The sequence below is a fragment of the Pleuronectes platessa genome, chromosome 18 (assembly GCF_947347685.1).
Source record: "Pleuronectes platessa chromosome 18, fPlePla1.1, whole genome shotgun sequence".
Lineage (NCBI taxonomy): Eukaryota > Metazoa > Chordata > Actinopteri > Pleuronectiformes > Pleuronectidae > Pleuronectes > Pleuronectes platessa.
This window is the reverse complement of record NC_070643.1, coordinates 4,986,517-5,050,031: the sequence shown is the minus strand read 5'-3', so window position 1 is coordinate 5,050,031 and position 63,515 is coordinate 4,986,517. Positions and strand designations below refer to the sequence as shown.

The window sequence follows — 63,515 nt, the reverse complement described above, 5'->3', positions numbered from 1 at the left end:
TTCATTACATTTTTTTACTCTTGCGCCTTCACACAACCTCCCAATATCAAAACATCACTGACACTATTTCTGTAATTATAAATGTTAAACATATAAAATTGTTGCGCTAACATAAATGTGTATATGTGTGTATATAGAATAAATTAACGTCCAGTGTTTTCCATGTTAATGTTGGAAGTTTTGTATATAAATTCGTATTCATTCATCGAGCAAACAAAACGATTTAAGTGCCAACACAAAATCTCAAATCTTGAATGAAAAGGAGCAGCAGAAGAATCTTATATAATATGCTCCTCTTTCTTTTACAAGACATTTAAGACATTTAACAAAGATAATGTTGTGATAATAAAATCTTAAATTGAATGAGCTGCAGGCCAACAAAGTCCCTCTCATCTCTCTTTTAATTCCTAAGTTCGATTCATTTTAACTGTGCCTTCCTCCTGTTGCAATACAAACGTTCCAAGATTGGACTGTGAGTCATTCGTGCCTTCTGTATCCTTGCAGGGTTTTTGTCAGACAAAAAGACTCCCCCTGCACGAACACATGTACATAAACTATGTATTAGTATTTGAACTCACTGTGAGTATTATTTATGTTGTTTAATAATAAATTAAATATGTTTGTTTTCTCAAACTGGTTTTGGTGTGTCCTGTTTTGTGGGGATTTGGTATCTTGTGAAGTGATTTTACCCCCAGCAATGAACTGTTTCTCAGCTTTAAATGCAACAATCAGTAGAAACCAAGCTTTTAGGACAGAGACACACAAACATCAACAAAGTCAAGCATACAACACATTATGTATGATCATTAAATCCAATCACCTATAAGGTCAAAGGTCAAACAAGTGGCAGGTAGTTTAATTAATAAGACAAATACCAGATATGAGGTTAAAAATGTAATAGATTCCTCTTGAGAACCATGGGTTTGGTGTCGTTCTCAATTTTCACTCGTGCAGCCAAACCTCAACCTTCCAAGTTTTGGCTGTTGCGATATGAGATTCTTTAAATAACAGCGTCCGCACAGCTACTCTAAGTGAATGCGTTGACTTTAGCGTGTAACTGAAATGACAAGGTGGCGGGGAAGTGTCCAGTTTAAGAAATCCACTGGGGTACTTTTCCATCACTGGCACCCTTTTGTTACAATCTGCATTGTGGTGCGACATACGGCTAACACATTCAGATCTGCATGTGAGGAAAGTCTAGGGACCTGAATATGTATAATACTATATAATGAATACTATATTGAATAAAACATTTGTATTAATACTGGCATTTACCAAATTCAGCTAAGAATCATTGACTATGTTTCTAGTGGATACAATTCAGACTTAGCTCAGTTAACAACCTTATTGGTATTTTAAAACAAACTGTGTTTTACCTTATAGTTTTGATAACAATATTAGAACAATAGCAATATTCATAACAATGATAATTATGTGTTTTATTCTTTATATCAATATCATAATATGTATACTTATAAAGTCAAACAGATATGGCTATATCAGACAAAAGAAAGGACATTTTAAAGACAAGAAATCAAATAATGAAAAAGATTTAGATTATTCAGAAAAAATTACAGATTTTAATTTCAAATGGAAAGTGAGTTTGTTCATCATAACTGAGCCAAATCACAGCATTCACAGCTTTATATTGAAGACCTCAGATTTGTTAAGCTGTACATAGACAAAGTCCAATCTTTATCCAAACTTACTATGTTACAAATTTTATGTAAAAGTCCATGATACACAAATTGCATCAAACTTCTCATTAGGTTTAAAGCACTATGTTGTAGATACATGTAATTGTCACGTCTTCTACTAATCAAGCTGCATTTAAAAAAAAGGGTATAAATGTAAAAATATCTAAAGTATAAAAGCCTTTAGGTAGATTCAGCTCTACGCCCAATTCATACCTGTGGCTTGGCTGTGCGCTCATGATGTCAGTGGTGAGATGTGTGTGTTAGGCCCTCAGAGGTTGAAACCCCCCTGAAAAGTGATGGAGTGGTCCTCACCAAGGTGCAAATGAAGGCTGCAGGGTCAGGGGGCCACAGGCAAATAGCAATGAAGCAGCAATGTGAACTGCAGCTGGCGGGGCCAAGAAGAGCAAAGGTCCCCTCATGAAACGATGGCATCTCCCGAACCCTCCACTTTACTGCTGCTCGAATAAAACACAGTGGGCGTCTGTGGTCAAAGCGCAGAAATGACATATAAACTGCTGTGATACGGAAACAAGGATGATATTCAGATGGTATATAACAGCGGATCAAATTACTGTGTGTATTGTTGGACTGGTAGATTGAAGTCACAAATCTGCAAAGAAATATCATCAAAGTTTCAGTTCCCCTCACCTCTCTTGAGCAATTAAACACCTTTTAGCTCATTGTTTTGGTATTTGAGCTCAAAAACTTTACTGATTTGGTTCAATCTCTGCTCAAATTGTGTAACCTTCCCCATTCCAAAGTAGGGACAACCTCAAATTTGATTTTTGCATAGTTTTTGGCCACTTGGGCACAGAAGAACAAGCAGAAAGTTCAGTGTTGACATATTATCAACTTATATCAACTGTTATGACTTATGTGTTGGCAAAAAGTAGCTTTTTCCAGCAACTTTTGGAACAGCTTTTTTTTAAATGCTCCAGTGTATACCAGTTAGCCACAACCATTTTCTGTGGTAAACGACTAACTGTGAATGATAGTTTAAGGCAAGTCTTTTATTATTTCGTGCAAACTGGCATATACAGAAACAACATGCCAGAATTTGTGTAGGAAAAAAAAAAAGAAGGCATTTTCTTGTTATGGACACGTCAAGTCAGTGCTGGTCAGCTGGTGTTAACTAGTCCACAATCTAGTATATATAGTATGAAGTGATCGGTTCTGTACAGTGGTATTTTTCCCTGGTTTTCAAAAGTCACCTTCAACCTCTGAGAGAAAAATCTCATCTCTAATGTGATGCCTTTCCATCTCAGGTTGTCTTCCTGGTGTAGTTTCTTGGCATGATGGCTTATCTACAATGTTTATGACATTAAAAATAAAACATATATAATGTAATATAACACTAGAATATGTTTAAGACTAAACTTAACTTGTGCTTCATGGTGTGGTAAAGTGAGACAGTGACAGTGTCTCACTTTACCCCACAGCGTTTGTCCCACTTTACCCCACAGCCACCGTTTTAGAAAAACAACATCTCTTAGCAATTCAGGCTAATCTTCAGCTAGCATCAATCACATGGTTTTAAATGTTGGAAGTTCACCAACATGTATGATATAAGTTTTTCTACCTGAATCAATTTGTTTTGACACAACAGTTGATTAAGTTCAAAGCAAGAAAATTTACAGTTACATTTTTGTGAAAAAACATACTTTCCACAGCACCTGCACCAACTTCTCCTTCATGGCAAGGGGGGAATGGGAGGGGCTTGAAAACATAATGGTCACATGACCACAAATGTGTTCCGTTACCTAGATACAGGGGGCGTCTCACATTACCCGATGTCCCACATTACCCCGCTCTCCCCTACTAATATTGTATGATTTCAAATTTTTGAGAGATCCTGATTATCAAACAGCATGGATGGATGCAACATTACTGATTGAATATGTTTTACTTATTTATTTGTCATATGTAATATATTTGATATTCATTCATCCTTAATTTTCACGGGACTATCAAAACGTGACTTTATTTTGACTTCAGCCTCTTCATGTGAATCACATGAAGGCAGGTCTTCAGTCTCAGTACAGTACAGCCACTGTCACTCTGTGTCACTTTAGCTGTTGTTCGTAGGACTGGAGTTTGATGACTTCATTTTGTTTGCTAAATAACAAAAGCTGTTTATGAGCAGTTGTCCAGGCTTGCTGTGGAGGATGTTTGCCGATGCTCTTTGCTCAGTCCGGAGCGGTAAACAGTTCCCCGCTGGGCTCAGGGTCGTCTCTGCCCTCTGGGTTATGGTGTATGTGTGTGTTTGTGGTTGTGTGTGTTGATCTGAGGGACCCCGAACTGACTGAAGCCTTTGTCGTCCAAGATGGCTGATCTGCTCTGTACACCCCAGCCTGCAGCCTGTGTTGGCCTTCACTAATTGGCAATTGCAGATTGACTTTGCACATGGACCTCCTCTCCACCCCTGGAAGTGTGTGCTCCAAATACGCTTTACAGAGTGTGCCCGGCACCCAGGTGTGGTGGACGTAGGAGGCGAAACAACAGATGCAGATGTTGAGCTGGGACAGTGTTGACTGATTGTGGTTGAAGTTATTAGTTTTCGTTGAAGCCATTGTTTTATGTGTGTTAAAGCGGCAGAGGTAGAGTTTATTAACTTAGAATATCAATTGTTGACCGAAAGAAGTTAAATATAAACATGAGGCACGTGACACTCTAAATCTGTCATATGAAGAAGATGCCAACCTCCTGTCCTATCCCAGTCCTGGTGTCCCTCACGTATCCCTCCTCCACTTCCAGGAAGAAGCCAGCGATCGGCTTTACGGAAGAAGAGAGACGGGATGAAATGACCTCGGCCAACGCCACAATTATGATGGTGAGTCACATTGCGCGAGGCCTTGCAGGTGATTTACGAGGGGCCACAGCCAAAAAACAAGTCGTCAAGTCTGGAACAGCGAGTCAGCGCTGTGGCGGGGAGGTGTGTTTGCAGACCGCCCCCTCGTCCGCCCCTAAACCCCAACCCCTTCTCTCTGATGTCTGTGTGCCTTCGTTAATGAAGAAATTCTGGTACCTTGGTGAGACATTGCTCTCAGCTGAGCAGACTCTGCCTCCTCTGTGCCCTCGAGCCCCGCACAGTCACACAGCCGCCCCCCACACCACCGCAGTCCCGTCAGGCCTCTGGTCTCACCTCTCCGGCTCGAGCTAACCTTTCTACTCTTATACCAACACATTTTTTGGTATGTTGTTGGGAAAATATGGGGTCACCAAACTGAGATGACCCTAATGGCGTAGAAGATATCTCCTTTAACTGAATGTGATTATTATTATTAGTATTAGTGTAAGTTGCTCTGACGTAGAGTCAGCTCTAGCCTCATATATGCTAAAGAGTTCCTCAACCCTGAGACCAAATCCAAGCCTGTACCCACAAGGCCTCAGTATGCTTCTCCGAGTCCGTTTCGGAATGACGGACGGACGGATCGGACGGACCCTTTTTGATTTATAGTTCTACGAGCCTTTTTGTTGTGAAAACAATTCACCGCCAGAACAGTAGATGGCGAAACGGAAGTCGAGCTTAGACAAGCCTACCTCATGAGGTATATAGAAGAAGTCCACGCTGGTTTATTTACGTCCTCCCGGCTCCTCACACACAGTGAACGATGGCAACTAACAGAAAAGGGATGTTGATGACGCGACAGTTTTTGCTGAATAAAGTGACACCCAGCGGGTCAAAATGCTTATGTTATCGTGTCTTAACGCAGCGGTTCCCCGGTCTTGTTTCCAAACTGCGTTGCTAATTCAACAGCTGCAACAGCTTGAAGCTACACGGAGGCAGCTAGCTCCCCCCAGCTTCCACACACAGTCAGCACGGACACCCGATACTAACTACTACCAAGTGTTTGCTTCTAAACTGACGGTGTTTGAGAAACAGTGTCATGAGAGCCGTGGGATTAAAGTCAGCGGGTTTTTGCGCTGTTCCCAGCCCGGTTATCAAAGTTCGTTATAACCGTATGTGACCGTACACACATGCTGTAAGTGCTCTAACCAGCCACCGTCAGCCGGACAACGCCGCTGGCTTAACACACTTGTCACATTAATCATAGAGTCGTAGTTGTGATTTTGGTTTATTGTGATGTAGGGAATGGAACAGGAAGTTTCCATTCCGAAATGCTGGCGTTAGCGGACCAATCACAGCCAAGTGCTATCCGTGGGCTGTCCGTCATTTCGACGTGTAGTAGAAAAATGAGAGCTGCACGAAAAGCTCTCCGAGGAGCCTCGGAGAGGCACGGAGAGGGCGTTCCACGTTGGAGAGGGCGGTCCTATCTGTCCGTGTCCGTCAAAACGGAGAAGCATACATTGGCCTTAAGGCTGGACTCCAAAAAAGCCACTGGTGCTACCAAGTGTGTGCGACATGATCGATATCAGTAAACATGCCACCTAATGCAATACATCAGCAACACTATTGCTGTACTTCACTAATCATTGTGTGTTACTAGCAATACATGAAACACATGAGCCATTTTCAGGCATAAACTCTGGAGAAACTCCGGGGAATTGAGTCCGGAGTTTCTCCAGAGGTTTTCTCAGACACATAATCAACGCAGCGAGAGGTTCTCAGCTCAGACATCTTCACAAAAGCAACAAGTCCTCCTGTGATTCAGGTGAGAGGTGGTGCAGCAGACAAAGTAAGGAAATAACGTCAGAGTTCCGCTGCAGCGATTGCAAGTTTTTGTTTACAGCACATCGACACTGGCATCGGCTCCTATCACCACAAGCTCTCCTGGCATATTTGTGTGTCTTCTACGTGCATGACATGACTTTGTCTTCTGTATGTGTCTGCGTTCTTTTTGTTATTTCCATTTTTGCATCTGTTGCGTGTTAGAAACGTCCTTCACCCCCCCACATTCTCACATTCGCTCCTCTGGAGTTTCTGCAGACTTTAAACCACTGGGCCACCTGGAGAAACTGCAAGTCGATTAATTTGACACGGCCACAGAGACATTTTAAATCAAATAAAAACCCAAATCAGACTCAAGACCAAAACTAAATAAAAGAAGGGAAAAAAAACGGCCTAAAACTAACCTAAATCAAATATGTTGCAGGGACCTGTTGGGTTACAGAGTGTTTGTAGAACTCTTGAGCATTTTAGTGTTTTCAGCTCAATGATTTAGTTTTTTAGCCTTGAACCAAAGCTGTTTACCTAGCGACACATAGAGCACACGGACAAAATGAGCAACTGTCTGGTGAATAGAGAAACATATAGCAGCTGAAGAGACACATATTTCCCTCAGGAGATGGTTGAGACCAAATACAGAGATAAAAGAGATGGAGTGTGGCACTTACATTTGCCAGGGAACCAAAACATGACTTCAGGTAGATTCTAGTTTATCTCTGTTGGTTGTGGTTGTGTTAGCTAAGTATACACTTATATTCTAACACAATCCATGTCCACAGTCAGGCAGTGTCCATTGTTCCAGGTTAACAAGTAGATGCTGTTTTGTTTGAAGGGGACTTATGTTAAAAATCACTGGACACCATTGGCTTCAGTGCAGAACAAGCACTGACCTGAGCGTTATGTGTTTATAACTGTAACATCTGAGCAACTACTTGACGTCTTCTTCTTCTTCTAAATTCAGTTTATTGGCGGATGGCAACCAATCGCCATTCACTGGATCTGCCTCCTCTTCCCTTTATTGGCCTACTATTCGACATCCATTACAAAAATCTATATTTTGGCTGCTCTTTAATATGTGCTGATATAACTCGCAGCCGTTAAATCAAAGCTTAAACACTCCTTGTAAAAACACAACTGTCTCTATGAGGCAGAGGTCCCAGCAGTGCTTTTGAGCTACATGAGCAATTTCACACATTAGGAGGACTTGCTAGCCAGCATCAGCTAATGTATGTTTCCTCCGGTCACCCCAGTGATGGTGACAGCCTCTCACCATCCTGACAGGCCAGTCCAGTTAGCTGTGGACAGACACACGAGCACAGAGGCCTTGTTAGCAAACTGGTCCTGTGAAGTAACATTTAGCAGAGGTGCATGATATCCAGTGTGGCCTGAGTGAGAAACCATGTCGTTCACTCAGTGGTAGTCGTGTGCTGATTATCCTCGGGTTTCGACGACGTGTCAGCCGCTGCACTCACACAGTGGGAACCATTTGAAAAGAGGGAATAACGCTATATAAATACTCAACAGGGTTTTTCTTTGCAGGGAAACTTTCTCTCTTATTTTACTCCCACACACAAACCTAAAGGGAAACCATACAAATTTTGAAAGCGTGTATATATGGTGCCTGGTGAGTAAACACGTTTAAGCCTTTTGTGCATCCAGAGGCGATGTCACTTGAGACAGCATCAGTTGGGACAGAAGACTATGAATCTAAAATTGAGGAATCTGCTGACCATAAATCCATCCAGAGGACCGGGACGAAGCAGACTGTTGAACCATATTGCATTCTGGGTAATGTACACACCAGTTGTGGTCCAGGAGTTGTCAGCAACAGCCACTTAAAATATTCCCATCAATTACTTCTCTGTATAGCAGTTTTTATCGTTCTCCATTCACCCGCTGGATTCAAACAGTTAATCCTCCTTCAGGAGAAGATACATGAATTCAGCACAGAGTTCTTCTTCTGCTGCTGCCTCATATTTAAAACATCCTGCAACCGAGTGAAAGAGCTCCACGGTGATTAAGCTGGAGGATCTTTGACATGCACCTGTGAAACACTTGTGAGTGACTGTACAATATATTATTAGTAATAACCTGTGGAAATGTGGGTAATATAACACGTACAGCTCAATAGAGGAATCTAAGTCTATACAAGTAGCAGCTGCTGCTCTCTTAAAAAGCCATTAACAAAAACGCACTTTTTATTTGCATTGCAGTGTTTTACCACCACATTTCAACCAAGTTCCTATTGTTACCTCCACCAAGGAGGTTATGTGTTCACCGCTGTCCGTTGTTTGTTGGTTTGTTTGTTTGTTTGTTAGCAAAACAGATACTGAATAGATTATAATGAAACTTGGTGGAAGGATGAGAAATGGGTCAGGGAAGAACCCATCAAAATTTGTTACAGAGAGATCTGATTAAAAAACTACAACAAGAGGCTTCAGTGTTGTAGAGCAGGTGTTTTCAACCAGGGGTCCGCGACGGCATTGCAGGGGGTCCGCGAAATTTGCTTTGATATTTCAACACATTTCCAGATTACTCTTGAATATCATGAAAAATATTTAAAATAAGAAAAATATGTCTAAAATAATATAAAGGTGATGAGGGGAACCTTGAAACCGGCTTAGGGCTAGAAACTGCCAATACTTTTCTCCTGTGCATGTGTGTTAAAGGTAGATGTAGAAGAGCAGTTGAGCTAGGTAGAAAAACTCTCAGGTCTTGGAGATGTAGTTTGTATGATGGACATTTTTATTTTCCCAAAAAGAAGGCGCAAAAGGGCAGAATTAATAATGAAAATATTAAATAAAACAAAAGAGCGAAAAACAAATACTTTTTAATAAGAAAAATAAATTGGCATAATAGCCAAAACAATTAATTGCAACAACAGTCAACTTTACCACGTTCGCTGGTTGAGAAACTATTTCTTAGGAGAGCTCTAGACACACACACACACTGAAGTACTACTCACGCAGTAGGTGGGATTTGCTGCTGGTGATCATGAGGTTAAACTTAAGTAGGCCTCAATTGTTTGTGTGATATTGTATGATTATCATTTGTGACATATTCTGCATTACTTTGTCATCTTCCCTATTCAGTTTTAGCCCCATTTTACAATTTTTTTCTAGATTTTTTTGAGGTTTTTAAATAAAACCAAGATAGAAAACCAAATGTTAAAACTTCCTTCTATCCACTTGGACGCACGCAAGCACGCACGCACGCACGCACGCACGCACACACACACACAGACACACACGTAGGCACGCGCGCGTAGGCACAGCAGTGGGCCGCGGATTACTTTCTAGTCAGAATGGTGGTCCCTGGGACAAAAGCAGTTTAAAACCCCTGTTGTAGAGGACAGATGGACACTAGGGGCAGAGTAGAGCTGTATATACACTCCTGATCAAAATCTTAAAATCAGTTAAAAAATTGCATGAATTTGCATTTTGCACTGTTGAATCTTAGGGTGGTTCTAAGTAGAGTTTCAAAATGCAAAAAGAAGAAATGGGAACAAGAGCCCAAAAGTTGTGAGCAGGCAATTTATTGAAAACAACAATTTAACTGAAGTAGGCTGTTCTTCAGTTGATCAAAAGTTTAAGACCACAGCCTTTAAAATCCAAAATCTGTGCAAAAATTTGGATTCCATGTCATTTCCTGTCAAGTAATCACACTGTGAAGATCTCTTGATGGCAAAGGCAAAAAAGCTCACCGTCTTTGAACGTGGTAGGATTGTTGAACTGCATAATCAAGGCCTCTCACAACGTGCCATCGCTGCTGAGGTTGGACGCAGTAAGACAGTCATTTTGCATTTCTTCAAAGATCCTCAGGGTTATGGAACAAAAAAATCAAGTGGTAGACCCAAAAAAATCAATTAAGGCCATTACTGGTGCTGACTGCAGCACAATAACCATCAGACAGCATCTGCGAAGGAAGGGCTTTAAAAACAAGAAACGTCTTCAAAGGCCACGTCTCCTTCAACGCCACAAAATTGCCCGTTTAGACTTTGCAAGGGAGCACCAAACATGGGACATTCAAAGGTGGAAGAAAGTTTTATTCTCTGACGAGAAAAAATGTAACCTTGAGATGGTCCTAATGGCTTCCAACGTTACTGGCATGACAAGGAGATGCCACCTGAGATGATTTCTACGCGGCACAGTGGAGGGGGCGCCATCATGATCTGGGGTGCTTTTTCCTTCAATGGAACAATGGAGCTCCAGGTTGTGCAGGGGCGTCAAACAGCAGCTGGCTATGTGGAGATGTTGCAGCGGGCATCCCTCATGACTGAGGGCCCTCGTCTGTGTGGTAACGACTGGGTTTTTCAGCAGGACAACGCTCCAATTCACAATGCCCGTCTGACCAAGACTTTTTTCCAGGAGAATAACATCACTCTTTTGGACCATCCTGCGTGTTCCCCTGATCTTAATCCAATTGAGAACATTTGGGGATGGATGGCAAGGGAAGTTTACAAAAATGGACTTCAGTTCCAGACAGTGGATGCCCTTCGTGAAGCCATCTTCACCACTTGGCGCAACATTCGCACTAGCCTTTTGGAAACACTTGCATCAAGCATGCCAAAACGAATTTTTGAAGTGATCAACAATAATGGTGGAGCTACTCATTACTGAGTCAGTTTTTGACACTTTAATTACTGTTTTAGGAGTCTTTTTTTTTTTTTTGAGCTGTGGTCTTAAACTTTTGATCAGCTGATGAACAGCCTACTTCAGTTAACTTGTTGTTTTCAATAAATTGCCTGCTCACAAGTTTTGGGCTCTTGTTCCCATTTCTTCTTTTTGCATTTTGAAGCTCTACTTAGAACCTTCCTAAGATCCAACAGTGCAAAATGCAAATTCATGCAATTTTTTAACTGGTCTTAAGATTTTGATAAGGAGTGTATGTATTTATGTCGATTTTTTTGTTGGATGATTTAGTTGAGAATAGTTATAGGACAAGATAAGCATGTTGCCATTCCTTCTCCTTTTTTTAATCATTTAAAAACGATCAAATAAAACTAAACTAAACTAATCCGGGGGCAGATGCAGGATTTATTTTTATCCCTTTCTATAACATTGCGAGATAATAACATTGTGTTGCTTTTTTTTTTTTTAAAGATTTATTGTTCTCTCTGCACTTCATGAATCTTGATGAAAAAAATCAGACACATTTAAAGAACTAATATCTACGAATATGTGCAATCTGGTGCAGCTTGATTGAATTTAAGTGGAGTGATGGGCCTTGGTGTAGGTTGGCGCTCAACTGAGTAACATACTATCAATGTTTACATCTTTGCTACTTATGATGAATGATTTTTATGTAAATATTATGAACAAACCAGATGACTGCTATCTCAACACGTTAAAAGCTACTGGAGGTGTTACACATTTCACAGACAAAAAAGATTCGGTGTCAGAAGTGATTGTGCAGATTAAAATATCAGAGAAAATGATGTTACTTTAGTGAAAGACATGGATTATATGTAGGTACAATTTAAATTCAGAATAATAATAATACATTTTATTTAACTGTGCCTTTCTATACACCTACAACAATAAAATCGGATTAGGAGACAAACACCTGTCATAGCAACATATGTGACACAAGAAGTCAAACAAAAGCTAAAATCAGATCAAATCTTGCATCAGATCTATAAATATTGATTCATTTTGTAATCATTTGAGAGCTGCTCCTTCAAGTGACTGACACTAGAATAAATAATTCACTTGAGTAAAATCATCTTGTTTTTTCCACTCATAATTCTTAGAAATCAGAGGAATACGAGTCTAAAAAAATTCCCTAACATCTCAAGCTGTTCATTTAAAACTTCAAAATAATTTGTAATTTATTCATCTTGCACCTTCCACCTGATTCATAGGATTAGTGTGGGTACTCATGTTACATGAATTAAGGCAACACTTAGCCTTCTTACACTGGAGCAGGAAAACACTGCTCCCTTGTGGTTCAAAATAAAATCTTTCCAATCTGTGACTATTTGATGCCTTAAACATTCAATTTGTGTCTGAGATATAAATGACCTGCAAATAATTTACAGTCCTAGTGACACTTTTAACGTATAAACTTCCATCAAATAACATCTGGACTTCCACTGTTAAGCAATGAAGCTGCTTGGTGACTTTCAGTAAAAGCTGTTCTCATTGTAGGCCAGTAGCCCTTGGATGTGATCCAAACATAACACATGAGAGTTCAGTGACCGAGTTCAGGGCTGGTGAAAGCACTAGTCTTGGCCTTGAACTAGGTTGTGAACTTTTCAAATGTCACAGGCAGTAAAGAAACAAAAGCTTTGTATTTAAACTTTATTACTCATCTACTTTCCATTAAATTGTTTTCGGTCTGGACACAGATGTTGGACTCTTTACCCTTGAAACCAGGTGACGGGTGAACGCTTGTGCAATGAATATAAGGACTACTGTTACATTTTAAATTCATTTATTAAAAAATCCAGACATTTTTAAATATTCTGACGACATGCAGAGGGAGGATATGGGCTAAATGTCAACAAATCTAATCTCATAACAAACCAAAAAGAGACAGAAACCTGTGCAGTTAAGACAGTAAATGAACAGAAACCATGTCCAGTATTAAGAGGACGCAAGATAGGGAGGTGGGTGGTGTCTGACGTCGGCTTTGACATGTTTCAGATGATATCCTCGAGAATCTTTATGTTGTTTCTATGGACGGCAGCGAGTCTCAGCTGAATTTTGCTTTAGAGAAATCCATCTCTGGGTGCTGAGACATGAACCTGCAGAGAGAAAGGAAACCCGTCACACCTCAACAAAATCCTGTTATTTCCAGCTTCTTAATACAAAATAACTTCATCACAATCATGTGCCATAACCTAAATCAAATGCTGATCTTGTAAAGGGAATATTTGTTGGTTGATGCATAAGTTTTCCTCTGCATGTCTTAATTTATAATATCACAGACATTCAAACCTGTCTCTAGGATTTGTTTCCCTTTAGCTACAGCACCTCCCACTGGTCAATCAGTAGTATTTTCTTAAACAGTGTAACCATGAAACATGATGCTTCTGAGATGACACCATCAGTCAACACATTTGATTGGCCAGACACCATGTGAACTTTGTGTCAATAAAGAAAGGGACACCTTACCAGTCACCACATTTGTATTGTTTAACTCCTATAAAAACGGTGCCAGACCTTTACAAGCAGCTTTAACAAGCGTAAAAGAGGAAGTAAATTTCAAAATAAAAGCAAACATTCTTCCTCAGTCTCAGCTAATACTGTGGAATGTTTGATGTCACACAACCTCACATATGGAGCACTGACTTACAATAATCCACTAAAGTCACAATTTTAGGCTCTGTGTTAGAGGGGAAGATCAGCCCATCGCCTGTGTTAAAATGAGTCCTACAGTGGAAACCGCTCATGGTGATCATGGATATAGTGATCAGCAGTATCCATATATATGGATCTATTAGGTTGGGACAGAATAGTTCCTATAGAAATGCTATTTAAATAGTTTAGTTATAGTGATCAGGTAGACTGCTTACAGTGTTCATTATTGGTCTTTTCATACATGTTTGGACTGTGAAAAAGTAGTTTTCTTCCCCCAGTCTTTACCGGCTCTGTCGGTCATTTACTGCTTCTCTTTTTGTCTCTATTATTTGCCTCTGCGCCGTGCCAACCGAATCGAGCCAAACTGAGCATGCCCCGCCTTTTACATGTGTGAGTGTGTCCCTGTGTGTGTTTGTCTCAGTATGGGAAGAAAGAATTTACTCATTTAAGAAAAGTATCCCCGTTATTTTGGGGATCAGTGTTAATATTGTGATGAGTTGGTTCAAGATTCTGGATCCAGGAGAGAAACATTAATTCTCCCTGCTGCTTATTCAAAAGTGTTACTTTCTCTTTTATTGTGACTTTTTTCTTGTTAAATTACGACTTTATTCTTGTAATATTACTACATTATTTTGGAAAATCTAACCTCTCCATTTTTTGGAGGATGCTGACTGTCGCAATGAGACCGACACAGTAACAAGTGTGAAATGTTAAATCTAATAGTATCAGATGACTCTCCTAAACCAGGTCATTGTCTGCACCAAACATTCTTTTATTAGCTTCAGTTAAAGTGAGTGATTTGGCCTTGAGGCAACAATGAGGGTAAAAACTACAGACGACTTTCAGGTTCATCCTTCATATAAAATCTGTGTACACCGTAAAGCCTCTGATAAAATGGCAGCTGACAAAGGACAAAAAGATCTTTACAGTTTGATGACTTAACACAACCAGAGCTAAACTGAACTGGTACATTTATTTGAAGGGAATGAAACACTGGACACTTACTTTTTAAGAATGTCTTGTTTCTTCTGTTCTTCAGATGTAGGCAAACCCATTGATTTCTGCCTTTGGTCGTACATCATCTTCTCCACCATGCCACGCGTCTCTCCGTCCAGGTCTGACAGCTGCTCAGCGGGAAATACACACAGGGTGGGGGTAGTCCAGCAAAATGAAGGAGAAGTTGTCAGATATCTTTATATTTACTTTAAAATAGCTCATGAAGAAAGCTCCAACTTAATAACTTGTATTGCAGTCATCATTTATTTTTCCTATGATCAATTTTACAAACACTTGAAAAATTAAAGCTCCTCATGTTACCTTGGAGTTCTCTGGACAGACCTTCTTGGTGTTGATTTCCGGATCTGTGGTAACAATCTTGTTCCACCACTCCATTTTATTAATCTGACGTTAAAGGAAAGTATCAAAAGAATAAATAGAACGTATGCAAACATCATTAAGCTCATCACCTTAGCAGTCTGTCAGAGTCATACACTTAAGCCATTTTCAGACATGAACTCTGGGAAATGTCCAGAAAATTGGGTCCGGTCATCTACCAGACATTGGCTTTCACATATGAACAATGCAGCAGGAGATTTTGTGCCTGTGCAGAGCATGCATTACTTTTGCATTTGACCTGTGTTAGAGACGTGATCACCACACCCACTTGCTCTTACATTTTACTGGGGTGGGGGCTGGTAGGAAATACTCCTCAAAATATCCAGATGCATGTCTGAACGCATCTTCAACTGTAGTTAAAAGGCTGTCACCAATCAACACGGCATCTTTCTTACCTTTTCCAGGTGCACAGTGACCACCTTGCCGTCGTCGAGGAGCCAGGAGCTTTCTTCCACCTTCACCTCGTGGCAGAGCTGCCCTTCAATAACGGGAGGGTGTCCTTTCAGGCCGACTTTGATGGTGCGCCTCTGGATGTCCACCACCACGTCTCTCGCCTTAATGCGGAACTTCACATCGAAAGGCACTACCAGCTGTGGGAGGAGGATAAAATGGTAAAAGATGTAAGACGAGGTTTACAGTGCAAACCTTAGTGCTCAATTCCCTTTTGTTTCTAAAGATAAAAAAAAATTATGCAGCTGTTCAAATTATATTTCAAAATATGGACAATATCAGACTCCAATGGTAAGTGGTCATGTCCCTGATGTGACCCGCAAGTGCAAGACACAAGAGGGTGGAATCAAGTCGTGCAGCTGCCACACTGGATTGACCGCAGGCTTACAAACGCTGTAAACATACCTACACTTCTGATTTGGTTAATTCGATACAAGAACCATGAGAGGAAGGGTGATGATTATATATTTCTCAAAGTGCCTTATGATCAATTATATAAAGAATGTCTGCATACATAATTCATATGTCTGTTACATTAGAGATTTTGGACCATGGGCAATCACTTGCTCGTCATAACAGGGGCCAAGGCCATTTAAACTTGGCCAGGAGGAAAAGAGGAGAAGATCTGTGGTGCGATGACGCTGTCAAGGGTTTTCAGCAAATATCTCAATGCTTGAAAAGAAAAATCATTCTTCTGGGAGGCTTAGCATACATCCGTAGTACCACATTTTGACTTTTGCCATTACTGCTTCTCTTTGGAGCTCTTTTTGCAACCAACAACCAGATGCTTCCTGTTTACACCAACAAGTGCATGCTCAGTGTGCATGAGTGGTCACAGGATTTGTGTTTTTAAGCGTGTTGGTATGGATGTGGGATTATAACTGATACAGAACCAAAACGCTCATGTGGACAGATTGTTTTAGTTCGATAACTTAGTAAGACAGATGTAGCAAGTCTGTTCTACAGAAGGAATACACAGAAATAGATCAAAGCATTATCCTGAGGTCAAGATGAACTCACGTCCACTTCAGACAGGCTCTGTGTCCACTTGTAACTGGGCAGATCAGCTCCGTTTCCTGCATTCGGCTTCAGTTTATCTTTGTCCTTCTCGTCTTCCTCTCCATCAGATTCAGACTGTGGACATGGACGTTAACAAGTAAGTCAGCGGAGCCAAAAGAGACATGGACATTTCACTGTGGAACTGGCCTGCAGTTGCCTCACCCCTTTCTCTTTTTCGGGGTCGTCAGATGACTTTTCTGCCTTTGTTGTTGTGTTCTCGGTTTTCTCCTCTTCTTTCTTTTTCTAAAATACGCAAAACCCAAATGAAGATTTAAAGTAACACATGAATCAGAACATCTGCAGTTATTCTTATTATGATGGAGCATCAAAGCAGCCAGATCTCACCCTATCAAGTTCAGACTGAAGTTTCTCTGCTTCCTCGTCAGTCAGCTCCTGAATTTTGGGGCCGTCGCTATTCTTCCTTTTCTTCTCTTCCTCTGCCAGCTTAGCAGCTCTCTCAGCTTTCTCCTTCCTCTCCTTCTCCTGCTTCACCTGCTTATCTTTGTGGGACTTCAGCGCCAGCTTACTTTGGCTGGCAAAAGCATTCTGCACAAGCTGAATAATAAAAAGAGAGATGATGAGACATGGGGGTTAAGTAAGGATGTGCCCGTGCAGCTGCAGGGTGCAGGTTTTTGACACCATAGTGTTGAATGTCACAGAAGCTACATTGGCAAAAACATTACTCACCTTCTCTGCAGCACCTGAATCACCACCCGTGAAGAAATCGGTTTTGCGGCGGAGGAAGCTGAAAAATGTGTTAACTAACTGTTGAGAGAAATAGAAACCATCAACATACAATGAAATAAAGAATGAAGGAATAAATTAGCTACATTCTCTCCCTTTGCCTGCTGACACTGAGGCATTCATTACATAAGATTGCGTTTATTTATTATTAAATCAAAGTGTGTTAATGGGGGAAACTGTGGATCTTCTAGAAATGCCAGTCATCTGACGTCAGTGTGAAAAGATCTAGTGGCTCATAGCTATTAAAAAAGATTTAAACAAAAGAAAATCCTACACAACATTGTATTTAAGGGAAATAACCCGTTAGGAAAATGAGTTGAACCACAAATACGAGATTTTAATGATTGCCGTGCTGCATTAATGGTCACGTGGAAGCCGAATTCACCACAACACTCCCCGATGAGCAGAAGCGAGGTTATAATCTGCTCCGACAGGTGTTTTCACACGAAGACAGCGACATGAGCTAAACGTGCCCGATTATTGAGATAATTTGCTTCGTCGCTGGTTCCCTGTTAACGGCCGATGTGTGCCTTGCTAGCATAGCTGCTAGCTTCATTAGCTTCAGGCAGCGGTGTGGAAGCTGTGTGGCGTCAGAAGCGGACTGAATTACCTCGTGTACACCTCCCTCGTGTTGCTGCGCCATAACCAGCAACATCCCGTCATACTTCTCTTCGTCGTCCCCCATGTTGGTGGAATCAGAAAAGGTTTAATGAAACACTAACTGAGGGGATAACGATGCGGACAGCGGAGTTAGAGACAGTGTGAGGGCCAGTTGTCTCGTCACTTACTTCCTGGAAACAGACCCCACCTACGCTGGTTTGCACCAATGGAGGAGCGCATTTAATTGACAGCTGTACTGACCAATGAAGTGAGAGCTTCGTGATGGCGAGGGACTGAGGCGAAAGAGAACTTTCTAGAGGAAAATTTAAACACCAAGATTTTACTGTCAAAGTATTTGTTAAAGAACTGTGTGTTAACCTGAATTTGATTGAGTTATTATTTTTGAGTTAATCATTTATAAATCATAAATCATAGCAAAGATACAGTTAATAATAATAATAAACAATAGTGCATAAGTTAGTATTATTATTTGCATATAATAGATATTATGAAGAAACGATATATTTTTAATCATTAGGAAATATTTGTATTTGTAACAATTGATTCTCTCTTAAATGTAATGGGAAGAAATAAAGTGTCATAGATTTGATATAATAATGATTCTATTAAATCGAAGGGGAACATTTTGTTCTTGTTTCATAATAATCCCACGTAACATCTACATTAAAAATATTTTCATGTAAAAACCCAATAGCAGTCTCAACTGCTGGACGAATATTGTCTCATATTATTATATTACCATGTATTTTTAAGCTAAATGAATAATGCAAAATGTTGGTCATATTTGTGTCAGAGAAACCAGTAGGTGGTCACATTAAATACAAAGAAATCTATGATATTTAAAGATGATTTTATAAAAACTATTTAGTTTTGTTTGAGGGGTAAGTCAATTTCTCCGTGAACATCAATCAAAGGAAAAATAAATGATGACTGCAATACAAGTTATTAAAATACATGTTTGTCAATGAGACATTCCTTTTTATGTATTCATGGTATCTTTCAAAACAAACATTGAAGGACAATAGGAAATGTTAAAAGAAAAAGGCAACAACAGGAAACAAGTGAGAACAATTTGAAGGTCACACAGCATTAGAACACAGATACGGAAATAACAAAAAAGATCAAAAAATAATAAAAAATAGTGGGTACGAGCAGAACTAGGAGAAAGCACACAATTTAAAAACGTAATAAGGAGCTTGCAGAAGGATCTCCTCAGGGAGCAAATGTTGGAGAATGACAGTTTGAAAGCAATAATATCCCAGTTAACATGACGTCTTGTTTGCGCATAAGTAAGCTACTGACCCATTTATGATGCTTCGTGTAAAAAACAAGTGTTATGAAATATAAAACTATTTTTCATTGATGATTAATTTGTGACACCTCAGGCCACAAATATTTTTAGAAAGTGATATCCATAAGTGATACTGGGCAAGTTCACAACTCTTGTCTGGCCCAGATAACATATCAGGAAACTTGAACTTCACTCATCTTAGTTAAACCTGTTATATACTACATACATACTTAAGATACACAAAACAAATCAATACCTATATCTTGATTTCTCCAAAATGCTGAGGCCCACAAAATATAAATATTGTTATTATCATCCTACTGTGTGTTAAAAAAAGTCATGCAGGTCCAAGGTGTAACTGGGGCACAGGTCAGGTGGCAGCCTGTGCGTTGACCCTGTCAGTCCTTGCTGGACTGGTACAGGCGGAGTTGATGACTCAGGTAAACACGATAAATGTCATTCACCTCAGCCAGCTTCAGCACTTCCTCTCTGTGCAGCAGCTGAGTTGAACCAGTCTTATCGGCTACACGTGGAAGTAACCTGCATCAGTGTTCATGGGGAGTCCATGGTCACAGCTTTTATTCCTCCGTGCAGGGGCTTAAAAAGGCAGGTCAAGGCTGAGTTGGTCGTGTGCAGGTGACATCCTGGATAAATAGAGGACTGAGGTTAAACACTAAGTGAGGCTGTCTGTGCTCTCTGGAGTTTTTCTGAGTACGTTTTCTTTCCTGCTTCACCATGTTTTCTGTTGAAGAGGACATTGCAGACCGCGCTTGCTCTGGTTACCAGGATCAGCATCCCCACACCATCCTTTACAACATCTTGTGCTGGAGGGACAGCGACCCCCTCAACGACGAAGCAAGCTCTTACCTCGTGTCACAAACCTGCCACTGCAAGCAGAGGAAAGTTCGCCTGAAGGACCCGACGGCCACCTGCCAAGTCGCCTCCAGTGTGCTGATCAAAACTGTCTGCTTCATGAGGAGTTTACCATCCTTCAGTCAGCTTCCACTGGGAGATCAGTCAGCACTGTTAACACACTGCTGGGTTCCATTATTTGTTCTGGGGCTGGCACAGGAACGTATTATGTTCGAAGTGACTGATGTCCCAAATCCAAGTATCTTAAGACAGATTTTGCTCAGGCCGGGACTTTCTGAAAAGGAGGCCGACCAACCAACTCTTGCCGGAGTCCACAGACTGAGAGCTTGCTTGTATCAGCTGTGGGATCTGGATCTCAGTCCTCAGGAGTACGCTTACCTGAGGGGGGCTACGTTGTTTAACCCAGGTACAAACTCTCTTTCCATTGTCTGTTTTAATGTCAAAGTATTTTTTAAAGAATGTGTGTTAACCGGAGTATGATTGAGTTATTATTTTAGAGTTAATCGTTTACAAATAATAAATTATAGAAACAAAACAGTAAAAAGTTCTAAAACTAACAATAGTGCATATTTTTGTATTAATGTTTTCCATATAATATAAATCAAGCTTCTATTTTGATGTAACAAGCTATTTTTTAATCATTAGAAGATATTTGTTTCCATTTAATTACACATGAATGATTTAACCCCTTTGTGGACATGCTGTTTTAGATGTAGTGGGAATACAGTAAGTGATTAAATTAAATTGAAAGCGGATAATTATGTTGAATACATTATTAATCCCTTATAACATCTACAATTGAAAATATTTTAATTTTTAAATCCACAGCAGACTGCTGGATGTGTTTTGTCCCATGTCTTAAGAATCAGTGATATAATATTATATAAGCATGTATTTTTAATTAAAAATGCAGAATGTAAAAAGTTGCTCCTCACATAGGGGGGTCACATTAAATACAAATAAAGATATGATTCTGTTGTGTTTCAGTAGCTAGGTTGATCAGTTTGTTGGATATGAGCAGAAACCTCTCTTCTCCCAATATAGCTGTTCGGGGATTGAGCGCCATGTTGCTCATCGAGGGCCTCCAACAGGAAGCACAGAGGGCTCTCCAGGAAGTCATCCAGCTGCTGCACCCGGAGGACGCCAGTCGCTTCAGGCACGTCTCTCTAGCAGCCTCCACCACCCAGAACGTCAGCCACAGCTTGATCACAGAGCTTTTCTTCAAGCCAGTTATTGGCAACACAAACATGTTGCATTTATTAACAGACATGCTGTTTGTCCAATGAGGTTACAGAGAAAATGTTGTTTTTAAACAGATTGTTTTGCATTGGGCACATAATGTTTTATTCACTGCAAGTTTTTACTGATCTTTTTGATATGTTGTTTTTTTGGGTTCTGTTTTTATCTCTGCCAGGTAATGTGACCTTGACTGCTGTGAAATACTATAAATGAAATGTACTATTATTAACTAGAGTGAAAAGTGGATGAAAGAAAGGTTTCAATCCCTTTTTAATGATGCATCGCTTCTGTGAAATCATGGAAATCAACAACAAACAACATACTTTGACTCCCTCATGTGGCCATGTGGAAAACAACAAGCAAATGCCTCCTTCTGTAGTTTCACTTAATTCACTTTATTGGTTTACAGCAAGACATCAGTTAAAAGATGGTTTATTGTGAATGCCAACACATCTTTTAGAAAAGAAAATGTACATTTCCTTTTGGTGAAGACCCAAGTGTTTACAAGACAAACTCTGGTTCAATGTACGAATGAACTGAAGATGCAGAAATTTCCAGTGGAATAAAAAAGCATATTACAGTTAGCACGTTTGTCAAGCCTCATTAGTCAATTTAGTCTTTTTTCATCATGACATAAACCAGAACAACCTGTTTTACACATTCAATTATAACTAGGGATGCACCGATATGGAAATTCTTGGCCGATACCGATACCGATATTTAAAATAACAATCTGGCCGATAGCCGATACCGATATTTGTTTATTTTCTTTTTGTTGTTATTCATTCACCCTTTTGTGCCAGAAAAATAATTAAATCATTATTTAGAAAGCACTATTTAAAAAAATTTCAGCCCTTCATCACTCTTATCTTTTAATGAGCACAGATTGAATCAGATTTATGAAACAATCTTTGATTTAACTCAACTTTATTTAACAGAGACATATTATGCCCATTTTACCGCAAGTTGAAATGGTTCCTTGGGATCTTAATGAAATGTCTGTAACATATTTTGGTCAAAATACCACAAGGGTAATTTAAAACAGTACCTTTTTACCCTGTCTAAAACAGCCCTGTTAAAGTATCATTATTGAGAACGCTCTTCTCATTGATTTACGGTAGCAGTATTGCCCGTTTATTAGATGTGTTACGGCTTCTGTGTGTATGACGTATGTTGTCAATTCCCTTGTTACCTGTGCATGAGACGGATGAATAGAGCCGGTGCACATGAGAATAAAGTACTTAAACAGACGCTACGCTCATACTTTTTACACCAAGTTACACTGCGTGAGTCAAGATAACTTAACAAGCCCTCCTCAGTTTGACCTGTTTTTAGTGTCGGGCAGAAATCACATCGCGTCAACACCCACCGTGGCCCTTCGCGATGCTTGTTTTAATTAAACAGTCGGATTCCCCTGGTCCGCACCAGTTCTCAGTCAGCTGCTAGGCGCCAGCCGGAGGGTTCCCCCAGCGGTCGCCGTAGCTGAGGTGATCCGCGAGAAGGGCCCGACACGCGTCCAGAGTGGCCGCCGCTGACCGCGTACCCGGTCCCCTCCAACGGCCCGCCTTCCGCGCCGGCGATGGACACCGCCCCGCGGTCCAAGAGAAAGAAAGCCCCCGCACCAGTGACGCCGTGAGGTGCCACCGGATGAGGACCTCCCGGTGCCGCACACTGAGCCTCCGGCGGCGCGGAGAGGAGGGCGACGGAGGGACTGCTCCCCCAGCCGCGGCACGTGCCCAGCGGTTTTACCACAAATATGAACATCCGCCAATGATATCGGTGAAAGTCAAGTTTATTACCGATAAGCCGATATCAGTAAAAGAGGCGAATATCGGCCGCTACCGATGTTCGGCCGATAAATCGGTGCATCCCTAATTATAACAAAACTGATGTTGCAGCCAAATCATGACATTGACTTATTTCAAGCATCTTGGACCATGTTACCTCAAGACAAATAATAGTTCAATATTCCTTACACTGACATTTTAAAATGTAGTTATTTTTAGAATAAGTGTACAAGCTTCCCATGTGTATTAATTGAAGCCGTTACTGTAAGGTCCATGCCCAGCAGCGACCATAAACTAATGCTGATAAGACTGCCACACAGTGCTGAAGAAAAATCCCCTTGAGTCACCTGGACAAATTCCCACCAGGATCCAGGAGCAAACACAGCAAAGCGTATTGGTATGAAAAACAGGCTTCACCTCGTGAGACCGCCTGGTACAGTAGGTTATAGTCCTTGACACAACCTGAAGTACAGCTGCAGCTCACAAAGCCAAAAACAGTATCACACATTAACAGCTATCTACTTCATATGAACTTCATGTTACAATATAACAACACTATGCACTACACTTAACACACAACATAAAAGCCACAATGGAAATAAAAAAAACTTATTTTGACAAAGCCAACATACTTTTTTGGTTCTCGTAGATATAAGCAAATAATAACCAAAAAAATAATGAATTTTAGGAAATAAGTTGTTAAGGGGCATAGAGGCAAAAAAACACAGGGTAGAGCTAGATATGGCCAAAGATTAAAATGCCCACCAGCACTTTTTAAAGGTGCAGTAGGGAACATTTACAAACATAAACTTTTTGTCACATGTGCTAAAATTGTTGGTATCATATCTAAAACACGAGGCAGGTAGTATCAAAACATAATCTGGCTCCTCTGGCTCCACCTAGAGCTCGTACTACATTTGGGAGAATCCAACTGTCCTGTAACTAAATCACCAATAAGAGCGAGGAGGAGTGGCTGACTGAGTTTCAATCACAACACGACTGGTTAGCATGGTTCTACTTTAAAGTTGTGAGGTGCCTAGGCAGTCAGCGGTTTGGCCATCATGTAATTGCTAGCAGAACTGGTTTATTGTGTAGCATGAGCCAGCAACATGTCTGTTTCAAATTCAGTTAGCCCAGCTAGCGGCAGATGTCATGTCAAACCGTTTTCAGACATGACTTGGGGGTAAAGTCCAGAGAATTTGGTCGGGGTTTTACCCGGACCTTGCCTTTCACACGTGCACAACACCGCAGGAGGTTCTCTGCACAGGCACGTTAACAACAGCATCGAAACCTCCAGATTATTCAGGTGAGAGGTGGAGCAGGCTGAGGCAGGAAGTAAAATATTAATTCCACTGCTGTTTCTTCACAGCACCCAGACACCGCTCTTATCACCGCAAACTCTCTTGACACCTTGAAGTCTGTGTCTTCTACGTGGGTGACGCCGCTTTTGAAAAACCTTCCACAGCAGCTTTAACCTCACTAAAAACATCTCATAACATTGTTTTCAAAAAACCGAGCTGCATAGGTTATGGTAAAGAAATGACCCAAAATCGTTTTTAAATTTTTTCGAGTTAATGAATAAAGAAAGTAATGCATGTAAAGAGGTTTAGCTCGGCCAAATTTGTTACCTTTGGACAGATCCAAGCTGGTATTCCCATCTATTTTCAGTCTAAATTCTAAGCTAAGCTAATTGGCTGTCATTGCCAATTCCTTCTAGCGTAAAGACATCAGAGCAGTATTAATCTTCTCAATTAAATCTCTGCAAAAAGCAAATGAGGTGAACCCTTCATTGACAGGTTTTCCCCCCTGTTTGTTTTTAGATCACAATTTACAATAAAAACACATTCTTATTTGTAGTGTAGTACCAGACACGCAAATCATTTATGGCCCGTGATATAAAACTGTATTTTTCTTCAGGCCAAATACAACCACTTCATTATTTCAATTTTACTTCTTGAGACTTTTACTGTTCAATTCAAATAGAAATTTGTCAAATTATGAAAAGCATAATTTCTGATCATAATGTAGAATTACCAGCTGTAAATAGGTTTTATAAAACGAATCAAGAGTACAGCTTAAAATCCAACACACAAATGTGCACAATCAAATCTACAATGATGATGTGAAAAACACAACTCTTCAATTCATTTTTATAGAACTAAATTTAAATGTTCTTTGCATAACAGCACAATAATCTAACCAGCAGATAAGAGTCAAGAACACAACTACTTCAAAAGCTGCTGGTGATTTCCATCAAGCAATCCTTCAAATATACACATAACATTCATCAACCATAAATATCGACACACAGAGCCCTGAGTTCACTTAAAATCCTTCAAGACAATGTGAATTTTCACATTTTCTTTTTCCACTGAAAAACCATGATCTCTTCAAAGAGCTTGGCTCAGCCAGTGACTCCTGTGCAAGTAGTGTCTCCTTTCAATGTCTCATAACTGACCTTGTGGACACAGCAGGACAAATTATTCAAGCATAGACCAGCAGCTTGGAGCAGGAATCATGTTCTCACAGAGGAGCCAATCATTGAGACACCGGAGGAGCTAGTCTCAGTGCGAGAGGGCGAGTAGGCTGAGCTAGATGTATGACCTGTAAGGACAGAAACAAGGATAGGAAAAAAAAACGAATCAGTCAATCTGTCCAAGGGACAACTGGTCATAATTTGAAGAAATTTAAGGCAAACTTGAGATATCATGTGCAAGAAGGCAAAAAATATGTTTTGTGACCTTGACCTCTGACCACATCGAGCAAGTTAGTCTTTGAGTCAAAGTGAATGTTTGTGCCAAATTTGAATGGATCATCTTTTTTAAGATAACGGATTGGAGGCTAAATGGGGTTTTGTGACATCATACTGAATTTGACCTTTGACCATCAAATTCTAATCAGGTAGTCCTAGAGCTTTAGTGAATGTTTCAGCCACTTGTAATGAAATTCCCTGCTGGTGAATATCACATTTACAAGAACGTGAGGTCACCGTGACTATACCGGCGGGGGTTATACCCCTGGCAGGTACTACCAAGCCAGGCAGTGTTCAGGTCAGTCTGAAAGCAGCTTTGCCATCACCCATTGGCAATGGGATGATTGGATGAGATTGGGCATATGAATGGTGTTTTTGCCTATACAAAATTAGGACATATTCAATTAGTGTGGAGCTCATATGCATATTCAAATTAATTTCAAAAGAAACAAAAAAGTTGCTTTTCATGTATAAGTTTACAATGTAAAGTTGTATTGTGGTAGGAGTAAAGGAAAGAATTAAGCCTATTTGAGTGTATTTTGGGCTGTTCGATTAGTTTATAGCTCATTTACATATTCAAATTAATTTTCAAAGAAACTTGTAACACAAACATTTTTACTTTTCATGGGTACTTTCATTGTGTAAAGTTTCATTTTGATAGGAGTAAAGGAAAAAAATAGCCCACTTGGGGTGAATTGTTGCCTGGCCTTATTGGCACACATTGATGAGAATTAAACATATTTCCTCAACTAGGATTTCTTAAGACATTTAGTATGTTGTTCTGGACACCTCATAGAAATGATCTCTGCTTTGAGAAAATTATTTTACAATTAGTCGGTCGTAAAACGCTACTTTGCCTGGACTATTAGTGGTAACAAGAATGAACCGGTCGAATAACCTGAAAACCTAAGCTTTTCTCAGACATTAACTCGGGAGGATGTCGACAGAATTGGGTCTGGACTCTCTGGAGTTTGCCTTCTACACATGGACAACGCAGCAGGGGATTTCCCTCTCCCCGAGTCATTCACGACAACACAGGAATCTCCGGGCTGTTTAGGTGAGCAGTGGCGCAGCAGGCAGAGATAGGATGTAACCATATACTTTATATAAAGACAAAGTAATGCATTCATTTCGCTGCTGAGATCACATATTTTTGTTTACAGCACATCGACACCGGCGTCTGCCTTCTTCACCAAAAACTCTTGACAGTTTTGTCAGTGTTTTCCACATGCTTTATAGTCCAGAAATATTTGTAATCTCTCTTTTGTTTTTTTATGTTTTGCATGTGATGCGTGATAGAAGCAAATTTGGATTCAGCCAAACCTTTAGGAAGAACTAAATATGCAAATGTTTAATGAGGAAGTAAAGAATTCCGTACTGTTGTTAAACCTCAGGAAGTCACAGCATGCATTTTACTGGAAACAGAAACTTAATTTAGAAGGAAATCCGTATATTATAATACATTCATCAGACAAATGCATATGTTTATATTTGACATGAAAAGCAACTAAAAACAACTAAAAGAAAGTTTGAGAGATTTAGACCAAAAATGTTCTGGCTTTGGACCCATTTTTAAGTCATAACAGCAGCATGTACATGTTCACCCTGCAGTCCTCATTTCACTGATAAAAACTATTGACATTTCAGTTCAGCCTGGTGCAGCACTCCAAACACTGAAGGTTCAGGGTAAATTGTTTCTCCATTTGCTGGGACGTGAGTCCATGAATGAATATTTGTCAGTTGACTCACAAAACTTCTGTTATGGTTGTTTCCTGAAGATATAGCTGACCCAGTAAATGTTTACACATCACACAACAGTTTACTTAGAAATAGATCAAGAGCTGAAAGCATGGTGTCTGTCCATATAAAGTGAACTGGCCCTGACTCATTGTTCTTACCAGATAACAGAGAAGTAGATACAAAATACAGAATCAAATCAAAAGAACTTCACCATAAAGACTTATTTGTCTGTGCAAACAAGCCCTTTGTATTATCAGATTAAAAGTAAATTCACATTCGTGTTTTCACCTATTTTGTTAATCCATCAACCTGCATGGTTTTTGAATGGTAAAATAAACCTTTTAGTGGTGCACAGAGGTGTCTAGACAATTTTTTTTAAATGAATACAAATTAAATTTGATTACTTTTAGACCTGAATTTTATGCCTGGTAGTGAGGAGAAATCTTTTAACCTGAGTTCTGATGCTTGCAAAACAATCCAAATTTAAATTTAAAATGTTTGTATTCAAACAAAACAATGAGCAGTAGTCAGACACATTTTTACAGGGATGCAAAGAAAACAAGGTGTTGTAACAGAAAACATGTCGGCCATTTCTGTAAGATCATGAACCTTATCCTGCTCCCTCTGTTTGTATTGTGAAAAAATGGCGGACAGCATATTGATTTTTTGAACAATGGCATGAAAGAGAAATAATCACAATTTAGACCTGGGTTTCGGGTCATGGCGAACAATTAAACTGAAATTAATCCATTATATATGAAAAGTTCAAATCTAGATAAAAAAAATTATCCCTGAAGCATGACCTCACTAGTTTGTTTCAGCCCTACACCTTCAAAGAGATCCATGAGATCTGTTCTTACTATAATTATTTAATAAAATAAAAAAAAGGTTGATTTGAGCGCAACATCTAAGTAAAGAAAACAATGACTTGCTTAAAATTCAGCCTCTGAAGTTGATGTTAAAAGAACTAATCATGAGGAAGTCAAACCAGACTATTTACTGCTCGTGCAGGACTATGCTGATATTATGGAAACCCCCCTCTTTCAAAAGCCAAATAAATCTCGGTATACAATATAAAAAATACATATATACTTTCTTAAAGTACAGAATACTGAAAACATAATAAAGACTGATTTCTTACCTCCATTGTGTCTCCACATCTCCCTGGCACACTTGTCAGAGGAGGTCAGTTCGGATATTTGGATGTTTGGATTTGATTTGTAGTCATCTGGAGGAAAAAGTGATGGACACTTATTTTTTTACAGTGGTGCTGTTTTGCACTCATAGGCCCTGTTCAGACCATTAACATCAGTCCTAAAATACATAATCACAATACTAATCTCACTTTCCTGCTCTATACGCAAATAATCACAACTTTCATTTGTGTTTACAGAGCCCAAATTATTTTGCTTTTTCTCATTATGAGGTGGCCATTGTTGATTTTGTGGTGGTGGCTTCATATAAATAGGTTTGAACTGTAGTTGGTCCGAGGACGTCAGCAGAGTAGGGCAAACGTCATTTGTGACCCTGGGTCATGATTATAGATATGATTATCTATGTTCACCTTGTTTTGTGCGTGTTAACTTACTGGGAACCTTTGACAGCTTAAGTATTCAATGTCACAGAATGAAAAATATCTCTACACATAAAATGACTCGCATTAAAGATTAGAAGTAGATAACATGAACTTAATGACTCTTCTAAAAAAAATAACTGACTAACAATTTAATGAAATTGTAGAGGACAAAGCTGCACTCGTATAGTGTAAGTTTATATTTATTTGAATGCTCCCCATATGATCACAATATTATAAAGTTATTTTGAGCATTATTTCTTTAGGAATAATCTAACGTGAAACACATTTGAGAAGGAGTGCTTCCTAGACTCCAAGTGAGTTAGTTTGAGGAGCTCTTTGGATAAAGATACATATGGATAAACAAAATTATAAAAAACTCTCTTTGTTACTGTTAAAATGCCGTTATTGTCATATTGACAGTTAGAAAGAGAGTGCTTTGAAGTTTTTTAGTAATTTTTTATACATTTTAAGTGTTGGCCTCAGCACTTCATTATTGATCTAGTGACTGAAAAGTGCTGACTCATTCACTTGCACATTGTTTGTGCTGACAAAACAAACAGTTTTGCTTCATTGATTCTCAATTCACGAGCATTAAATGTCAGACGGGTACATTTTCATAACCTAACCATCCTGTCTGGCAAAATAGGGAGCTGCTGCACACGTACTCTCACACAGCCTAACTGATAACCTGCCTTACTGTACATGCAGTCTATTTGTTCGTGGGTGAGCGATAGGGTCACCTTCCTGTGATACTAGGCTGAATCAACTACGTGCGGCGTAGAAAGGCCAAGTTGTAGTGGTTCCGTTTCATTGTGAATATAAATACATTGTGTGAAAATTTAACGTTGGAACTCAGAATTTGCTTATTAGCTGATTATTATGAATGCATATGGGAGAAACACTGGCTTACTGTTGTTGCTGAATCTCAAGGAATCGCTCTCCCTCATTGTCTCATTCCCGCTGTCCGACAGTGTCCTCTCCACCCTGGACGGGGTCGGCCTCTTCCTTCCACTCTTCCGGGTGCTGATGCGGATGATGCCACGCACCAGCCGACACTCCGCTTCCTGCTCGTCCATTTTGTGCTCCTCTGCCAGCGAGTTGATGAGCTGATTGATGTCCTTGCTCTTCCTCAGAAACACAGAGTCTGAGGTGCACCTCGCCAGCTCGTCGATTTGATATTCAGAGTAGAGCTCCAGCAACTTTTTAGCAATAAGAGAGTCCAGGTCCTCTGTGCCCTCCTCCCAGTCGTCGAACCTCATGGACTCATGCAGGGACGGATTGCCGGGCTGTGTTTGAACACCGGCCAGAAACACGGGTTCGACCTCTAAATACTCCCTTGGACTGTCCACTTTGACGCCAGCGATGTGGAGATCCCCAAGCCAATCTGTGTGATCCTCCTCTTTGTTGTCTCCTGGGCTCACACTTTGGAGGCTCACCTTCTCTGGCTCATCTGGAGAGCTCTCGTTTGGCACAAGGCACGGAGCAAGAGTGGAACCCTGGCAGACCCTGTACAGGCCGCAGGTGAGCACGCTGCATATGAAGGTCCTGCAGCTCCCCGGAGAGGTGCAGGGGTTGCAGGTCTGTGCCGAAGGGGAATGGTCGGCGGAGCCAGGAATGAAGCCAATGGTCTCGGACTCCTTCCGATTTGCGTCCTTCAGGTGAGCTTTGTGGATGGTCCTGGGCTCTGGGCTTGGCGGCCTCTCTTCCACCGGGTCCACACAGCGCTCCTCGTATGACGACCTCTGGCTGCTGCTCTGGCTCGCTCTGTGCCTGTAGCTACCACGCCCTGAGCTGTGCCTCGGACTGCCAGTGCTCTCAGCAGACATGACTTACTGGCTCCGAGGTCTGCATACACTTTGGAGGCTGCATACACAGAAAGAAACACAAACACAGAAAGAAAAAAACCACTGTTGAATTGAAATGAAACAAGACAGTCAGTGTTGAGTTGGCATCACTAAACAACCCTAACCCTTGATATTCTGCTATCAATCCAATGAGTCAGACCCAACCTGTAATCACTTCTAGCCACCTGAGGGCATCTCTGTTTAAAACTGATGTGAAACTACTATCCCCAGGTGGCGGGTAAACCAACCCAACTGGTTCTATGGAGGATGTCTACGCACTTAAAGTCTCAGATCAAATATACTGCATTGCGTTATGTGGATTTCTAAAATAGACCCATGGTGTTTCAATTGAAAATAAAGTAAAATAAGACTTATATGGACGTGCAATCAAACACTGAAGCTTCATTTAACAATCTTGGAACTTAATGTCCCTTTGCTCATGTGGAACAATTTGGTTTGACAATCAAACAAAAGTAAGATAAAATATCATCATTACATCTGATTCAGTCAATTAGCCAATGCAGACCTCTTTAGATTAATAAATTATAAATAATAATAATAATAATAATACACCAATACAGCAAACCAGGTTATTGTTAACAAACTAACACTACATCTCACTGAGTTTTGAGTTATCTTCGGTCGCTTTTCAACCGAGCTTGAAGACGGCGACAACAGGTTAGCCGCTAATGTTTATTTTCACTTTCATGGCGACCTGTCACTGCTGCTCTTTCCTCCATTAGAGGACGTCCGACTTCCAGAGTAAACACTGACTTACGGCAGAATCGTCCACAGACTCGCTCCCTGGTCAATGTCGTCTCCCCCGACTTCTACATTAAAGACGTCTGGATTTTAAACCATCCTCCAAGTCCCTTACAGCGACTCCGCTCCACGAAACCTGCAGCTTCCTCAAAGTTTTCCAACGAATCCGTTTACCTGAGCGTCAAGGTGGAGAGACCGGACCAGGTGGCGTCAACAAGTACACGTTCCGGTTACGGCTTAAAAAATAAAACGAAGTTTAGTGACCACTTTGGCTTAAAATTGTGTATTGTACGGGTTTTACGGTTGTAATCACACATTTTGGATTTATTACAAACACAAAATAATTATAACGCAGCTGAAAATATATCTTCTTGACACTCCTTCTACAGTTTTCACCACCAAAACGAGAAACACAATGTTAATACTTTTATTTTGAATTGGTTTCCGGCGGCATTGTTCCTGCCTGGGTTGTCCTGCGTCAAGTTAGCGTCAGTCCGGTGTCGACTTACCGGATATTGTACAATTTGAAAACAAGTTATCTACCTTTTCCTGAATCTACGAATTGTATTTAAAGAGAAAAATTCATTTTGATTAAATGTTTCGATTATTACAAACGAGGATATTTCGCAAGGGCCATCAACATACTTAAAAGTTAACGTTTTAAGGAGACATTTATTTTTTAAAGCAAATCAACCGGAAATGCATCTTTTCTTTGTGTCAAGTTTGACCAAATCAAATTTTATGTTTTATCACTAAAACTCAGTCGTGAATGTTTCGCGACTAATATGTTTTATACGGCGCAAAGTTGAATGGCTGCTTTATAATTCATGCACACAGCACAGAGTGGATATCCGTCAAAGCGTTTGGCCAGAACATCCAGAACCGACATGACGGAATGTGGTGTTAACTGATGTTCGAGTCCGCAGCTGGAGGATGTGAAATAAACACGGACACTCAGCTAAAGATGGACAGCAGGGTGCTGGTTGTTGTTGTGGTGAGTACTTCCAAGGACGGGCTTTGAAATAAGTACTCGAGGAGACATTGAGCATGAGGGGCTGGTCGTTTCGAGCAGGGGGGTCTTTGGGTCATTTACGCCGGAGACCCGTGGTTAAGCACTAGCTTGTTTTCTCCGTGGAATGACGACGTCTGCCCCGCTCAGCCGCCTCCAGGCACACGGCCTTCGGTGATGCGACCTGTCCCCGGCCACACGCCTCGATTGCCCGCAGCAAACTTCACTGTGAATCATGAAGAACTGCGAGTTCCAGCAAATCGACCCGCGGGCACTTCCGACACCCACCCCGACCCCTCCGCATCCCCACCAGGGGAGCGTCATGGCAGAGGAGCCGAGGAGACCCAGGAGGAAGTGGGAAGTTTTCCCCGGGAAGAACCGCTTCTACTGCGAGGGACGGATCGTCGCAGCCCGGCAGAGTGGGGTCCTGCCCCTCACCCTGGGCCTCATCCTCGTCACCAGCGGATTGTTCTTTACATTTGAGTGAGTTCACGTTTTAACCTCAGCTCCGTCACCACCAGGGAGCTGTCTGATGTTTTAGATCAGAGCCGAACTGTAGCGCAGATCACCATGACTCAAGAAAAGCGCTAGTTAATGTTATACCTGAGCTGTTACTAAAGAAATACCAGATTCTGCTTAAAACATCAAATTTCTTAACATATTCCTGCAAAGTTTTCCCAGAAGAGTAAATGCATATTCCTGCAAAGTTTTCCCAGAAGAGTAAATGCTAGAGATTTATTTTGTAGCTATGAATGTAGGCTACTATGTAATTAATAGGGAATACTGCCAGAATATTGAATTTCATTTCAATGAGGGCCTCATCCTCGTCACCAGCGGATTGTTCTTTACATTTGAGTGAGTTCACGTTTTAACCTCAGCTCCGTCACCACCAGGGAGCTGTCTGATGTTTTAGATCAGAGCCGAACTGTAGCGCAGATCACCATGACTCAAGAAAAGCGCTAGTTAATGTTATACCTGAGCTGTTACTAAAGAAATACCAGATTCTGCTTAAAACATCAAATTTCTTAACATATTCCTGCAAAGTTTTCCCAGAAGAGTAAATGCTAGAGATTTATTTTTGTAGCTATGAATGTAGGCTACTATGTAATTAATAGGGAATACTGCCAGAATATTGAATTTCATTTTATTACTGGGTAGTGAAAGGGTTTTCAGTCTCCAGGGGCTGACTGAAATTAACAGCACAGAATAAAATTAACAGCACAGAATAATAATTAAAACCAGATCCCTTAGTGGGTGAAGAAGTAGGCGCAGTTCTAAGAGACTGGGCTGTGTTTTAATAGGTTCCTGTCCTTTGATATGGTCAGTTCATCTTTTCCCTGTCTGTGGTTGCTCCCCTTTCCCAGCTGTCCCTTCCTGGTCAAACATCTGACCAGCTGCATACCTGCTATTGGAGGAGTCCTTTTCGTATTTGTGGTGATCACCCTGCTGCAGACCAGCTTCTCCGACCCCGGCATCATGCCCAGAGCAACACCGGACGAGGCCACAGACATCGAGAAGCAGATTGGTAAGTGCAAACTCTGCCTCACAGGTTCGGTCACAACTACACAAGTGTCTGAAATGCCTTTGAAATGGAATTGATGGAATTTAGACCACCACTGGCCCCAGAGCTTTCCATGAGTCCTTGAATTTGATCCCTAGAAACAAATTAGCTTAAGCTCAGGTCATTACTTTGAGAGTTTACTCTGTAGCATTCAATTATGTCAAACTTGAGAACAGACTATTTTTAGCACTGTCATAAAAGCTTACGCACCCTTTATTTTGCGACAGAACACAATTCACAGTAGGGACAGAAGGCTTGTTGTGCCAACGTCAGCTAATTTCCTCTGAGATCGACATAAGGTAAATTCTAATGGTGCAGCAACCACAGTTTGACAGTTTAATGACGATGAAACCTGTGACACAGCAAACGTCGAGTGTAGAATTTTTGAAAATACCTTTTTCTCGTGCATGTGCATATATTTGGGCCATTGTTTCATTGAAATGACATCAAAGCTCCTCCGTTTGGTCTGAATATTTCAGGACTGAGAGATGTGTTTCTGTCCATTTCCTCCACAGACCTGTTTGAAGGGCCCCATCTGTTATGTTCTCTAATTGAGTCAATTTCAACTCTTGGCCAAATGGCATCCTTCCGTGTAGTGACCTCATTTTTAAAGTTGGCTTCATGTGCATCATGTAAACTCCTACTCATGACCAAAGTTAAGGCAGTGGTGATGTAAGACTCAGCTGTACTGCTGCTGTTCCATCTATTTTTTTAAACACAGTTTTAGTGCTGGATATTTACCCACCATTCTATCTTCAAGGAAATGCTCGGGACATTTCATAGCGATGTTAAATAAATAAAATATATTTAATTCATAGTTAGTGGTGGTGTTGTGGTGGACTTCATTATAGGCCCTGTTCAGACCTGCTATTAACATCTGTCCTGAGAGATCCGATCACAAGCAGTCTTTTGTGATCAAATAAAGATAACAGTCATTTGTGTTTGCAAAGACCAAATGATGTTGTTTATTCCCGGTTTGAGTTTATAAATGTGTCCGATGATTTATGTGTGTTTGTGTGTGTGTCTGCACGAGCGAGCTACGAAGAAAGATTTAGCCAATTTAAGAAGTATCAATCAATACGTGGTGGCTGCAAACAAATCAACGAATGGACATTGAGAAGCATCCCACACAGCAAAAAAAGTGTGGCCACATGCATCTCAGACCACATCCCAATATGATGTGGGTGATAGGGTCTCAGGACGCATTTGGGTGCATTCAGACCTGTCCTTAGGTATGGAACCCGTGTCCGAATGGGGTCAAACTAAGAGGGGTTTCTGATACTACTGATGCCAAGTGTGAAGGACAAGGATGACCATACAAACTAGGAGAGCTGGAATTAGTGGACAAATAAGGGTTTTATTCACCCAAAGTTTGACATTTTTTTATGATGGGTAACCAAACCAAGCAAAAATGATTTATAAAAAAGACAAAACCTGCTCACCTAAACAGAACATAAACATCTTAGATCCTACCGTTTTATATTGTTTATTCTGGCTGGTCCATAGATCATTGGAGGCTCCTGAGAAAACCCCCTTCAGTCTAAAGCAGAATGGTGCAGTCCAATCATTTAGCTTTCTCTACTTAAGCTGTGGTGCTCAGTCTTTGCCAGGTTGCCTGGGGAGGATGGTGGACTTCAAGACACTGACAGGAAAGTGATTAAGCAAGCACTTTCTACCTCACTAAATTGAACCAATTGTGTGCACTCAATTTAGGGCTAAAGCAAAGTGACTGTCTGGTGTTTTAATGGTGCTGCAGCCGCCACGCGAAGGATGAAAAACGAGAAACGCCTCTCAGTTGAACGTAGTCCAGTACAGCAACACCCCACACTATGACCTGGTGATAAATATATAATTGAATATACATATTTCCAGCAATGTGACCAAAAAATTAGCATGATGAGCTTCCTAAAGATCGACGATGTGGCAGGGCTATCACATTATATATTTCACACCTTATAGTATAGATTAGTTATACCCAATGAGGTGTAACACCTGAAGCATGTAAAGGTTTATCACAGAAATAATCAAATCAAGATGCACAGAAATCAAAGCAAGTCTTCAAATCCCTGCAAAATCACAAAAGCGGTTTCACTCACACAGGTCGATGAGACGTGTGCTCACATATGCACGCTGCATGGAGCACCACACATTCAGCACAAGTAAGAACAATAAAGGTCTAACCTGTCATACCCTGATTTTGTGCTCAGACCAGGTTACGTGCTGTGGGAGGGAAGGCAGCGTCGACATGTTGAAAGGGAGCATGAGCATCCTCCTACCATTTAGAAAAGTGATTCAACCTTAAGCATCTCTCTTGTTTCCTGTATTATTCTGCCATCAATTTAAATAAGCAATGATTGGTGTGTATCCTGTACTCCATAAAGAGGAAAGGCGAAGACATTAAGTGCTAATTAGTAGTGTTTGACTGCAGGAACTTTCCCCTGGAACTAGGAACTCCTTGAGTTTCCACAGCAGGGACCAGGGTCTAAAAGACTCCCAGACCCTGGTTGGGGGTTAGTACTTTACGAAAGTACTAGAAGGTTTTGGGTTGAGGTTTGCAGTACTTAACTTGCTTGATTCAGCTGAGTATGGCAGCATTTTATTCCAGTTTTGAATTAGCTTAGTAAGGATCTCCCAGGGTCTTCAGACTGCGGTGGAAACACAGGCGAACAGTGGTCTGCAGGAACCTTTCATTTCCTTGAATAAATATAATTTTTATAAATTGTCCTCCTGTGTCTCTTTTCTGTCCTCTGCTCTGCAGACAACACAGGAAACACCAGCCATCGGCCTCCACCGCGCACAAAGGAGGTTGTGATCAACCAGCAGGTGGTCAAGCTCAAGTACTGCTTCACCTGCAAGATGTTCCGGCCTCCACGCACCTCCCACTGCAGCCTGTGTGACAACTGTGTGGGTGAGTACCATGACATTTACCTAGGATAAATAATAAATAAAGGCGTCACAGGGCTACTGAGAACACATAACCTTTACTCAAAGACAATTTAGCGTAACCGTGGAACCATTCCTCTGAATTAAAAGCATTTCTCTTTTGAGTTTTATTGTTAATTCTCCTTTGTTTTTCACTTCTCCTTCAGAGCGATTCGATCATCATTGCCCTTGGGTGGGGAACTGCGTAGGGAAACGCAACTACCGCTTCTTCTACACCTTCATCGTGTCCCTCTCCTTCCTGACCTCGTTCATCTTCGGCTGTGTGACCACGCATCTAGCACTGAGTAGGTATTGACTCGGGTCCACAGGAGCTTCATGGTTGAAAAGCAGGCAGGAATTTACTGGTACTAACACAACTGCCTCAAAGAGCACCTGCCAGTAACTGTTTGTTTTGCCTCGCTTGTCATACTGCCAGACGGGTGGGGTTTACCACATCAGAGCAATTTAGGTGTCTGATAAGAAAAATATACAGACTGTTTTGATTGTGAATGTAATAAGTGCCTGGTATTTGTCACCACCTGTCTATGTTTGTTCATATTTTATTTCATCCTTACATCCTGCTCTTTGTAGGGTTAGAATAAACAGAACTCATTTCAGCTTGACTCTGGTGTTACTGCTTCCCCAAAAGGATAAACTAAATCGCATCTTTTGGTTTGAGAATTCCAACAGACCCTTTTCACTCTATAATAGATTCACAAACACACTTGGGGCCTCACTGTTATTTACTTCCTCTCTTTCAGGGGCTCAGGGTGGAAAAGGTCTGGTGTTTGCTCTGCAAGAGAGTCCTGGCAGATATCCTTTACTCACAAACTTGATCTATGATTTCCTCAGTGATTGGACTCTATCAGTGTAAAGGGTTGTATTCTAGTGTTCCTCAAGTATACTGAGGTTCTCCTTAACCCAACCTTTCACTGCAGTGGAGCTGGTGATATGTTTCTTCTCAGTCTGGTCCATCTTGGGCCTCTCGGGCTTCCATACTTACTTAGTTGCTTCCAACCTGACCACCAATGAAGACGTGAGTAATGCATTATGCACCCTTAAAACTCCAAAAAGTATGGATTTGTGACTTTTGTAAAATTCAAAGAAACACGTTTGAACCAGATACGTTATGAGGAATACAAATATTCAGTATTTAAATACGTCATTTAAAACAAATCATAAACTGCATGGTTTTCTGACTGTGTTACAGTAGATTATTTGTGATATTGTGCACGAACTTATTGTTGATGCTTTTACTATCGTTATAACTCGATTAGAAGAAAAGAGAAAACAGCAGAAACCCCCCCCCCAGATTTTTTAAAACATGTTTAAAACCAGGATTTACTGTCTGTTTTTTCCAGATAAAAGGCTCCTGGTCAGGGAAGAGTGGAGAAGATGTCACTAACCCATACAGTCATAAAAACATCTGTATCAACTGTTGTTCTGTGCTCTGTGGACCCATGCCACCCAGGTTAGTCTTCAAAGTTATAATGTGCAAAAATAATTCATTAAAGTGTCTAAAAGCAAACACTTACATGATCGAAAATGTTTCAAACAATGTTCACATCCACAAAAATACTAAATAATAACATTCTGTTCAAGGTAACAGGATGGTTCAGATTGGTTGCCTTTTAACTGCATCATATCTGCTTAACCCTGCCCACACTGCTAGACAGTTAGTCAGCTGATGACTTCCACTGTTTGTATTGGTCACTTATAATAGATCATGATTATTAATTGACATTTGAAGTGTAAAGTGAATCAAACTTTATCCCTTATTTGTGAACATGAGATTTTTAGCAATGGTGTTGAAGATGGCAATTCCCATGATCCAGTGCTGCTGAACATTTTCAAATAAAGACTTTTGTTGTTGTTTTGAATAAGAGGCCCCTAACAGCTTGAATAACATATTGTACACTTGAGTCTCACTCAGCAAATGAATTAAGCTGAAGTCATCTTAACATATCTAATTTACACATTTACAGAGTACATTTTTTATTTTAATCCCTCAGATATGCATGTATCATTTTTATGACCAACGGATTATTTTAACTTAAAATTTCTACACTTTTGAACAAACAGCAACAAATTCAATCACAATCTCTTCTTCATTTGATGCAAGAATGAGATCTGTTCTCACAATTTAAGTTCTGGCACCACAGTTAATGTCAGCGATACTTCTGTAAATGATTTACTGATTTATTATGCAAATATTCCAAAACCTTTTGAGTCTACTTGCTGTACAGTTTTCAAAGTGTCCAATGGATGCTGGCTTTCCTTTGTTTGTCTCCTGTTTCAGCTTGATCGACAGGCGAGGATTCCTGCCCTCAGATGAATCTTCCCAGACAGGCGGCGTGGACATCGAGGTGCCAGCTGCGGCCACTAAAAGCGAGATAAATGTGGTAGGCGGAGCTTCCCAGCTTGCTGTTGGCTCGCAGGAAGCCCTCTCTCCTGTGCCTGCACCCCACAGCTCCCAGCACAGCTCTTCCTCTGCCTGACAGAAGCCTTGTTGCCTGCTGTGCACCCTCGTGTTGAATGCAGTGTGTGGGTTAATCTGTACAAATATTGTTTTTATATGACAGTCAGAGGTTTACATATCAGTATTAAGAAGTTCTGTCAGTGGAAACAATACTTTTTGAGAATGAAATGGGTTTATTCATATTTTATCATTAATTATCAGTTCAGCCAGAGCTCCCTGGTGGAAGGCTAAAGACGAGGGCATCATGGATCTCACCCGTGACCCTGGGGGGTGAGGTGGAAGGGAGTTGCTGTTTGCCTTGTCAGCCTGATTTCTTTAGACACCTGCTGCAGGCAGTTAATGCACTGCTGCACAGCTCATCATGAACAAATCAGGTTAAATGCAGTTTTTTCTCTTGATATAAGCACCGCAAATAATGATCGATACAAATATCTATATTTTTATGTTTTATATGTTTTACTTCCTTTATCTTTTTGACATTCTACACCTTAGACTTTAGTAGTTCCTGTGCTTTTTGTAGAGTGCAAGGGTTGTTGTAGGAAGTAAAGACTGAGGTCCTCCTCTTCCTCCTCCCCAAAGAGCTGCGCTCTTGTTGTTCTCTGACAGCACGACATAGAAAAGTAAAACCTTTACAGAAACTTTTGTTTACGACATGTAACTGTGAGCCACAACACTCTGTCATCAGGAAGTAGAGTAGCTGCTGTTTACCATTCAGAATTGAATGGTAAACAGCAGCTAAAAGCCAGTTGAAGCTGAAGTGTTTGTAGTCTAACATTTGTTTTATTACTGAGTTGAGTTTGGTTAAGGTGTAAAAAGTGAGTTATTTTTATACATTGAAGCCTTGGAGAAAAGCCTTTTCTGCTCAGACCGTACCTCTACTTGTATTGTGTTGGTTCCTCCTGTCTCATGCTCACAATAATATTTATATGTATTAAAAAAGTTAAAGTGCCAATTTATCTGTTGCAAATCAACTCCATCACCACATTTTGCCCTACATTCCTATATTCTTTGGTGTTTTGTTATGTTTTTTTAGTTGTCCACCCTGTGTTTATACATATTTTTGTATTTTCATGCATAACAAATGCAAAACAATTTAATAAAACAGCCCTACTTTTCCATGCAGTTCATCATCTGTGTGTGCTCAGTTTTCATTGTTTCATTTGTCCTCCTTCCCAGTTTCCATATTAGAGGATAATTGTGTTTTCCAGGAGGAGAAAAGCTCTGAACTAACTGCCCCAGCATCCGTACGTTTGCTCTGTGTCCTAACTTACTGTTCTGTATGTGGTCTGTCTGCATCTGTATTACCATTAGCCACATTTAGATTAGGGAGAGCAAGACTTGAGCTTGGTAAGCCTGTATCGATAGAGAGGGAAAGTGAGTGCAGAGTCTTCAGTGCAGTGCCTGCATGCCCTCCTGCCTTGCTTCTGCCCTCATGTTTTGCTTTAGGTTGTATGCACTGCAGATTGCATGATTAAAACAGTACAGGTTGCATTGTTTGTCAAACTAATACACACATTGCAAAGGGTTTAAGCAGTGCCTCGTATGGTTTTCTTTAATATTCAATTTGTGTCCAAGAGGTGTGTCAAACACAGATCTGTTGCTGTTGTGAACGAGTCTGAGCAGAGAACCTACGGCTGTGTTGTTCATGTGGAAAAGGAATTTCTCCTGAGTTTCTCTCAGAGGTCATGTCTGACAACAGCTATACATATTTCAATTTCATCATGGGAAGAGTAGGATCCACTGTTTTAGGAGCTTGTTACACAGAAGATCAACTGCTGCTTTAATTTAGTTTGTCCATACCTTTTAAAATCTGTACCTTGCATGCCACTTAACCTCATTAAATACACAGTTACCAGACAATGCTCTAAGACGCACCTGTCAAATATGATCACTGAGGTCTAATGTGCATCTACATGCAAATCAACTGCATGAAACTGCTGATTCAGGTCCCTGGTGTGGCCCGATGGCACTGCAGCTCGTCCTTTGTTCATCTTGCCCAGTTGTTGATGTATTCACTGAAGTGATTTAATACCCTGTTGTTCATCCTGCTTGTCTCACAAGTGCTTGTCGCATCCCCCCCTGTCTTCCCACCTTTTTCTTGTGCCTCCTCAGTGCACACAGGGAACTAAAGGTCTGCTGGAGTCAGCCACTCTCCCTCCGCTCCTGACCTCCTCGTGCCATCAGGGGAAACCGCAGACAGCTCATACCTGTTCAGACAACAGTGCGGCGTTGAACTCTGACCCCTCACCGGCACTTTCCACGGACTGTGGGGCCCGCCACACCGCTGGCTCTCAAGGTGATACCTCTCCGTCACACCACACCAAGACTCACTCCAAGAAAAGTCAATCAGCAGCTTAAGATATTCCCAACCCCACCTTGGACGCCCCTGTTTCCCCTTTCTCTCCCGATGCTGCCAGCTTCGCCCCTTTGCACTGACGGACACCTTGATGACGACTTTCTCAAGTGAAAACACACATTGTTTGAATCTTGCATGCTGTAAAACAGTGAGATACAAGTATGCATTAATTTGTTTCTTTTGTTGTGTTGGAAGTCCTGGGTGTGGTTGTTGAAGAAGGGGATGGAGTCTGTAAAAGATGCAATTCGCCTTTGGTTTAGTATGGAAAGCAATGTTAAAGACTAGTGGACCAACAGAGCTATATGTCCTTCAGTGATTCTCATGTCAGTCTCCGTATGAAGGGTTAAAGCTCAGAATGTGTATGAGTAAAGAGAGATGCTTCTCTTAAAGCTGGAATTCACATGTGTGACTTCCATACTACTGTGCAGCTCAGTTTATAGTGTGAATTTCGGCCAATTTTTTCCTAAGCTGAAAAGCAGAGATACAGTTTGTACTGATGATATCATGTTGAGAAGCTGAACGATGGAACAAGTGGTGAGGTTTGGCGAGCAGCCGTGGATCTTTTTCAAGAATACGAGGGACAGTTTCTGCATTAATTTGGTATCTGAGAGCTCTGAAAACAAAAATGTATGGTGGCGGACAAATTAAAGGAAAAGCCTACAATAACAATTTTTGTAAATACACATTCAGCGCTCGCTGTATGTGAGAAATGTCAGAGCCGGATGCTACGGACTTTGCAGCCCATGTATTACAGCACAAGATTATCAGGAGGATTTATCAAGATCTGAGTTATAGCACTTTATTGCTACTTTAGCATTGTTTTTTGGAAAGATATTGACATTAATGTGATTATAAATCAAATCTGGAGGTTTTTCCTTTAAACTTGTACAAATAGCAACGTGTGCTGGTGTGAACAGTTCAAACTTCTGAGCTGTAAAATATGGCAGTAAATGCAACTGCATGCTAATAACTAAAGATGTATTTTTCTGTTATTTGTGTGTATTCAAATCCATTCACACCTACATTCATACATCATGTCACACACCTCAGAGGACCCCACCTTCTTTTTGTGTCCCTGAAATGAAGTGTTATTATTTCTTTCTGCTTGTGTTACCATTAACATTAGTTATTTAAGGCTCAAATGTCCACTTCCTGCTCACATCTAAAATATCTGGTTGTGTTGGTTTGCTCTCAGGTGGAACGCTACAGTGGAGCTTAGCTATCGAATATGCAAGTTCTATGGGACTTATATCATGTTAATCCACATTTAATCCAGATTGCAATGGCTGCACAAAATGTATTGCACATGCAGGCATGCACACACAAACACACACACACACGGTTTGTAGTTCACTCGAGGAGCGTTAAGTCGGCAACCATAACTTCATGTTGTGTATTCAACGTGTCAGCCGTCATCTCCATCATCACTGAGAGCTGATGCAAGCGATGCATTTAAGAGGAGAAACAGTTTCACTGTATTTGTTATTTAAAAGCTACTGTAAAAAAATAAAGGAAAATAAACTTCACTGCAGTGACTTTGATTTTTACTTCCTCTGTAGTGCTGCAAAAAGCCACTAGATGACAGTGATGAGCTGTGGACATATCGTTTCCTTCAGATAATCCAGAGCAACCAAAGCACTTTCTCCAAGAGGGAATGTTGTTTGTACTGTGAAGCGCTTTGAGTGGTCGATGAGATAGAAAAGATGTAAATACAGTTAATTTACCAAACATATACAAGTAAAAGTCATCTGCAGTGTTGATCCAGATCAGACACGACTGAATTCCACAACTGGAACTAGAGACAGCAGACGGAGAACATTGTCTTAAAACCTGCTTTATTATCAAATTTCCAATATATTTCTATTTATAGAAGGTCATGATAAAAGTAAGAAAGTAACAATGAATAAAAAATACAACATATAAAATTTGACATCTAACATGATCCAATTTGCTTCACTGGTATTGTGTGTGCAGCTAGATCACATATACAGTATTTGGCTCCATGGCAACACAACAGAAACCCGAAGACCTGTCATCAGTTCAGGTGGTATTGGCATAAATACATAATTTGCCTCACTTCTAACAAAACAAAAACCAGACCTGTTCTAAATTTGTTAGGCATGAGTGTGTTTCATGTGGGAATCATTAAACACTTATCGTCAGAGATAGAAATGTTGTACAGTGCTTTACAATGTTCAGAGTCACACACAGTCATTATAAAGTTCGTGACAGCTGACGGGCGTGTCATCCCTCAAGGTGCATTTGGTGGCTATTACTTGACTGTAGCCTTGCCAATCCACTGTCTAAATGTACATGTGAATATGCAAATCAGGACATGATTGACATTTATTATTTATCAGCCATAGACTCACTCAGTTCATTGTAAGTACACTTGGTATGCGCTCTGCATTGCATTTTCCACAGTGGAGTTTATGACGTCTGTGTGAGTATTGTGCAGCATGTCACTGAGTGGCTGTGAACAGGTGGACTGTCGGGCCTGCAGGTTGATTACTGTTGATAAAAAAAAAGGCTGTGTCTGGTTCTCACAGCATGTTCTGTGGGAAAACACTCGGCCCATATCACCATCACCGTGACAAGGGTAAAGAGGTGTTACCATCAGAAATGTGATACTGCTTTTGCTTTCAGCATGTTGTTCTCCACATGTTCTCAGGGTGTTGCGCATAGAAACATTTTTGGAAAAGGATATTCCCACTTCAGGGATTAATTAGGTGTTATTTAAGATGCTTTCAATTGTTGTTGTTGTGCAAACTACTCCAGAAAGCTCTTCCATGAGCCAAAGTCTTCGTCTTGTCCCTAAAAGTTGCTTTCAGACATGCCCTGAACTCCTCCTGACGTTCTGCAGAGCGGCTGTGTGGTTGAACACAAATGTCCCAGTGAGAGCCTCCGGACTCTCTGTGGACATTCTCCACCCAGTCTCCTTTTATAAAGTAAGAATATCTGAAAGAGCCGATGTGAGAACACAGCAGGAGATCCATCCGCAGGATTCACCACGAGCCAGTGGGTGTGTTGATAATTATTCTAATGTGTGAAGGATACCAAAATCGCAAACAAAACAAAAAGTTAAAAAGCGGAGCCATACATGTAGGCGATACGGATGAAGATGTTAAGAGAGCTTATTCTGATAAGAAGCTGATGCGGGTGTCGATATATACTGTAAACAAAACGTGATCTATGCATCGGAATCAATCCTTTACGTTCTGTCTCTGTGTGCTGCACCACCCGAATCCGTACATTTCTGTGTTGTGAATGCGTCTGAGCTGAGAGCCTCCTGCTGCGTTGTGCATGTGTGAAAGTTAGAACTGCGATGAAAGTCTAGACCCTATTCGCTGGACACCCTTCGGATATCATGTCTGACAACGGCTTTACTGTTGTGGAGGCCAAGCTTCAAAGCTGCACTTATCAGTGGTGTCCTTACATTAACAACTGTTTAAATTGAATGACCACAATTTGAACAGTGTCCCTCATTGGAACGTACCCACAACAAATGATCATTCCACTCATTGCACTTCCCCGACCTCAACCTGAGCTGTTTTAAGCTTCTATTAGCGCATTGGTCTTGGTCGCCTTCCCTGCAAACTTTGCTCATACCTCCCAGCAGCAGCGGCAGAAGGGGGGTGATTTATACACCCCCTGCCCAGCATCAACTCGCCGGTATAAATCAGAAAGGCTGCGTAAGAGCCAATTATTTCTGGGCTCTCATTCAGCAGGTGGACAGTAACACATCTCCATTGGGATGTAATGTACCTCTGTGTCTGCTGGGTTTTTAAAGATGCGCTAATCCATAGGTTTAGTATGGAGGAAACCCACAAAGATCTATCCCTCAAGGCTGCTGCTCCCCTGTATAGTTTTAAGTCGAATTTAGCTCATTGCTTTGATTTGCAGGGTCACAACCTCATTGTTATGGTCCAACGCGGATCAGTCCAACCACAGCAGGCAGTTGTTTTCAGTGAAAACCCACTACATGCTACAGTACCACAACAAACAACAAACAATAGACAAGGTGTTGCCTGGTATATTCAGTTTTATTTAAACGTCAGTTAACCCGAGGCGTACTCTCATCTCTCGGTCTGCCAAATTAGTACCCTGAACCACTGACCTCTGTGTCATTAGGATATTTGGTTTGTCCAATCAATGTATTGCTCAAACACGTGAGACTGTCATCATGTAACAGAGCCAGGAACCAAGAGATTCTTATAACAAATGTATGAAGGGCAACACATCAGCAGTTTAATATCTTCACGAGTTTTCTCCAACTGTCTAACTGGCATTTGACCTGTCTGTCTTACATGTGTGCAGCTAACGAGGGAAGCGGGGCTCCCCTTCCTACGCACCCTCTTAGGAATTCCAAGACAAATTAGGTTGCTCAGGGGCCAAAGGAGTCTGCCATGTTTAATGAGTTCCTCAGAAGAACAAATAAATGTTTATGGAGAGCCGCTGCCCGACGTAGTTGATCTCCCCTTCCTCCTCTGCCGTGTAGGGCTTGTCATGAAAACATAACACTGTTGCCAGGGAGATCCCCTCACTCTGCTTTATGAGTTGGCTCTTTGTCCGCGCCCTAGGCTTCGGGTTATAACTTTTCATCACCCTTTACTATGCATTCACGTCTTGGCACTGATAACATCTCATCGGACGCTCTGACTAACTCTCATTTAGAAGTATAGCCCTCCTGCAACAGCCTGTGCCAAGGTAAAAATCGAGGACGGGAATGGTAACGTTATGTCACCATGACTGACGGCTACTGTTCAGCCGACGGTACTTTTAAAGGCTAACCGCTGAAGCCTACATTTTGAATAATTTAGACTTTAATTATTTTTTTCCAGGCCTTCACCACAAGTCTAAGTCTAGTTCAGTGCAATGAAAACTTAAATTGTATATACATGAACATTTTTCCTTCACAGGAGGTCAGGGCTCTTTGGATTTGAAGGTGAAGTAGAACCTGTCATCCGGAGGCTGGAAGCTGGAGGTTGGATTTGAATGCCTTCAATGCCTGAACTTCAGAATTTGCTTTCGTGGCATCTTCCTTCTCCAATTTGCAGCTGCTGCTCTCCATCTGTGCTTCAATTTTTTTTCTAACATGGGATCAGACTCAAATGGTGCATTTCTCTGCCAACCTGCCTTCCAAATTACCATCATATGTAACTAATTTGCTTTGTCTTCAGGAGGATATTTTCTTCTGTAGCAGAGTGACATCCTTGAGCTGCAGAGACAAGTTGTCGGAGTAGGCTGGGGTGAATTCTTGGGCGTACAAAGCACAAGAGTGACACCGGAGACTCTCACTCATCACTCACGCTCCAGGCCACTGTTGACATTTTAAACACGCAACCAGGACCATGATCTTTCTCTAAACATTACCAAGTGTTTTCGTCTTCTAATCTTGCCCATTGGGGACCTTACTGGCCCCAGTGTTTTACTTCCTTAAATGAGTGCTTGGGTTCGGCTAAATACAAAATCCACAACCAAAGTACTTCCAGCAGAAAAGTTATTAAGTCTTTATGTTTTCTAGGAAGCACACGCATTTTATATGAAAGTGCTTTGTAGGTTGAAGTTGAAACATAGAAGAACATGTCATTATCATAGCTTCTGAATGGAAGACGTATAGAGGAGGAAAGAAAGGACAGCAAAAGGGTGCAGCCACAAGATTATTACATAAAAGAGGAAAATGCCGTTGAAGCAATAACAGTCATCACATAATAATAGAGCACTAGGACATAAACAATAAGTTAGGTTTGCCAACTCTCATGCTCAATTGCAGACCAACGATTGCTTGAACAATGTCCAATGTTGTACCTGACTGGACTTAAGGTGTCTCCTGATCAGGCGTGTGGCTCCACACAATGTGATTTTGCCAAACGGTCAGTCAAGCCCCATTCACTTTGCACAAAAGTCCAGTGACGTCTAATAACATCGGCAGCAACAGAAGCATGACGCCCAGCTAAGATACAAATTATTTCCCCTTTTCCGACAGAATGCTTTATTACGAGTCACAGACGTAAAGAAGGCCTGTCGCAGCCCATCAGTAGCAACTCTTAGCCTTGAATATTGTTCAGTTGGCATTGAGTTATAAGAAACTAAAGTAAAAAATAAAAAAACTTAACTGCCATAACACAATCGCTAGCCTCCATGCTGCTTTCTGCTGTTTACTAACTCGGTTCCCCTGCACGTGTCACATCAAACATGACAGAAAAAACTCATAAAAGGGAAAATTACTGGGAACAGAGTCTATGGATGTATATGTCAATGTAGACATAAAGAAGGGGTAAGTGACTTTGCCTGACATATTTTAGTTAATCAAATAGATAGCCATATTTGCATTTGTGGACGCCTTGATCACTTGCAGCAGAGAGCTGTCAGCTGTGACTCTATTGGTCAATGTCACAGAGGTGACGAAGTCCGTTGTGGAAAATCAAGTAAAGAAGCTTGTCTCTGCTAAGACGTTGTGAGGCTTCGCAGATAGATCATTGGTTGTTTTCCATTATGACTTACTACAGGAGACAAAATGATTGTTTGTATCGGACAAAACCCATTGATCCTTTCCTAAGATGCACAAAACAACGTAGCTCTTCCGGCTCAAAATAAAATCCGGCTGATGTTACAAAGTCTCACTCCAGCACAAGACATGACATTCTGTAATTTCATTAAAGCTAAGTAAAGTTGAATAACTGAGCACTAGATTGGGAAAAATTTGTCGAACAGTGTTAGAAGGACCCTTTGACCTGTTTGTCATGAGATCTTGTGTCGTATCCACACACCTATGTTCTCTCTGTTGGGACCTTTAGAATTTTTTTGATTTGTATGTGACCAAATCCCAGCAGAGCCAGTTGCACCTCCTGTTTGGTCAGCTTTAAAACTTGAATCATGTCCTTTCCACCAAGCGTTGAAGCAGTGATTGTAATATGTCCTTAGTCAACACCTCCAGCAGTTCACAAGCTGTGATCTTTATTCTTTACAATATATTTTATGTATGGAAGAGCGAGACTAAACAGGTTCAATCCAATTCCAAAATTCCTCCTGTCAGCACCCTCTCCCTCAGAAGGAAATAGTGGATTTGTAACGTCCAAAGCGTCAACACAGATGTTGGAGAGCTACCAATAATTTGAGGAGATTCATGCATATCTAAAACTTCCTAAATCCACTGCTGACTCCATAACATACTCACTTACAGCGTGTCTCTTCAATCAGTGTAACCCCCAAAAAGGTAAGTGTTTTGTCTTGATGTCATTTGGTCTGCGCTGGCTGATTCTCAGATGCAGGCTGTCTGACAGATGGCAGAGGGAAATTGTGGTGGAGCACCTGGAGGCCACGTGTTGCCTGGGCTGGAGCTGGAAAGTTTGTGTTTGAAGAATTTGTGACTCTGCAGAAGAATAGTTCAGAGCCAAAAAGAAGTTCTTTATTTCTCAGTTTGGATTTCAAGTTGCTACTGGGTAACTTTTTCTTTCCCTTTTCCATCAACTTTCAAACCCCCTGCCTCCTCCCTGACGCTGTGACAGAATCACTGCGTCAGGTTTTTCATGGCACAATTAGTATAAACTGTGGCCAGTTTTACAGTGTGGGCTGGCATTGCCTCACCCTGTTCCCCACCAACTGTTCAGCCTGTAACACTGTGTGGGGTCTGCCAGCGTGAAACCCTACTGAATGCATGGGGAGTGTGAATGTGCAGGTTAAAAAGCGCTTTATTACCAGCAGTGCAAAATCGAATGCAGCCACTTGAATAGTGAAGATAATTAATTGATTGTGTACTATTACACTACTATTATAAACTATTATTCATTCTTATAATCTTCTTCTATTGCCTCAGTCATTTTCAACAGTATTATACATGGTCGGACTTGGAAAGAAATTCAGCCTCGGACTTATCAGCTGCACCTATCTCAAATGTCAGGCACACAGAGAAGGCGGCTAAAATGTTCACACTATACTACATACTATACTACACTACTGGGACTGCACAGTTCACACCACACAACTTGGGGTTGCGAGATCAGGAGTCTTGCGGGCGTAGTGGGTTCATACTACACGACTGACTGGTGACAGGAGGTAACATGCTACATCTTTCCCTATAAAACGGGTCCCCGAACTACACTTGCTCCCGAAAACACAAAAGGAGAGAGACAATTAAGCTGGCTGGAAACCTGATTGGACAAAGATGTCAGCGTGGGTGAAGACAGTATCTGTCTTGTGTGTTAATGAGCTGTTCAAGAAAAGTCAAAATCTGATTATCTTGGATTCAGGTTACTGCCTCTTATTAGCTTGATTGCAAGGATTATTTTTCAATGACAGCTGTATTCAAACATTTGTAAGAAAACATGTCTGCTTTGATATGTTTGGTGTTATTGTTAGCATCATTAAACGATTGTTTTTCTTCTCAATTATTCCAGTTAAAGTCTAAGGAAATAAAGCTGAGCTCATGTGTTGTTCAATGAATAAAGCCACTTCCAATATACAAGAAGAAGAGTGGGAATTTTTCTTAAGGCTAAATGCCAGACCTATTATTTACAATCATAGTCTTCCTCATCGTCAGGTATGTCGTCAGGTAAATTCTCAGATAAGTTCTCAAGGAAGTTATTATACCCAAATCCAGTAATATGTGGTTACACCCACAAGAAGCACCAACTCAGTGTGTGTTTCAGCTGTTTACTACACTTTACTACACTAAGAAATACAATTTCATGATTTTGTGCTGCCCTCGTTTCCTGTGCTGGAAATCGATGGTAATAGTCAAAATCATTAACATAAATAACTGAAAATGCTTTTTTGTTTTTACCTTAATTAAGTAGCTACAATAGGTAACAATGAGCTGATTACATACCCCCAAAATAGGTGACATAAATGTGATATCAATGGTTGACCAAAAATGTTTTTAGCTTTACAAGACAAATGACCGAAAGGATGAGGGAAGTTTGTGTGGTTGAGTACCGGAATCGGCTGGCACCTACTGGATGCAGATTTAGCTCAGCCCTCATTTCAGTGCCTGAGCTCTGTACTGAAATAGTTGCTCAGGTAACAGGCAACATAGACATCACTGTATATGTCAACACACTCTCTACATGGCCCCGGCAGCACATAACATTAGCGTTAAGTATACTCTTACTGTCAACAAGTAATGTTGACTTTCAATTCAATGTATTACATACTATTTTTCCCTTACAATAGAAAAACTGTTCTTATTAAAGAAATAAGTATCTGTGTCAAGCCCTCTGCCTCATCTGCCTCCTAGTTTCTCTCTTTCTCTCTCTCTCTTGGGGTGTGTGCAGGTGACGTCACTAGTTGCAGATCAGGGCCTGGTGTGCTGGGTTTGGGGCCTTGATCTACCAGCTGCCTTTAAAAGCTCCTCTACTGCTCTCAGTCTGCGCCGGACTATAGACTAAGTTGTAGTTAGTTGTCGCAGCCAAAATATCGTGAAGATTCAAGATTTCTGTAATGTCTGTTGCCTGCCTGCCTGCATTCCTTCCTTCCTTCCTTCCTTCCTTCCTTCCTTATTGGATATCCAATAAACTATATTTGACTTTACTTCTGCCTCAGCCTCTGTCTCTGCCTCTGTGTCCGAAGCCTGGCCATAACAGTATAGTCCGGCCACAATGGACTTGGAAGAGCAAGCTGAAGCCCTCAGAGGGGCAATGGCTCTCAAAGGAGCACAGCTGGGCCACCCCAAGAGGCTCTGCATAGCATCCGAGATAAAGTGGATCAGATCACCACCGCCCTGTCCGGCCAGTTAGCCTTAATGCACAGCCCGATCACCCGATACTGGGCCAGCAAGCCGGGCAGCGGCTTTCGAAGATCCGTCAGGGACGACTGACCGTCCGGGAGTTTGTGATTCACTTCCAAAGTTTGGCGATGGAGTCGGGCTGGAACGAGGCCGCACTGATCACGGCATTCCAAAATGGCTTAAACCGGGACATTGGGAGGGAGATTGCACTCCGCAGAGAGTTTAAGACGTTGAACGAGGCAATTCAACTCGCCATTAAAACCGGCGACCAACTCCTCTTGTGGCGTGCTGACTCCGCTTGTTCCCCGGATTACTGTCGCCCTGAAAAGCTGACTTCCCTCGGGGCCCGCAGAGAAATGCCGGAGATTTACGAACCAGGGCCCATGCAATTAGACGGCCTCCAAGTGTCCCCTGGGGAGATATACCGCAGAATGAAGACTCTGGCCCACTCCCACCAATCGCAAACAGCTGCAGAGCTTCAATGGCTTTGCGAACTTCTACAGGAGGTTTGTGAGGAACTACAGCAAATAGCAGCCCCTCTGACGGCACTCACCTCCTCTTCAGTCCCATTCCACTGGACTGCTAAGGCCGAGGCGGCCTTCTCCGACCTCAAGCGCCTGTTCGTCTCCTCTCCCATCCTTATCTACCCTGACCGGTCACGGCAGTTCGTTGTGGAGGTGGATGCTTCTGAGACTGGGGTAGGTGCAATACTCTCTCAACACTCCCGATGATAACAAGCTGCATCCTTGTGCTTTCTTCTCTCACAAGCTTGATCCCCCGGAGAGGAATTATGATGTAAACAATTGGGAGCTACTTGCTGTGGTATTGGCATTGGAGGAATGGCGACACTGGCTCGAGCTCGAGTTCATTGTGTGGACCGACCACAGGAACCTGTCCTATATTCAGCGTCTGAACTCTCGCCAGGCAAGGTTAAATTTCACCCTGACTTTCCGTCCAGGTTCCAGGAACGTGAAACTGGATGCCCTGTCTCGCCAGTTTACGGTGGAGGAAGGTCCCGCTGAACCAGAGACCATCGTTCCTCCGTCCTGCATTGTTGCTGTCCTCACCTGGGAGGTCGAAGCCATGGTTCGTCGGGCTCAGACCACTCAGCCCGATCCAGGTACTGGACCTCCTAACTGCCTCTTCGTCCCAGACTCTGTCCGCTCTCAGGTCCTGCTGTGGGCACTCTCCTCCCGCCTTACCTGTCATCCGGGGATCCACCGAACCATCTCGTTCCTCAAGCGACGCCTCTGGTTGCCGACCATGGACACGGATACTCGATTATTTGTAGCAGCCTGCATCGTCTGTTCCCGGAATAAGACCTCCACCTAGCCGAGATCACCGTCCCTTCGGTCCAGGACAATGTGCGTCGCTGTCGTGGCACTTGGAGGCGTGCTCGTGCTGCCCTGCTCTGAGCTTCCTCCAGGACTCAAGACCAGGCCAACCGTCGCCGTACCCCGGCGCCCGCTTATGCTCCGGGGCACAAGGTATGGCTCCTCTCCAGGGTTCTTCCTCTACAGGTGGACTCCAGGAAACTTGGCCCCCGGTATGTTGGTCCATTTGAGGTAGAGGCTGTCGTGAACCCCTGTGCTGTCCGGTTGAAGCTCCTCGTTTTGTAGGATTCACCCCACTTTTCATGTGTCCCAGTCCCACCTACCTACCTGCCTGTCTGCATTATTGGATATCCAATAAATTATATTTGACTTTACTTCTCCCTCAGCCTCTGTCTCTGCCTCTGTGTCTGAAGCCTGGCCATAACAATCTGTTCAGTCACCAATACTGTTGATTTTACACCAGTATCAGAAAAACCCAAACCCAACCCTATTCATTTGCGTACATCTGTTAAAAAGTTATGTCTGATAGCTTTAGGATGGACCAAGTCACCAGTGGATGAAAGAGTACATAAAGGGGGGTGACATAACCTTCAATGTTGTCACGCTAGGGATATCCAGCTGCAAAGCATTGGGAATGATCCTTTTTTACAATTAGTATATAGGTATGTCTGATGCACTAAATAAAAAACCTGATCTCCGATGTGTATAGATCAGACTGTATTTTGCTAATGCAACATAGCTGCCCATCATTTTTAAACCAAATACTCAAGAAAAGTGCATGTTCACATCTCTGTGATCGGTAACAACAGACAAATCTTTTACTTCTCTATGTATGCGTTATAAGGATATACAATATAGTTAAAAAAAAAAATACTGATAATTACAATAAAAGGAAGGCTTCTGAATGGACAAAGGAGAAAGAGGATGCACTGCTTGAGGTGTTGGGAAGATGGTTGGACGTGGGGGCCTGAGCCAGGGGTGGACTGGGACAAAAATTCAGCCCTGGCATTGTCTGTCCAGACCAGCCCACTACATTATCAGCGGACACCACATAGAAGTCCACAAATCTTGCGACGTCTTCTCTCATGCATACTACTGTTACCACCTAGCTCAAAGATGGCAACAAGAAGGGAGGCCAAACACAAACCTCTCAAGCCAAAAGTAAATTTATTTAACTCCAAATCAAAATAGCTCTAACTACGTAGTGGGATGTGTAAAATATGTTACGTGTCAGTGGTGTTAACAGTGTTTGGATGTGTGAAAATAAGGTGTGATGTATGTTGTAAGGTGCAGAAGCAAAGAAAAACAAAGGCTGAGGGCCCCATGCCCCTGGAAGCAGCCTTTAGAGCTGCAGCTGAAACCCAGCCCAAAAGGGCAGGCCCAGGGTGACGCCCCTGCCAGCTCTACCTGTGTCTGGAAAACAACTCCTCAGGCTCTCACATGTCAAGTGGTCAACCTGAGAAGGACATGGATACATTATAATGTCTCTAATCATCACAAATTAAGTATGATTTCATAAAAAATGAAAAATTATGAACTCACCAGACTAGAGGAGACTCAACAGACAAACTTTGGTACAGTGAAGGCAGAGAGTGGAGGCAGACAGAGAGCAAGTCCTCGAACATGGACAGAGCGTGAACAACTCCTCAGGCTCTCACATGTCAAGTGGTCAACCTGAGAAGGACATGGATACATTATAATGTCTGAAAAATAAAGAAAATGTTTTCCTCTGTCCTGCACCTAGAGTTGAGAACTTTTTGGATGTGTGTTTCTTTTAAAACCTTTTGAAAATTATTATAATTATGAAGTATAAATTTATACATAAAAAAATACATGATAAACTTAGCAAATTCTAACAGTGGTCCCAAATGTCCACATATAAAACAGAGGGAGAGCGACTCCTCAAATATATCACAACAACCTGTAATGGAGAATAATTGATCATTTAGTGTACATGATCACACCATTAAGGATCAACACATAAGCACTCTCATCTCTATTTACAGCTCAGAAAGTTGACTGTTGCAGCTCTTAGCTAGCTTAGCTGAATCATCTGCACAATAATAACCCATAATATCACAATTCGGCATAATAAAACAAAATCAAAAACGTTTTCTACTTTGTTTTGGACATGTTTCAAAAATGTAGCCTAGCCAGCCCCAGGCCAGTGTTACTTACCATGTCTGCCTCCACTCGCTCATCATTGTCGAGTCCTCCTCGCTCGTCTCCCGGCGCACCTGCTGCTGCTGGGCTGCTGAACCGGCTCCAAACAGGTCCGTCAGTTTGGCACATGTAGCAGCCTCCACCTCCAGAGACTTCAGCTTTTTTTTCTATGCTTCTCAGCGCCACCCGGGCGCTTTTCACTTTTATTATCCATTTTAATTTTCTGTCTCAGCAGCAGCCCGTCCCGTGACTCCCCCCGCCAATGCCATGAGGTCCCGCCCCACCCTGGTTTGTGTTGTGATTGACAGCACTGTCAGGGCTCTCTGAGCCTGTTAGCCCCTGATTGATTGACAATGACAAACAATAGACCAATAATATGTGTCGATGCTGGCAACACACTGCTAGCCCTCTGTAGCCAATTGGCCGGCCCAATTGGAGGGAATTTAGAGAAAGAAAAAAAAAGAAAAAAATACATAGCGGACCAGACCGGGTGGGTCAACGGCCCACCGGGACGATGCCCGGTATGCCAGATGGCCAGTCCACCCCTGGCCTGAGCTATGGTCTGGCCTGCTCTGCAAGTCCAACCAGGAAGCAGAAAATAAGAGGCCAAAAATAGAGCAAAGGACTGCAATTCTGTCAATGAGCCGTGTTGTGCGAGTAAAAATAATCCAGTGGGAAAATATAATCAAAGGGCCCTCCACTCTTTAGCCGCATTTGCTCCATTCAACTCAAAATGAAGACACCGTGAAAGGAAAGTGTTGGATTTCCCACAGCCCTCACAATACTATTGGGAGAGAGTGGCTCTACACATAATGAGGGAATTGTTTCAAGCTGAATTAGAGCTGAAGTAGAGGGTAGACCTCCTAAGAGCACCCACTCTAGTGGAAGTATGATAAAATACTAAATCAGATTTACATTATTTGTATCCACATGGTATGAAACCAAAACTATCAAGAATGAGCTCTAGAAAAACCGACAACAGTCTAAAATTAAGAAAGATCTCATTTCACTTTGTATAATGTAGGGGTACCTATCAGACCAAGGGGTTTTCCTTCATAGAGAATTGCGACCCGGCCTCGTCCTTCAAATTTTGGACCATCGTGGGACAAAATTCCAGTACAGTGGAAACTACTTATAGTGATCACGATTGTCCTATGGGCCAAATTGATCACCATAAGCGAATGCTTACTATAAAATAATTGATAGCCTCTGTATGACAGTCCCTAAACACACACACACATACACACACTCCGCTCTCTCTCTCTCTATCTGTCTCTCTCTTTCACGAACAGCTGACATATCTGATCCACTACGTTTAAATCACCACATAATGATCCGTACTTTTCTTCAATCAGTTAAACCTCTCTTCATAACTGCTCATTCATTCATAATTCAGCTTGTCTCTCAGGCCGACACACACTAACCTGCACAAACCGTGGTCGGACACATGCGTAAACTCGGACTGGGTAAGAACAACCGACTTTTCTATGGTCCAAACATGTTTGAAAGATCCCAAATAAACACTATGCGCGAACATAGAGGAGATGTGCATGGCTCCTTGGGTGTCTGGCTTGGTGGAGCTGTGGCTGGGCTGTGCGCACTCTGACTATCCCTGGGTCTGTGCCCTGACATCATGCTTGGCTCTCATGTTTGTCTACGCCAGGGGTTTTCAACCAGGGGTCAATGCGACGGCATTGCAGGGGGTCCGCGAAATTCGTTTTGATATTTCAACACATTTCCAGATAACTCTTGGATATCGTGAAAAATATTTAAAATGAGAAAAATATGTCTAAAATATTATAAAGGTGATGAGGGGAACCTTGAAACCGGCTTGGGGCTAGAAACTGCCAGTAGTTTTCCCCTGTGCATGCAGGTTAAAGGTAGATGTAGAAGAGTGGTTGAGCTAGGTAGAAAAACTCTCAGGTCTTGGAGATGTAGTTTGTATGATGGGAATTTTTATTTTCCCAAAAAGAAGGCCCAAAAGGGCAGAATTAATAATGAAAATATTAAAATAAAACAAAAGAGCAAAAAACAAATACTTTGTAATAAGAAAAATAAATTGGCATAATAGCCAAAACAATTAATTGCAATAACATTCAACTTTACAACGTTTGCTGGTTGAGAAACAATTTCTTAGGAGAGCTCTAGACACACACACACACAGAAGTACTACTCACGCAGTAGGTGGGATTTGCTTTTGGTGATCATGAGGTTAAACTTAAGTAGGCCTCAATTGTTTGTGTGATATTGTATGATTATCATTTGTGACATATTCTGCATTACTTTGTCATCTTCCCTAATCAGTTGTAGCCCCAGTTTATGTTGATTGTTATTGATCACCGTTACTTTAACGTTCTCTCAACATTTCAGCTACATGTCTGTACATTAAGTCATGAACGTTATATATTGACCTACATATGGTTCTGAGATGCAGTACAACTACAAACTGCATTTTAATTTTGTTTTCAATTCTTAAGCACTGAAAATCAACCGTTTTTGTTGTTTTTTACACATTTTTGTAGATTTGTTTGAGGTTTTTAAATAAAACCATCATGGAAAACCAAATGTTAAAACTTCCTTCTATCCACATGCACGCACACACACACACACACACATACGTAGGCACGCGCGCTTAGGCACATCAGTGGGCCGCGGATTACTTTCTAGTAAGAATGGTAGTCCCTGGGACAAAACCAGTTGAAAACCCCTGGTCTACGCCATTGACTCGCCATTGTTCTGACTGTTTACACTGATCAGAAATTAGCCTGGCTTGATCAAGTTCCAGGGGTGAGTCACATGATCTTGCTTTCTCTCTCTCTTTATCATACGTATACTCTCTCTTTCACTCTCACTTATGTATAAATACCCTCTCACAGGTACCAAAGAGTGGCACCGATCATTTCACGAGAATCGATACCCGGTAGTATCGTGTTTGGTGCCCAACCCTGTATGTAGTCATTAAATGGCAGGACACAAAGTACTGTGCACTGAAGACACTCGCAATGGGTTGGCCTTTGATATGCTGCATTTAGCGTAACACACCGTGAGTAATGTTTTAATTTGTAATGCTAAAAGATTTCTTAGCTAACAAAACCAAGAGCCTCTCTCTTCTTCACAGAAATTGTTTCAGTTGCCTAAGCATAGCCAGAGCATGAATATAGTTGTTTTGGTTGTGCAACCATAACCCAAACCTCAGCCAGAGTTAATTTACTCTTCTGAACTTTGGGTCTGAATGTAAAAAAAACTAAGAAACAAACTTGTTTCATCATTTCACGATTGAAGCTTTAAAAAAAAAAATAACATAACATGGGAAACTTTCATAGAGCCGCAGCAGCTACGGCATGCAAACCTGTTACACACTATAAACACATAATGATAACCAGGATATAATAACACCAGATCCACTGCTTACTGTAATTGCACCTTGCACAATTGGCCCCAATCTGTTTTTAATCACAGATTATTAATGAATCATATTGTACCCAACATGTGGTATTTCCATGGACATCCTGCATGGGTACACTTCCTCACAAGAAAATAATTGCTGCCACTCCCTTAACACTTATGTGCACAAGATGCAGCTTCTCTCCCTGTTCCATTAGTCAGCAAATTAACAAGTAAACAATGAACTGCATGAACCGGGTTGATGCTATGGTTGGACGCCTGTTCATTATTTAAGACGCTTTCAGACATGCACAGAACTCCGGAGAATCTCCTAAAATCATACAGAGGGATTGACATTCTCTGGAGTTTGTCCTGCCAGCCCTCTTTTAACTCAATGTTAGGGTGGCTGTTTTCTGGAGGATTCACTGCTTAGATAATGGTTCTAAAACACTATTGATGCAAAACAAAAAAATGAAAGAAAAAAAACACACACAAAAAAGATTACAAATATCTCAAAAGACTCTGAAGAAAGTGTCAGTTTGGAAAGATAACAAGTTTTTAGAAATGTTATTATTAAGGACCAACAGCGGTGTTGATGCGCTACAAACAAAAACCAGTGAAGCCCACAGGGAATCTATTTGTTAATTATTGATTCCTGCATGCTGCTTATTGAGACCCTAATATCTTCAGGTATAGTGCTTTGTGGACTCAAACACTTCACCCTCCCTTCCATCGGCATAGGGGTGAGTAGATAATGAGCACATTTTCATTTATGGCTGAACTATTACTTTAATACAATTGTCACATGTACAACTTTTTAAGACACCATGACCTGGATGAGAAGTGTGTGCCCTCAACTGAGCTGGCCAGTATCGGTAACACAAATGGAGAACCAAAAATGTATTGTTTTGAAAAAGAAAGCATGTCAATGGGGGACAGGTACATGAACATAACTAAGCAAAATTTTCCAGTGGTTTGATATGGAAGCCCATTTCCAGCACTGTGATGAAGAAAATAAAAATCCTGTATCTCATAATTATGAAATACTATCTCATTATTATGACTTAGTATCTCATTGAGATACTCAGTTGAAATTTCCCCATACAAATTTGGAAAGCCGTTCAAGAAGCAGTCACAGCATCAGTAGTTGTCGCGAAAACCAGAAGTCGATGCGAAAATAGGGGATTATCATGCAAAAAAAGGTCGCCAACGCTAACAAACTCGTGATCTTTTTAAGGTTATTCTGAAAAAACTGACCATAATACATTGACATTATCGTAATTTGTAAATCCTTATTAATGGAGAAAAATACTACGTGTGAGTCTCTCTACCAGCTTGCGTTAGAGTTGAAGGTATTGAGCCCTACCCCTCCGTCCTAACAGGTATTTGGACAGCCTACATCTACCTGTGAACGCGCAAAACAAAGGGGTAGGGCCAAGTGGTGAAATGGGATTGGGCTCAAGTTGCCATTCATATTTACAACTGCACAAAGGTGTGTTGTTCCGATGCGTTACACAAGGACCTGTATTTAAAACTGTCAGTACTTTAAACAAACACATTATTACATTTACTGTATTCTCATGGCTAATGAGTTTTCCACATTTGATTACTTTACACTTGAAAGTGCCCATGTGGGTATCATGTTAGTGGTACGGTAAGGGTGTGAAGTTGCAAATGTCCTAATATGTCAAACAATTTAATACAGGCCCAGTTTGTCAAAGAATAGGTAAGTACCTCATCTACATTTGGTAGGGATGATTACATTCAATAACCCTTCAAAATACCTAGATTATCTTGGTGAGACTTCAAAGATCTTTCCTTTGTCAATCCCATAATGTATACTGCTCTGTACTTACATCAAACAAATGGACTCTGATGAATTTACTTGGTTGTAAAAGAAGGTTTTTTTGCTGAGTGTAAAACGTCTGACATCTGTGCTCAATCTTCACTGTGGCATGTAATGAGGATCACAGGGCTTGTTTCTGTCCAGCAGAAGAGAAGGAGCCCAAAGCGTAGGTAAGCCTGTATATGTCTTACAGCTAATGGAAACCATTAGTGAAGGGCTGTGGAGAACTGATGCTCTGTCGCTGAACTGGGGGTCTTTCTGGTGGCCTTTAAACCATGTGGTTGGATCATTAGGGCTCACCTCTGACCAAAGATTTGGAATCTCCCACAATAAAAGTGAGGAGTACAGCTAGAGCACCGACCTGAGTCCTACATACATTACGGCAACTTTGACCTGTTTATGGCTAAAACTGGGGCATGCTACTTATTATACGACTTTCTTGTCTGTTTGAAGGACGCAGCTGTTACTAGTAGAAAATGAGCTGCACAAAACTTAAATTGTTTTAAAGAATCTGTGTATGTCATTTATTAAAAAATAATTAAAACTGGTCAAAGTTAGAACATTTCCAAATCGCAAAGAAAATACTAAAATCTTATTAATCGATTTACACAAGTCAAGAAATGGTCTTGTACATAACCAGTGGTATTATATCATAATTATTATATTACAACTGAGGTGATATATTAAAAAAAAAATCTTGGTCAGTATATGTAATTATTTAGATGTACAAATATTAGGCTACATTTGACCATGTCTTCAGTCTTTATGCAAAGCATAATGCAAAGTATTGTAAATTATATTTTGGTTAATATGGCTGCTTTGGTATTTGCGATTGTAGTTAAGTGAAACAGAAAACCTTTTTTTGTCCATACCACATGAGATGATATGCAGCGGCAGTCCTCTCAGTGCAGCTGCTTACACAACGCTGGGAAGCTATGCAACACTGTTCTCACCAAAGGTCACTCAACACTTGGGCGGCTGTTGGTCAGCAGACTAGATGTTGAAAGACTCTAAATCAGCACTGTGTTTTTTTAAAAGGAACCACAGAGAGCTGTGAAATTTTAAAGCTTGTCGTTTCAGTTGATGTCAGAAGGGGAAGCCCCTCTGTTTATTTCAAAGAGATCCTTGAGAATAAAACATAAAGAGCCGCATTTTTTGTTATCTTGTGATTCAGCCACATGATCTGTGAAAGATGATCAAAGCTGCACTGACCAATAATGTGTCATCACAATGGCTCAAATTAGTGTGTGAAAGGGGACAAAGATTCTACACTTCACCTTTACCCTCCGGTCAATGGAAATTGTTATCATTTTCAGCTCTTGCACGCATTAACCTCTCCAGCCCTGAGAGGAACTTACTAGAAACCAACCTCCACTGCAAACTACCGGCCCAGCATGAAACACAAGAGCTAAAGTGCTTTTAGCTCTTTGTTTTGGTTTGCCGCACCCTTATCTTCTCTAATTCTCTTAATCTTGTTTTGAGCTGCTGTTGACATCTTTGTCAAAGTTGGCGGAGACTAAAATAGAGTTCAAAGGAGACCCGCATGTGACTGACTGTTGTAAGGTGGCCACAAGATGACGAATGAGTGTGGAAGCTGCTCAATGTCTTGACAAATGTGGCTCGTTCCACCATTAAGGAGCCAGGACAGCAGTCAACAAAATCAACAGTCGAGATTTTGTTGAGTGGCTAGCTCACAATAAGACCTTTTATTGCAAGCACTGCAATGCAATCTCTATGACTTCCCGGAGTTTCAAGTTTCAAGTTTCAAGTGTTTATTATCAAATGCACAACAATAACATTAAGCAGTCGCTGGCAATGAAATGCTTGAGTCACAGGCTCTCTTCTAGCAATGCTCAAGTAATTACAACCAAAGAAAAAAAATTTGAATAAAATAGTATAAGATAGTCCTTTCGTCATACGTGAGCTGTTGCAATTGCACCTTGGTCTAATCACGCCATGCTTATCACCTCGGGAGGAGCAGTGTTGTGCATGAATGGTGTTCATATTTTTTCATGAACGATTATCTTAACGAATCATGTTCAGCTACATTTTTTTAATCATTATCGTATCAGGCCATCATGTGAGGTACCAGGAGGGACAGAAAATATGTGTGCTCCCAGACAGCACACACACACTCACTCGCTCAGACTGACACACACAGTGAGATGTGAGGAGTGTTCATGTGAATCAGCTGTGAAGTGACTTTGTAGAAGAACAGTGGAAACAGTGAAAACACAGAGTTTATCTGGTCACAGAGTTTATGAGACTGCATTTAATCATCATGAAAAATGACTCAACATTTTGTGCTCAGTACAACATGGGACGTGACGTGAACAGCAGGAGTGACTCATGTATTTTTCAATTAACAAATGCTCCCCCACCCTAAAAAATTTGCCAGTAGCTGCCACTGGTATAGGCCATAACAACTTTGTTTTATAAGAATCTTTCATATTCAGTTGTATCTGTGATCTGCTTCATATTGTTCCTTCCCTGGCCCCTACTTAAAACACACAAGCTCATCACTTCTGTTTTTGGTAATTATCGGCCCGTATCTGACATGTGTCTCCAGTATTAAAAAGTGGATGAATCAAATCTTCAAAAGAAAAAGTTCTTATAATTTGTACAGAGCAAAACTTTTATTCAGGCTTAGAAATCTGGCTCTGTAGATCAGACCAGAAGTAAACCAGAGTGACTCTGAATTAGATTTTGATTATTGTAACGTACTCTGTAGTGGCTTAAAAACAACAATGACAACCAAAAAAAACAGTGGCTGCAATATGTTCTAAATCGGTGGCTAGAATTTTTACAAAAACCTGGAAAAGAAATCATTTCGCACCAGTATTACCATCATTTCACTCGCTGCCAGTATTTGAGGCAAGAACTGGACTCACACAAACTCATCCAAAAATTCTCCAAGAGGACAGATATTGACAGCACGGACATTCCAAGCGCACTCTGGTAATGATGGCATTACTC

At 41.3% G+C, this 63,515-nt stretch overlaps 4 protein-coding genes and 1 long non-coding RNA gene across 5 annotated transcripts; 2 read left to right on the top strand and 3 right to left on the bottom strand.

Moving 5' to 3' along the window:
• Positions 1 to 12,742: 12,742 nt before the first annotated feature.
• Positions 12,743 to 18,090, bottom strand: nudc (nudC nuclear distribution protein). The gene is made up of 9 exons (XM_053447228.1): positions 17,887 to 18,090; positions 17,220 to 17,297; positions 16,878 to 17,087; positions 16,695 to 16,775; positions 16,494 to 16,607; positions 15,419 to 15,613; positions 14,946 to 15,029; positions 14,634 to 14,752; positions 12,743 to 13,072 (listed from the first exon to the last, which is right to left on the bottom strand). The coding sequence occupies exons 1-9, from the start codon at positions 17,959 to 17,961 to the stop codon at positions 13,021 to 13,023; spliced, it is 1,008 nt and encodes a 335-aa protein (XP_053303203.1). The 5' UTR covers positions 17,962 to 18,090; the 3' UTR covers positions 12,743 to 13,020.
• A 1,565-nt stretch (positions 18,091 to 19,655) lies between these two features.
• LOC128461479 (nuclear receptor subfamily 0 group B member 2) lies at positions 19,656 to 21,884 on the top strand. The gene is made up of 2 exons (XM_053446404.1): positions 19,656 to 20,467; positions 21,106 to 21,884. The coding sequence occupies exons 1-2, from the start codon at positions 19,924 to 19,926 to the stop codon at positions 21,345 to 21,347; spliced, it is 786 nt and encodes a 261-aa protein (XP_053302379.1). The 5' UTR covers positions 19,656 to 19,923; the 3' UTR covers positions 21,348 to 21,884.
• A 1,098-nt stretch (positions 21,885 to 22,982) lies between these two features.
• Positions 22,983 to 31,995, bottom strand: kdf1b (keratinocyte differentiation factor 1b). The gene is made up of 4 exons (XM_053446403.1): positions 31,778 to 31,995; positions 30,066 to 31,018; positions 28,721 to 28,807; positions 22,983 to 25,691 (listed from the first exon to the last, which is right to left on the bottom strand). Exons 2-4 carry the CDS (start codon positions 30,979 to 30,981, stop codon positions 25,603 to 25,605), a joined length of 1,092 nt encoding a protein of 363 aa, XP_053302378.1. The 5' UTR covers positions 30,982 to 31,018; positions 31,778 to 31,995; the 3' UTR covers positions 22,983 to 25,602.
• Positions 31,996 to 32,259: 264 nt separating this feature from the next.
• LOC128462137 (palmitoyltransferase ZDHHC18-B-like) lies at positions 32,260 to 42,168 on the top strand. The gene is given in 9 exon segments (XM_053447436.1): positions 32,260 to 33,253; positions 34,135 to 34,295; positions 37,090 to 37,239; positions 37,421 to 37,558; positions 38,015 to 38,066; positions 38,187 to 38,289; positions 38,615 to 38,724; positions 39,553 to 39,655; positions 41,845 to 42,168. Coding segments are annotated over 9 exon segments (1,389 nt in total). The 5' UTR covers positions 32,260 to 33,005.
• A 12,128-nt stretch (positions 42,169 to 54,296) lies between these two features.
• Positions 54,297 to 55,478, bottom strand: LOC128462116 (uncharacterized). Its single transcript, XR_008342329.1, has 3 exons — positions 55,325 to 55,478; positions 54,689 to 54,820; positions 54,297 to 54,602 (listed from the first exon to the last, which is right to left on the bottom strand). It is a non-coding gene; the product is annotated as an uncharacterized LOC128462116 (long non-coding RNA).
• Between the last annotated feature and the right edge of the window lie 8,037 nt (positions 55,479 to 63,515).

What these genes read in the sequence shown, in the direction of transcription:
- LOC128461479 (XM_053446404.1), top strand. Translation starts at nt 19,924, where the DNA reads ATGTTTTCTGTTGAAGAGGACATTGCAGACCGCGCTTGCTCTGGTTAC. An exon ending in GGCTACGTTGTTTAACCCAG is followed by an intron (nt 20,468 to 21,105) that starts GTACAAACTCTC and finishes CTCCCAATATAG; the next exon opens with CTGTTCGGGGATTGAGCGCC.
- nudc (XM_053447228.1), bottom strand. Translation starts at nt 17,961, where the DNA reads ATGGGGGACGACGAAGAGAAGTATGACGGGATGTTGCTGGTTATGGCG. An exon ending in ACGAGGGAGGTGTACACGAG is followed by an intron (nt 17,298 to 17,886) that starts GTAATTCAGTCC and finishes TTCTCTCAACAG; the next exon opens with TTAGTTAACACATTTTTCAG. An exon ending in AGAGCCTGTCTGAAGTGGAC is followed by an intron (nt 15,614 to 16,493) that starts GTGAGTTCATCT and finishes CTCCTCCCACAG; the next exon opens with CTGGTAGTGCCTTTCGATGT.
- kdf1b (XM_053446403.1), bottom strand. Translation starts at nt 30,981, where the DNA reads ATGTCTGCTGAGAGCACTGGCAGTCCGAGGCACAGCTCAGGGCGTGGT. An exon ending in CTTGAGATTCAGCAACAACA is followed by an intron (nt 28,808 to 30,065) that starts GTAAGCCAGTGT and finishes TTTTTCCTCCAG; the next exon opens with ATGACTACAAATCAAATCCA. An exon ending in GATGTGGAGACACAATGGAG is followed by an intron (nt 25,692 to 28,720) that starts GTAAGAAATCAG and finishes CTGTCCTTACAG; the next exon opens with GTCATACATCTAGCTCAGCC.